General features: G+C 42.9%; 1 protein-coding gene across 3 annotated transcripts; it reads left to right on the top strand.

Annotated features, from left to right (window-relative positions):
- Positions 1-13095: 13095 nt before the first annotated feature.
- Positions 13096-70005, top strand: prox1a (prospero homeobox 1a). 3 transcript variants are annotated; one of them, XM_015946672.3, is made up of 7 exons: positions 13096-13233; positions 15874-16291; positions 16413-17006; positions 17172-18422; positions 26234-26341; positions 38926-39120; positions 69478-70005. In XM_015946672.3, exons 2-7 carry the CDS (start codon positions 15941-15943, stop codon positions 69661-69663), a joined length of 2685 nt encoding a protein of 894 aa, XP_015802158.3. In that variant the 5' UTR covers positions 13096-13233; positions 15874-15940; the 3' UTR covers positions 69664-70005. The 3 variants fall into 3 exon arrangements, with proteins under 3 accessions (XP_015802158.3, XP_070403354.1, XP_070403355.1); XM_070547253.1 differs by having other exon boundaries at positions 15841-16291; XM_070547254.1 differs by lacking the exons at positions 38926-39120; positions 69478-70005 and adding an exon at positions 31928-32199.
- Positions 70006-72089: the final 2084 nt, after the last annotated feature.

Here is a 72089-nt window from a genome sequence, read left to right as displayed (position 1 = left end):
TGAATGAGGGAAAGACAGAGCTCAATGTTTTTCACCCCAACAGCAGGGCTGTGGGTCATTATGTTGATCTCGGCCCTCTTTCTCCCTACTCAAAACCAGTTGTCACCAGTTTGGGGGTGAAAATTGATGCTGGACTTAAATTTGATGCTGACATCAACTCTGTGATCCGGTCCAGTTTCTTTCACCTGAGACGCCTTGCAAAAATCAAGACTATGCTGTTGAGAGCCCACCTGGGGAAGGTACTCCATGCTTTTGTAATTTCTAGGCTTGATTACTGCAACTTTCTAAATACAGGACTGGGTCAGTCATCACTGCGCCGCCTACAGGTTGTGCAGAACAGCGCAGCCAGGTTTCTGACTGGGACCAGGAACCGGGACCACATCAGCCCGGTTCTGGCCTCCCTGCACTGGCTTCTGGTCTGTTATCTTTCAACTCCTGATCTTTGTTTTCAGTTTCTTCCAGGGTGGTAGTGTAAAATTTTGTGTATTTTGTTTTATCTGCTTCTTCACCCAGGACAACACCTCAGAATCAGAATCAGAAACAACTTTATTGCCAGGGCCCCAGTGTCCTGAAGCATAGAAATTAGTCTCCGCAGTACAGCCTGACCACAGTTAAACACACAAAACATCTACAAAAAAACAGATACAGGCAGACCACGAGAGCAGACGTCAAGGCCTTGGGCGTCCTTGGCTGGTGGCGGGATGGCACTAAATAGATTGATTGTGTTGGTTGGTTGGTTGGTTGATTAATTGATTGATGGTTCAGTTTTGCCAATTGATTGGCTGGTCGATTGATCGAGGTGGCTGGTTGGCTGGTTTCCACACTGGCCATGGAATGCCTGGTGGTCCCACCAGTAAAGCTGGTGGAGGTTGCTGGGAGGAGATTGGACCTCTCAGCTGGAGCTTCCACCGCCGTGACCCATACAAGTGAACAAACACGAAATTAACAATTTGTTCCCATCCATAGATTCAGCCAACATATTCACCTCCTTCACAGTCTCTGAAAGTTTGTCTGTAACTCGCACGCGCGCACACACACACACACACACACACACACACACACACACACACACACACACACACACACACACACACACACACACACACACACTGCCCAGGCAGTCACCTGTGCTGAAGGTAAATGGAGTGTGAGGTTTTACTGCTGCTGTGATTACGGGGTTCGGCTCCGGAGGAAATATGTGTTTAGTTTGTTTATGTGCTATCAGACAGCAGGTGGCAGAGTCAGAACACCACCTCTAGACCTGCACCGAGGGGGTGGGGGTGGACCAAAGTGCAGCTTGGGAATGGGGGTGGGGGAGGAGTAAATATTTGTGTCTGAATATCACTCGAAGGAAAAAATATAACGGTAAGTGTTTATGTGCGAGTCCATCTGGCAACAACTAGATGGTCTGCAAAGCAGTAGATTGTGGGGTTATCCCGCTGCGAGGGAGAGAACGAGAGGGCAGCTCTGTTGCATACTGACAAAAAAGGAAAGATGAAAAAGGGATGATAAACGAGTGCAGTGTGAGGCGGCTTTGTTCTACTGAAGGCCCGATGGAGCGCTAACTTTCACTGGGAGATCACAGCTTGGCTCAACTCTTTGCCTTTCATTTGTTGCTCTTTATCTCCTCCATCTTGTACTTTACTTTGTAAATTAAACAACTATATGAAACTAGCAGGTCCACTCAAAGGCGGTCCCATTTCTCATCAGTTTTTATGTAAAAAGTGTGTGTACAGCTGACTCAGCTACCAAAAACGACACGTTTAACACCCAAACTCAAATACTCAACTATAACTCATAGAAGAGCTGGAAATTACAGAAAAGCACGACATTTTAACCTAACCACTCCTGCTTTTTTGCTATTTATTTATTACTTATAATTTTATTTTTGTTATTTGTTTTTGTTTGTTTCTGATTTTTAGGGAGCATTGGACATAGAACATAAACTTTTTATAAAATATAATACGCAAATAGAATCTCCAACACACACATCGTTCAAAAGTAAAAATTCCCATCATAAAATTTACATTTAAAGTAGTAGTTTTAGCTACAGTGGGATCACACACACACACGCACACACACACACACACACACACACACACACACACACACATACACACACTTTTCACTCCAATAGGTTCGTTTTCAAACCTTTTATTCACAGGCTGTAGTTGTCCATGCTATCTTTAGCGTCAGGATGACACAGCTCCCCTCTTCTACATCTGCCACCTGTATATGTAGAGGAGGGTGTCTGATTAGTGATGGGAACAGCCTGCTGCCACACCCATCCTCCACTCACCCACACACGTGCTCGTCCCAGCGCACCGCCACACCTTTATTTAGAAAAAGGATGTGTTTGTATCTTTGACAGTGTATGACAGACTGCCCTGTTGACTGACATCTGCAGCGGTGAGTACATCATGTTGATCTTTGTCCAATAGCAGTTTTTCAAGTCGGCTCACGATGGAGCTCTGTCTACAGGTTGTCCAGACTACGTATTCACATACAGCAGGAAAAGTAAGTATATGACACATCAGTATTTTTGTCAGTAAGAGTGTTTCTAAGGGAGAAATAACATTTCCACCACATGTCAATATAAATTCATTCATTCATTCATGCAAAGACATCTAAACGTTTAAGTCCATAAACTGGGTTACGTTCAATAAAGTGAAAAAACTCAGGGGAAAGTATTAAACACCAGAAGATTGCAAGGTGCAAATGACATAGAAAGCCAGTAGATCACACGATCTGTCAGTATTTAGAGAGAACCCGTGCCCCCTATCAGTACTAACCGATATCATTTGCTTTAGTCCTAACTGATGACCTGGGCCACCTGCAGTGATCAGGTGGTCCAGGATTCCTGTCCGAGGAGTCCAAAGAATCACCAGAAGAGTTCTCCAAGAGCCACTTGGGCAGGCTGCAGGAAGACCTTGCATCAGCAGCTAATGTTGTAACTATAAGTAAAAGCACTGAACCGCCATGGCAGGGCTGGTCAATGAACTGAAAATGTATCGGTACTAAAATGTATGACTCTAACTGATGTCAGTACACTGCCCAAGACTCCTTTGCTGAACAAAAGGCATGCTGAGGCTCTGGGACGTTTGTGAAACAGCATTTAGAGAAGTCTGTGGGTTACTGGGAGACTACAGTATGATCAGACTAAACACTATTTTTGGAGAAGAAGCAACACTGCTCACCACCCCAAGGGCGCCATACCAACAGTTAAGTATGGGGGTGGAAGCATCGTGGTACGGGGCTGCTTTTCAACGAGGGGTACTGGCAGACTTCACACTATTGAAGGCATGATGAAAGGGGAAATGTACCGAAACATTATGGATAAAAATCTGCTGCCATCTACCAGAAAGCTGAAAATGAAGATGTGGACATTTCAACAACATGATGGCAACAAAAGGCCAAAGAAATAATGAAAGAAAACCAAGTTGAATGAATGGCCCAGTCAATCACCTGACCTAAATCCCAAAGAAAGTCTATGGAGAGAACTTAAGGAAACCCAAGGAGCCTTTAAGATTTAAAGAGTGTTTGTGTGGATGATGGGCCAGATCACTTCTGAGCAATGCAGACAACTGGTCTCTCCATACAAGAGGTGTCTAGAAGCTGGAATCACCAACAAAGGCTTTTCTGTACGTATTCCCTGTTTCACTTAACTTTATTTATTACGACTCAACTTGTAAGAAAGAAAGAAAGAAAGTAAACTATCTTTTTTGTAGCGCCTCTCAAGATAAAAATCACAAGGCGCTTCACAAGAACAAAAATTTCAAAATAAAAAAATGGTTTTAAAAATTATTCAAAGATATGGTTCAAATGGAAAAACAATTGTGATTAAAAATGTAAGGAAAGGGAGAAATCAGTGGATCCCGGGGAAGGCCGAGTTTGTAGAAAGAGCAGATTAAGGACAGGGTGATGATGAAGATCACTCCTAATCCAGCTTGAACAGGTGAGTTTTCAGCTGCTTTTTAAAACGGAGGAATTATCTTGAGGTTTTCCTTTCTTTGCACATTTTAAAACGACCTAAAACAAAACAGTAAAAAACTGTTAAACTGTTATCCATGCATTAGTTAATTATATTAGGTTTATCAACAGAAAAGTGAGTTTGAAGTAAAGTAAACCAGGAAAAACCCTGAAAGGCTAAAGTATTGTTGTCCTGTTTGAGGTTTATTAAACAAAACAGCCAATAAAGTGTTTGTTTGAGCTGCTCTTCCTGTCCGAAGCTTATTCTAATGTGCCAGAGGCTATCGGTTTAATACCCCATGCAAACACGGCTACATGATTACTCTGAATGTAGTTAGATCCCCAAAGTGATGGCCACTCCCCAACGCCCGTCTGTGACATTGTGTACCAAACGACACGGGTTCGTGAGTAGATATTCACAAAAGGAGGACAATCTGCTGACGCCAAGTTTGTTTAGCTTATTTTGTTGTTGTTTGTTTTGTTTGGGGATTTTTCTATTTCAGAATCTTCACATCCCTTGCCGTGCTTTTTTTTTTTTTTTTTTTTTGACTTAGCACGAGGCATTAACGTGTTGATTTTTTGGTTTCTATGGGGATCCGGGAATACTGACAATGTCACAGAGGCTTCGGACAACAGGATGCTGGTTTTTACCACTCGTTTCTTTACAGTTTATTGTCAATTTTCCCTCCTTTATCCTCCTCTTTAAGCCTCTGTTTCTCTAACAGTTTCTCACATTCTCTTTTTCTGCTTTTTTGCCTTTTGTTGTCGTCTACGTGTGAAGAGCTGCGATAAATAAAGACAAACATGGCAGAATGTGTTTGTGTGTTCTTTTGAGAGATGGACGCCAGCTCTCTGATAGCATTGTTAGCCTCTCCACCTCTCCTCACTCCACTGCACAGGCTTTCTTCCCCCTCTCCATCCACCCAGGCTGTGAGCCAGGAAGCAGCTTCAGGGCCGGGCCAGGACAGAAGCTCCGTCGTGGGGATGTATGGGGCGTTGGTGCTGGAGGCTGAGGACCAGGGATCTGGGCCAAGCTCTAGACCCAAGACCCAGATCTGGCTCGCCTTTCTGCCCACTACAGAGCCTTCATGGCTGGGCAAAACATCAGGGCAAGAGAGGAGGAGGCTGGAGGTCTCAGAAGTGGTAGTGGCAGTGGCCAGATTAAGACCTTCTCTGAGAATCAGCACAATGGAGAAGGTCTACAGCAATGCCCCCCCCCCCCCCCCCCCCCCCCACACACACACACACACACACACACACACACAATGTCCGCCATATGACTACCACCGGGAGCTCGGGGGGTGGGGGCAGCCGGCCCCGTGTGGGGAACTGGGCAGGGCCTTGGGGATTGGGTCCTAACTTGTACTCTGCTGGGAAGAAGGCGGGAACACGCGGCAGTACCTGGCCCAGGCTTAGGAGCCTCAGGTGGACTTTGGCTCCTCTGGAATAATAACAACTCTGTCCCATCACAGGGGAGGGGGATGTTCAGGAGGGGGAGGACCCAACCTTACCTGGATGTCTCATGTCTTAAATATTCTGAAAGTTGTGCAAATGCAGGGATGGGAGTAGATATTCTGCTGGGGTGGAGCTGGGTTGGTGCCCTCGGACATCGTGGGGCTTTGTGATGCTTCTGCTTTGGGCCCTGGTGAAATGGGCTGGGGTTTCCATGCCCTGGGGGGCATTTTGGGAACGGAGGTACCTATTGGGGCCAGTGGGGGAGCTGGCTCCATGGAGGGCTTAGGCCATCCAACCATTCCTCCTCATCCCCATACACTTTTCTCCTCCTGCTCCCTCACATCATGATACAATCAATGGGCTGCATGGTGGTGCTGTGGTTAGCACTGTTGCCTCGCAGCACGAAGGTTGCAGGTTCGAAACTTGGCTCGGCTGCGGCCTTTCTGCATGGAGTTGCGTGTTCTCCCCATGCATGCGTGGGTTTCCTCCGGGTACTCCGGTTTCCCCCACAGATCACAACATGCCCTATAGGTTTGAAATTGTAAGTCGCTTTGGATAAAAGTGTCTGCTAAATACATAAACATAAACATTAACAATCATGCACATAGGACCTTGGGGGTGGACAAGTCAGGGGGTGCGGGTATGGACCCCATTTCTGCATTCCTGTGGCAACCTGCCCCTCAATTTTATTTGCACATTAAACACTTCCACCAACGACATTCCACGCAAACACCCACTTAGGGCCTTGGGAGTGGGCACACTCAACGGCATTTGGCAAGGGGATCTTTCAGCCTCATCCTGAGTGCCGGTGTCAACTTCCAGTTTTAAACTGCACTTAGACACAGAGGGCTGTGGGGGGAAGTGGGGTTGTGATGTTGCATCAGCTGGCGTAGGCCAGACAATGCCTGCACTGCCCGCTCACCCCAGCTATGGAATACACCTCATCAACACGCACCATCACTGTATTGGAGCAGGCGGAGGGAGACTAGGGTTTGTAGCACACCTCCGTTGTCGCTTGGCTTCCCGGGGCCGGAGGCTAGGAGGGGGATCTGGCTGTCTGGTTGGGGTCTGGGGTGGTGGGATGCTTTGCTCAGCGTTGAATGGGGGTAGCCTGCTCATCATCACTCCAGCAGAAAGGGGCTAATTCTGGGAACCGGTGATGGTTGTACCCCATGTGCAGCAGTACCGGGACCAGAGTGAATAGAGTGTGTATGGGGAGTGTGAGTGGGTGTCTAGCATTCATTTTGTAAGTCTTGAGTTGCATGTGTATGTGTGAGCATGAGGGAGGGAGTGTGTGACTGTGTCTGGGTATGACTGTATATGTCAGGTGGGGTCTTGGACTCCTCCCTTCTCTTAGGACTTCTTTTGATGCTATACATCTTCGCCTCCCCTCCCCCTGTCACATTTGGTGTGGAGTGTGGTGCCTTGGTCTGCCTGAGTGTTTGCGGCTCTCGGGTCAGGGGGTTTAAGATTTTTGGCATCTGTCTGATCGATCCCGGTGGCTGCCTGGTGGGATCTGAGTCCCTGGGCTCTGTTGGGTCCCCAGCGGTGCTGGTTGCCCCTGGGTCCCGGGTCGCTGGGTTCCGGGTTCTGCCGGCTAGGGGGTGGGAGGCTGTGGGCTTGCCGCTGATATCTCCCGGGACTCTGCCGGCTGCTGGTTGTGGCCCCCCAGGCCAATGCTCTGCGCCTCTTGAGAGGGGGCAGGGGCTTTTCTCGTTGCAGTCTCCCTGGGGTCACTGCGCTCTGGGGCAGCTCCTGGATCTCTGGGACTTGGAGCTCCCTCCATCTCCTACACATCTTTGGGGGCAGATATGTGACCCCTCACAGTCTCTATTGGACGCTCCTATAGAGAAACCTTACATAAACAAGCGCGTGTACACACACAGGTGCTCACATGGTGCTCTCAGAAGTATGGACTTGGGCACGTTCAACACGTCTTAAGGCTGTGGTTGGCACTTAATGCACTGTGATTTATTATTGTGTGATTGTTCAGTAAAACAATGTTGATTTTGTATTTCCTCATCAGGTTCATGCAGTGATAGCTTGCTCCTGTTGTATTGTTGTGTGTTGTTGTTCTCTTTCTGCAGGTCTAGAAGCAGACTCTTGTTCATCAATTATTTATCCCCCCGTCTCTTCCTTTCTCTTTCACCTCTGTCTCCGTGTCTGGTCGAAATTACAAAGCATTCAAGAAACAATAACAATAAAGTTTTAAATATCAGGCGTAACATTGAAAGCAGAAGTTTTGATGCTCCACATGACAGTAAATCTGTAAGGCTTGTCACCAGCATTCAGACATCAGTTCTGTTTGCTTCACAGCCAGACAGGACACTGAGAAAAACATAAGAAAAAAAAAAGAAAATTAATGTTTCATCACAGTCAAACTAGTGTAAAATGCTAGCCTGGCAAGCTATCCTATATACAGGTGCTGGCCAGTAAATTAGAATATCATCAAAAGGTTGAAAATATTTCAGTAATTCTATTCAAAACGTGAAACTTGTACATTATATTCATGCAATGCACACAGACCAATGTATTTCCAATGTTCATTACATTTAAATTTGATATTCATAAGTGACAACTAATGAAAACTCCAAATTTGGTATCTCAAAAAATTAGAATATTCTGAAAAGGCTGAATATAGAAGACACCTGCTGCCACTCTAATCAGCTGATTTACTCAAAACACCTGCAAAGGCCTTTAAAAGGTCCCTCAGTCTTGTTTTGAAGGCACCACAATCATGGGGAAGACTTCTGACTTAACAGCTGTCCAAAAGACAATCATTGACACCTTGCACAAGGAGGGCAAGACACAAAAGGTGATTGCTAAAGAAGCTGGCTGTTCGCAGAGCTCTGTGTCCAAGCACATTAACAGACAGGCGAAGGGACGGAAAAAATGTGGTAGAAAAAAGTGTACAAGCTCTAGGGATAACCGCACCCTGCAGAGAATTGTGACGACAAACCCATTCAAAAATGTGGGGGAGATCCACAAAGAGTGGACTGCAGCTGGAGTCAGCGCTTCAAGAACCACCACGAGGAGACTCATGAAAGACATGGGATTCAGGTGTCGCATTCCGTGTGTCAAGCCACTCTTGAACATGAAACAGCGCAAGAAGCGTCTCGCCTGGGCCAAGGACAAAAAGGACTGGACTGATGCTGAGTGGTCCAAAGTTATGTTTTCTGATGAAAGCAAGTTCTGCATTTCCTTTGGAAATCAAGGACCCAGAGTCTGGAGGAAGAGCGGAGAAGCACAGAATCCACGTTGCATGAGGTCCAGTGTAAAGTTTCCACCGTCAGTGATGGTGTGGGGTGCCATGTCATCTGCCGGTGTTGGCCCACTCTGTTTCCTGAGGTCCAGGGTCAATGCAGCCGTCTACCAGGAAGTTTTAGAGCACTTCATGCTTCCTGCTGCTGACCAACTTTATGGGGATGCAGACTTCACCTTTCAACAGGACTTGGCACCTGCACACAGTGCCAAAACCACCAGCACCTGGTTCAAGGACCATGGTATCCCTGTCCTTGATTGGCCAGCAAACTCGCCTGACCTTAACCCCATAGAAAATCTATGGGGTATTGTGAAGCGGAGGATGCAATACGCTAGACCCAACAATGCAGAGGAGCTGAAGACGACTATCAGAGCAACCTGGGCTCTCATAACACCTGAGCAGTGCCACAGACTGATCGAGTCCATGCCACGCTGCATTACTGCAGTTATTGAGGCAAAAGGAGCCCCGACTAAGTATTGAGTGCTATACATGCACATTCTTTTCATGTTCATTCTTTTCAGTTGGCCAACATTAGAGAAACAAACATTTTTTCATTGGCCTTTAGAATATTCTAATTTTCTGAGATACCAGATTTGATGTTTTCATTGGTTGTCACCTATAAATATCAAAATTAAACGTAATAAACATCGGAAATACATTGGTCTGTGTGCATTGCATGAATATAATGTACAAGTTTCACGTTTTGAATGGAATTACTGAAATATTTTCAACCTTTTGATGATATTCTAATTTACTGGCCAGCACCTGTATATGTGAATATATAGTCTGGCCGGGACAGGATCTACGGTTGTCTCCACATGCTACTGGACAATGAAAAACATGACATACTCACCGCTACTGATGTCAGTCAACGGCATTGAACGTATTCTAAATGATATATCAGGGCAAAACAACCAGATGTTTTAAATCAGAAAAGTCAAGTATTGTAGAAGAGTTCACGATGCGTTCCAAGACAGCATCAGTTCTTAGGGAGTGTGGCAGTTACTTCAGAAAACTTCTACGAATTCACACCAGTCATTTGCAGAATGTTTACATAATCTGGTCCATTATGGGAGTTTTAGGCAGAAAGGCAGCAAGAAAACAAAGGGTGTATCACAGTTCAGTGGCAAAAATAACCCCAGGAGGATGTTCTTAATCAAGCCGCGTTCCATGTCTCTTTGTGTCGGCTAATGCCTGTGTTTTTGGCTGCACAGGAGAGTAAAGGAGTCCATATATCTGCTAATACCTGCAGAAAGACCTGTTTTACCACCTCTTACCTCTTCACCTATACTATATGCTACTTCTGTAGTCAAAGTCTGTGTGTGTGTGTGTGTGTGTGTGTGTGTGTGTGTGTGTGTGTGTGTGTGTGTGTGTGTGTGTGTGTGTGTGTGTTCCCTTCAGAGCTCTCAGAGAGGACCCTGGGACCCTCCTCAACCGAGAGAGCTTTTAGCTCTTCCTCGCTAATGTCCTGAATAATGGCATCTTGATGGAGACGGAGAAAAAAAGAGACAGGGGAAAGAGAAAACGGGGGAGAAAAAGGGGGACAGAGGAGAAGAGAAAGACAGAGAGAAATCTGCGAGTGTGTGTCTTTACCTCCATCCCGTCATCAGCAGCAGGTCCACCATTATTCCCTCTCTCAGCCCTTCTATTTTCATTATTCTCTCTTTGTGTTTTTTGAGCAGGATGATGATCCGGGCCTTTTACTTACTTTCTCTAAACAGAGTCGTCCTTGTGTGTGTGTGTGTGTGTGTGTGTGTGTGTGTGTGTGTGTGTGTGTGTGTGTGTGTGTGTGTGTGTGTGTGTGTGTTTGTGTGTGTGTGTGTGTGTGTGTGTGTGTGTGTGTGTGAGCAGCCTTTTGCAGGTGAACTTTAGACAACAATGAAGCATTATTTGAAAGAAAATGGAATTTGGGCAGCATTAGCTGGAGCTCGTCCGGCTTTCGTCTCAGACAGAGGCGGTTTCAAGCTTGTCTTGACATTAAAAGTTCACGTTTGTGTTTTTTTTTAAACAAAAAGTAGATGTGATCCAACGAGAACATGTCCTCTTGAGTTTGGGGTTGAAACAGAAAAGTGGAACTGTCTTGTAAGAATCCTGTTTCCTGTTTTGTGCATGGTTTTCTCCACCGGTGGAAGCCGTTGGCAAACGTCCTTCCTATAAAACGTGATTTCAGGCCTTTTCATGGCAAACTGCTCCACGGCGCTCTGATAACAGGCCTCATCGGCTCTCATTTGTCTCAAGCGGGGAGAAGGCTGCGTTTTGGTTTTGCTGTAACACTCCGAGACATTTGCATCACCTCATTAAATACTGACACAGATTTCTGTGGAAGAATTCACAATTTAAAGGTTTCGCTCCACTTCAAAGCTTTCCCACCTGCTCCTCTCCCTTTTTGGAACTTGTGGAGAATGGTGTGGTTAGAAATTAAGCTGGACTGGACGACTGGGTAACGCTTTACAATAAAAGTCCATTTATTTACGTTTGCTTAATGTGTTATTAAGCATTAATAAACAAAGGACCTCTTTTTTAACATAACTGGAACTGTTACCTATCAAGTGTCCTTAAGGTTAGGCCAAAGGGTGTGTGGGGTGGGGGTGGGGTGGGCTTAGTTATGTATTGCTTAATATGGTTAAGCAATTGTCAATACTTTATTTAATAGTTTATTAGTGCTTAATAATGCATTAAGTCATGTTAATGAAGGAACCCTTATTGTAAAGTGTTACCTTCAACTAGTTTCTGTCTGGTTTAGGTGTGTGTGTGTGTGTGTGTGTGTGTGTGTGTGTGTGTGTGTGTGTGTGTGTGTGTGTGTGTGTGTGGGTGTGTGTGTGTGTGTGTATGATGCTGAAGGGGTCATCGCCACACCAGACAAGCAAATACTCTGAGCTCAGAAAGTTAACCATTGAAGCTTTTATTATTTCGTTTATCTTTTTGAAACACACCAGCTGGTCACGTGTTTGAGACTTTTCTGTCCCCTTCAGATTCTCCATTTCATTCTTTTAATCTAATTTCATAATTGTACCTTATTTTGGAATAATTTTATCCACAAAATATGTGTTTCCAAATTTGGAAAAAAATAACCTTTTTTCAATTCTTTTATAGCATTTTTTTAAAGAAGCAAATGTGTGAAAATGACTAAAACTGGTTGTAAATGTAATGTGAATGAAGTCAGAATCAGTCCGGGCCTGCGTGCGTCGCTGAGTGAACATCTCCAGTCTTTTAAAACTGCACCACACGACTCTGCTGCGGCTTTAATTATTCATTAACTTCGTGTAAAATGTCAATCTGGCGCAGTTAGAGACGCAAAACTGCAACAGGTTTGTTTAGAGGCTCAAATTTATTGTTAGGAATTAATCTTTATATTTATTGAATTCGGAAATAACTTTTAGGGGGAAATGTGCGCATTTTAAAATGAGTATTCCTTTTTTTCTTCCTTACAATAAACCTTAATGAGCTGCATTCCTCCACACAGAAAACTCAACCCGCTTCCAGTTGGACATCAGGATATTTACAGCTTCAGGAAAATGGTTTAAAAAGATTTGTATGCTTTGGTTTCAGTTCAGATTTTAACGACGCAGATTTAGCACTTGGCGCGTGCCGGAGAGTTGGTAAACAATCAGGAGCGAAATTACTCCTCCGTCTCTTAGAATTAGCGTCTCCTTTTGTTATAATGAAGAATCGTTGTGTTTTATTTAAGCTTTTCCCGAAACAAACCAGTTTTTGCGCACATTTAAAGTCGCTTTAGAACAACGATTAGTTTCACATTCGTGGTTTCTCTCTCATTTGATGCTGGTGGTTCTTCAGCTTCCAAAATAAAAATAAAAATGCATTTCAGATCTGGCGTCTTTAGGAAACGGTGGTGCCGATCCATTTTACGCAGTTTATTTTCCTTTTACGCGCGAACAATGAGATAAAATTAACGATTAAAGTGTTTTTTAACAGTTTAAACTTTATCTTCTAAACGCATTTGCTAACTTTTGGATATTTTAAGGTCAGATGGAGTAGATTGGTTCTACACAAACTCCCCCTGCCTAAGTCGGACCCCGGTTAACCTCCTCCTCCTCTCTCCTGCCTCTCCTCCTACGCTCTGCCGGCTCTCCTCGTCCACTCTCCTCTTTATAAAGAAAATCCAGCGGGTCCGGCTCCTCTTCCTTATTGGTCAGGTGGAGCCGTTACCTCACTCCGGGACCCGTGACGCAGCGTCTTGGCGCATCCTTCATGTGCGCCTCTTCTTGTTTCTTACACTGAGAGTCTTCCAGTCCGCTCAGAGGGATGAAGACGGACCCGCGGCGAACCGGGAGCGCTCGGTGCTGAAACACTTCCCATCCCGGGAGGAGCGCGGCGCACACGAGCAGCGGCTCTCTCCGTCTCCGCTTCTCTTCTACGCACACTTTCTCTGCGAGCTCCCCCCGCCCATACTCACACACACACCAGTCACTCACGCGCCCACGCACGCCCTCCGTAGTAAATCACGGCGCTGATCTCAAAGGCGAGTGTGGATCTGTCTCTTTCTCGCTCTTTCTTCGACGGGACGACTCGGGAAGCGCACCAGAGAAGTAAGTAACGCGCGCTCCTAACTCCGGTTTGTTTCCAGCTCCACTTCCAGACCTTCCAGGTCCAGTTTAGGGGGTCAAACTGAGACCAGTTTCTGTCCAAACTTTCAGATCAGCGCGTGTTTTCATCCATCAAATTTCAAGAGTAGAAAACCAAAAAAAAAGTTGAGTTTTAGCTGAAATTTGTCCCGGATTTTAAACACCTGCGCAGCTTTGGGTCTTGTTTTCCCCAGTTTCTAATCAGCTACGGACTAAATCTACTCCAGTTTTGCTGCGTAAACCAAACAAAGCTTCTGTGATTTCTCTCTTTCTCACTAATCAAACAAAACCAGGACAGTGTCCAGCCTTGGACAGTGGACCCTTCCTGTAGCTGCTGTCCTTATCGTGGATTCATTGTTGTTATATCAGCCGTGAGCAAGGCAGTGCGTAAAAGTACGCGTCTAGCTCTAATAAGGGTTGTTTTCTAACCAAAATCATCCCCAAAACGGTCAAAACTCTACAATTATCTTACTTTTGTCACTTTTTAAATAACATTTCTCAAAACTGAAGATGCAAACGTTTGGTTTTGGGTTCCCTTTCGGTTTTTTATAGTTACATTTGTTTTGAAAGTCATGAAATAAATTTAGTATTTAGAGTTATTAAAGCAGGACTTCCCTGTTCAGTTCTCAGCAGCTGAGAAACGTTTTCCTGTCCTTCAAATTCAGATTCAAACCAAAAGTTTCAGTTTTGACACAAACCCCATCACAGGAGGGTGTTTCACATCTCCTTTCAGAGCTCAGAAGCTCTGATCTTTTACCTGAAAATTATTTAAACTGTTTTTTATTACGTGAGTAAAGAACAGAGGATTTGGCTTCTTATCATTTGCATGATCCTTCATTTATTTATTTATTTATTTATTAAGTAAAAACCAAGTTTGAATAAAACCATAGTTGAAACATGCAGAGGTGTGAGAGGATCTGGGTCACTGCAACGCTTCACTCGGGGATTTCAGTGAAACTTGGCGTCATATTCAAAGTAACCTTTGTGGAAATGTTTCAGTCACTTTCTGCTTTGTTTGCTGCTCCATATCTGGGGTTTTGTGTCTTTTCTGACCGGTTTACTTGTAAAAAAAAAAGCTCTAGATTTTTCAGAAATGATTCATATCAGTTGAATTTGTGCAACATTTTTAAATTTGGACTCTTAAACCTTCTGTAAACCGTGATGCATGTGTGTGAGGGGATGCTTTTTACACATTTTTAAAATCACACATGAAATGATTCACATGATTTTATTAACAGCAGGACAACCCTGGGAGCTAAATGTTAACTTGGCAACTTTAACTTTGTTTTCTGACACATTATTTAACTTTTCATTGGTTTTAAGTTTTGCTGCAGGTGTGTTTTCTTCAGAAACACAAAAACAGTTTCTGAAAGCATCGATAAATGAGAACGGACAAAAGAACGCAAAAGACCATTAAAAAACGTCTGCAGCTGACGCGTCTTTAATTCTAAATGTGCAAAACTTTACAGGTTCAGTCGTATTTTTATCTCCCAGGTTTATGAAGCAAGTCTAAAAAGTCTTACATAAACCGTATTGTGTGTATTTGTAACTAAAACAACTGCTAAAGGAAAAAAAACGTAGAATAAACGTCACGGAGATTATTCATGCAGAAAAATCTGTATGAAATAAATAAACCTGAAGGTCAGACTTTTAATGCAGCTTTTTATTTCTGTTAACTGAGAAATCCTAGAAAGAAAATAAACTGTGTAAATTCACATAATTAATAAATTAATTAAAATGTATTAAAACAAGACTCATTGATTGATTTTCAATAATCAACTTCCTTTGTTTTAATAAAAAAAGTGACTTAAAAATAATCTACTGTGAATATTTCATCTAAACACTAAAATAAATCACCTCGGTGTTTGTTTCATCTAAAACAAACTATTTGTTTAATAAAATCCTTCAGAATGAAATAATATTTCCCTTTAATAATAAACAATCCACGATATCAGCTTTTATCTGTGGTTCAGTGATGAACTTAAACAACACTATGGATGTTTGGACTCGTTTTCATTTACATTAATGATTAAAAACCATTTATTCCAAACTTCCAGTTTACTTAACCGGGAAAGCGCCAATCAGCTCTGGGACTCGTGACCCAGTTTCCAGCGGACAAAACCTTTTAGAAAATATCCAATCAAGTATCGTCTAAATGCGCTGATTTCTAAAGAGGTAAAAGCAGGATTTAACTCTCGGAGGGAATAAAGGAACTTTGTGTTTGGTGTTCAGAGCAGAGTGAAATCCCTCTGACGGTAGAAGAAGCTGTCGATTCTTCTCAGCTGCTGACAAGACGTAAAAATCAAGGTTAGCCCTCAGGGGAGGCGGAGGAAATGGGAAATGATTTTGGTTATTACAGCCAGGTGTTACTTCTCTGTGGGAATATCTCCTTGAACTATTTTAAAGACGGCGCCGTTTCCCTTGGTGAAGAAATGAGTTCTTCCTCTTTTTTGTGCGTGCGATCGATAAAAGCTGCTTTCCAGACGCTCACAGGTGCTGATTTTTACATTTCAGGTTGTCTGCTGCTTGTTAGTTTTAGGACCTCTAATCCAGCTATAATTATGGAAATAGTTTGTGTGTTTTCTTTTCTTTTTTATTAATTAGGTCGCTCCTCTCCGTGTGTGTGTGTGTGTGAGGCCCCCTGGTCATGCCTTTTTAGCTGCCCTGCGTGATGCCTGATCATGACAGCACCACCCTCCTAACCAGACAGACCAAGCGCAGACGTGTCGACATCGGGGTGAAAAGAACTGTGGGCAGCGCGATTTTTGCCCGTGCCAGAGACACCCTTTTGGACACCATGAACCAATCGCACGGCCCTGACCAGGACGGAGACTGCTCATTGGTCGGTCACGGCCACGGGGGGTCTGGCAGCGATGGGGAGAAGTCAAACGTCCTGAGGAAGCTGCTGAAGAGGGCCAACTCGTATGAAGACGCCATGATGCCTTTTCCTGGGGCCACAATCATCTCACAGTTATTAAAGAACAACATGGGGAAGAACGGAGGGAGTGATTCAGGCTTCCAGGTACATACCCGCAGGAAAAAGTAGATTTTAGTTTTGATTTTTGTTCAACCGACATTCAAAAGGTGTTTCAGTCACTCGTTAGGAAACCCGTATAGTTGAGTTTTTCTGATCTTTGTCTCAGGGAAGCGGAGCTCTGTCCAGCGGAGGCTCAGAGATCCAAGCCGAGGACGCCTGCAGCAACTCCTCCCGTGACAGTCCATCTGACTGCCTTTCTCCTGGGCCCCCTCTTCCTCCTCAGTCCTCCTCCTCATCCTTTGGTCGACCGCCACCGCCCTCCAACCACATCTCTCATGCTCCAACTCAGCCCCTCTCCCTGTCCTCCTTTGACTTGGACCGCCTGTCGGACGAGCACCTCAGAGCCAAGCGAGCTCGTGTGGAGAACATCATCCGTGGCATGAGTCACTCCCCGTTGGTGCGGCCCAACGGCACCGACCCCAACCAGGACAGCAGCCGAGAAAACGACAACGGAAGCTGCGACCTCAGAGGAGATGATGGCAGTCACACCACCAGCAGGCGCATCAACTGCCCTTCGTCCCTCCTGAGCTCTCCGGGCTCACGGGGCGGTGTGGTCAGCGTTGGCGAGGTTTACAGAGAAAACAAGAGGAAGCAGCGTCTGCCTCAGCAGCAGCACAGCTTCACCCAGCTGGTTTGTTCCAGGCAGGAGCAACGGCAGGAGGAGAGAAGGCAGCTCAAACTGCAACTAGAAGACATGCAGGTACCATTGCTGGGGTTGGGGTTAACCCTAACTCAGATTTAAGCTAGGATTAGGGTTAGGGTTAACCCTAATCCTAGCTTAAATCAAAGGTCATTTAAGACCTCAGTTGAGCTCTGAAGTAAGTTTACTTGGGTCTTTTGAGACTTTTCTCCTTCCTTTGTTCAGAAACAGCTGCGTCAGCTTCAGGAGAAGTTTTACCAGATCTACGACTCTGAGACCGAGGAGGAGGAGGAAAACGGTGTGACAGGAGAGGCCGACCGAAGTGGAGACAGAGAAGAAGATGGAAACTTGTCCGAGGACAGCATTCGGTCTGACGGTTTGGAGGAGAGGCACAGGGACAGAGGGCGGCACAACCACGATGACCTGTCCGAACTAGACCCAGGGCTGTTCCTGGACCGAGCCAGGGCACTCCTCCGTGAGCAGGTCTTGATAGACGGAGACATGGAGGAGGACGTGGACAGTAGAGAAGAGGAGGAGAGAAGAGGAGAAAGAGTGATGAAGAGGAGAAAGGGAGCATCAGTGGCGGAGGGAGGAGGAGGAAGTGGAGGAAGGCAGTTGGCTGAGACTCTGAAGCAGGAGCTGAACTGTGCCGTGTCTCAGGTTGTTGACACTGTCGTTAAGGGCTTCTCCACGCCACCCAAGCAGACCTCCGGTCACCATCATGGCTGCCATAGCAGCACACCTGCCGCACCTTCCTCCTCCTCCAACTCATCGTCCTCCTGCCCTCCACCATTCGGCCCCCTGCCCCCCCTCACCCCGGACTCGCGTTTCAGCGGTGGGAACCTGGCTCTTGGTCTGAACGGCGACGGCAGTCCCACCCCAAACTACCACACCTCCAACCAGAGGCTGCACTGCTTTGGCGACATGATCGTCCCCAGTCCACTGGACTCATTTGGCGGTCTGGGTGGAAGACTGAGCGGCGTGCCAACACCAAACGATCAAACAGAGGCATTGCCGCTGGTGGTGCGCAAGAGTGGGGGGAGTGGAGGAGAGAACCCTGCTCCTTCTCTCCCTCCACCTCCCCCTCCTCATCATCCCTCTCTCCACCCGTCTCCCCTCACAGCGTCCCTGGGGTTTAGCCCTCCGTCGTTCCGCCACCCGTTCCCTCTTCCTCTTATGGGTTACCCCTTTCAGAGCCCCCTGGCGTCCCACGGGGGTGGCGCTGGCTACCCTCCAGGGCTGAAGGACCACAGTCGGTCCTCTCCCGATTCAATGGACATAACCCGGGAAGCGGTCAGCCTCAGGACCAAAATGGCATCCCTCGGAGGAGGTCACATGGGTCACCACCACCACCACCACCACAGGCAGAGCTCTCCAAGCCAACACGGGCCAGAGGGTCTGTCGCTGTCCCTCATCAAATCCGAGTGCGGGGATCTCCAGGACATGTCCGACATCTCGCCCTTTTCAGGCAGCACTGTATCCTTACCCACGCTTGTAAACAACTGAGTGGTGTCTCTGTGTTTAAAAACCCACCAAAACAACTAATTCGGGGTAACAAATCAACCTTTTTTTACAGTGAATGTGCTGGAGTGGAACCTTCTTGGTGCCCAAGAGTCACATTTTTAATGCAGTCAAACGCAGAGCTGTCGTGGAGGCAGCAGCAGCAGGAGCAAAGTGACACAAAGTCTTTAATATCAATTAATCTGCATTAATTGGTTCCTGCTCTGAGCCTCTTGTTTCCTCGGTGAGTGGGGAAGATGAAAAGGGCGCGCCGGGTCTTGCAAGAGGGGGAAGATTAAACAGGTTGCACGCTGCTCTCTCAAGCTCTTTTAAGTCTGTGCAGCAGGTTGTGTTGTTTAAAGGTGCGGAGAGAGACCAGCGAGCTCCCTCTTCAACACACACACACACACACACACACACACACACACACACACACACACACACACACACACACACACACACACACACACACACACACACACACACACACACACACACACACACACACACCCCGTCTGAGACACTCATGCGGCGTTAACGTTCTCTTTCATCGCAAAGACTTTGTACATAAACGCTCAAAGCAAATCATATTTCATTTTGTCTGCGTGTGCGTGAGGTAAGACCTTGTTCACATGAGCTCAAAGCTAATCATATTTCAAAGAGCGTGGCAGAGGAGCAGGCAAATGGTTGGCTTTCTAAGTGTGTGTGTGTGTGTGTGGGGGGGGGGGGGGCAAACACGAAGAAGAGGATAATATCAGAAATGTCTTTATAATATTTAGCCTGTTGTCTCCCCCTCCTCCCCGATGCCATTTTGGAACAACTCCTACTCACTTTCATTTGCTGGCCTCCGTCCCCAGTTGCTTGGCAGCTGCTGTGCCGCACACACACTCGGCATTCCCGGCTCGTGCGTGTGGACAGGTGTTTGCAGGTAGCTGTTTATCTTTTCGTCCCTAACCTTTCATATGGAGAGGGCTTCTCCCAGCGTGTACACGCTGACTCACACAGGCACACAAACACACACGTTTGAACAACAAAGAAAAGAAAAATAAGACTTTGAACCTGACAGGGACTCCTTGCAGCTGCGATACGAGGATTTGATCACAGTGGCGTCTTCAAAGCTAATTTAGATGTCGCTTTAATTAAAAGCAAGAAGTATTTGACACGGCTCTTGATCCTGGTGAGCCGTTTCAAATCAAAATGTTCTCCTATTCATTTGTTACGGGGGTAAAGTAATCTTTGAAACTGGACATTAGTATTTCAAAGACAGGGACAAACCTCTAAAGCCATGAATGAAACAAACAATCACTCATTTTTTTCTGGAGGGAATTTGATGGTGTCTGAGGGGAAACATGACGAGGAAGCTCTTAATATTCCCAAGTTTGAAACGAAAGCCAGAGTGTCATCAATCAATGAAAATGTTGGAAACAATAGTTTAAATAATACAATACAGTCAAAATGTCCATATAAGAAGATATTTCCAAAATAACATTTGTCCAACATTTTGTTTCCAGAGTTAAGGTGAAATATCCAAATTAAAGACATTTTTAAAAGAAAGTCTAAATAATGACCGCTGCAATAAGTCTACAATTTGAAGGTTAAAGTCAAAATGTTTAAAACAGAAAAATCATCCAGAGTCAGCTGTTTGGGATAAAAAATAACACAGAACTCCAGAATGAGTCGCATTTTTAAGAGAAAAAAAATTCCAAGTTGAAATCCCAAAATTAGTCATCCACTTGGAAAATTTTTTCCAGACTAACCTTGAAACGTTAGTCAAAAATTTCTGCTGCCGAGAACTGAAAAGGGAAGTCCGGCTTTAATAACGTTAAACACTTTTTATCAAAATGATAAAAGTCAAAAATTTTGAGAAAGTCAAATTATTTCCAGAAAAGAATTTAAATTTTGACAATTCAACAAAAATCTGTTTCCACAAGTTAAAAAGTTAATTAAAAAGTTGTTTAAAATAATGTTAAAGGATCAAGTTTAATAATAATAATAATAATAATAATAATAATAATAATAATACATTTTATTTAAAAGCGCCTTTCAGAACACCCAAGGTCACTTGACAGAAAATACTTAGTAAAATACAATAAAGTAACAATAAAACTCAAACAAGAAAAAACAAAGAGAGAAACAGTTCAATAAAATCAGAGGTCATAGGCAGATTTAAACATGTGTGTTTTGAGTTTGGTTTTGAAAAGGGTAAAACTGTCGATGTTCCTGATGTCTGGGGGGGAGTGAGTTCCAGAGACGAGGAGCAGAGCGGCTGAAAGCTCTGCTCCCCATGGTAGCGAGACGGGCAGAAGGAACAGCAAGATGGAGGGATGAAGAAGATCTGAGTGAACGGGACGGGGTGTGAATACTTATAAGGTCTGAGATATATGGAGGAGAGAGGTTGTGGATGGCTTTGAAGGTATGGAGGAGAAGTTTGAAGATGGACCTGAATTTAACTGGGAGCCAGTGAAGCTGTTGGAGATTCGGGGCGATGTGGTGAAAGTAAGGTGTTCTGGTGATAATACGGGCTGCTGAATTCTGGACCAGTTGCAGTTTATGAAGGAGTTTGTTGGGGAGACCATAAAGAAGTGAATTGCAATAGTCGAGACGGGAGGTGACGAGGCTGTGGACGAGAATAGTGGCAGTGTGAGGGGTCAGTGAGGGGCGGAGACGGTTTTTGGAACATAGATGGAAGTATGCTGACCGAATTATGTTATTGATGTGAGCTTGAAAAGAAAGTGAGCTGTCGAGGATGACACCCAGACTCTTGACGTGAGGGGAGGGGGAGACTATGGCGCTGTCAATTGTTAAAGAAAAGCTGTCAGATTTTGGTGGATTTAGAACCAACTAGAAGAAGTTCAGTTTTATTGCCGTTGAGTTTGAGGAAATTAGAGGTGAACCATGATTTGATTTCAGAGAGGCAGAGTGTAAGGGAGGATGGTGGGAGAGTTGAGTTGGGCTTACTGGAAATGTAGAGCTGGGTGTCATCTGCAAAGCAGTGGAACTGGATATTGAATTTGCGGAAGATTTTGCCGATAGGGAGGAGATAAACTATGAAGAGGAGGGGCCCTAGGACAGAGCCCTGGGGCACACCTGACTTGACTGGGGAGGGTTCTGAGGAAAAGGATTTTAACTGGATGAACTGAGTACGGCCAGTAAGGTAAGATTGAAACCAGCAGAGGGGGGTGTGAGTGATGCCTAAGGAAGGGAGTCTATTGAGGAGGATGGGATGAGAAACGGTGTCAAAGGCCGCACTCAGATCGAGGAGAATGAGAATAGAGATTAAAGTAGATATGTTAATAAAAATTTACAGTTCCAGAATGAAGAATAAAGAAACAACTCTAAATATTATTTCTCACTACAAAGTTGAAAGGTCAACGATAAAGTAGCGCCTCAAGAATTATTATTATTATTATTATTATTATTATTATTATTATTATTATTATTATTATTATTATTATTATTATTATTATACGTTTCTAAGTATAAAGTTCTTATGTTGAGAAGAAAGTCTAATTTATTTTCCAGAATCAAGTAAAAATGATAAGAAAATAATTCTGAATAGTTACTAATACTACTGAAGTAAACTTAACTCCTGCAGCCACATCTGTCTCAGCAGCAGAGGAACTTCCTGTGGTCCTTCAAAATAAAAGTCTCAAACATAAACACACCTCTAAATACTTCAAAATCATGAGAATAGCCATCCTGCTGCTGAATTAAACCAACTCTCTGATGAGTCTACATGTTTTGTTCTTATCCAGATGAAACTTATGGTGCGTGTGTGACAAAGCATTATGGGTATTATAGGTTGTCATGTCGGTTTAGTTTATGATTTCTCTCTAACTGTCCAAAAATCTCATTACTTCTCACAATTACAACTTTTTTACTTGAAATAATGTTGAGAATTTTTCCTACCCATTTGGACTTTTTCTTTCAATTTGGCTTTGTTCTGGAAGTACTGATTCATCTTTCGTTTTAACATCTTGACTTAGTCAACAGCAGGTTTAGCTTACTTTAAAGGTGTGGAACACTCATTTAATCAACACATTTTCAGTGGGCTTTAGTAGGAATTAATGCCTTGTAAGTCGTACTCTGGGGAAACAAAGCACCGGTGCACCATTTTCAGAAAGTAGAAGTGAGCCACATCACAGCTGGGCTTCAGTGTTCAACGCTGATGTCTTATCGCCACACAATAGCACAAGCCTGGAGGAGTTTTGCTGTGTGGTGGAGTTGCTAATGCTAACAATTAGCGTCTACTAGCTGAGATGTTTTCTGCTGTTTCCTGAATGCCAAACCATTAACAGCTTTCCCATCATGAGTCTAGATGGGTGAGTCCATGAATGTTAAGTGACAGAGTGATGTAGATCTGTCAGGATTTTCTAATCCTAGAGTTTCACCGTCTTATTTTCTATCAGAAGCTAATGCAGGAAATAGGTGTAGGAGACTATTTTCATGTTCAGCCTGCATGAACTTGCCTGCATAAGCTCATGTCTCAAAGAAACGGCCAAGTTTAAGCAGTCCAAAGTTGTGTCAAACGAGCGCTGTTCCTCAGCTGAAGCTAGCTTTGTAGCTTCACCGTTGCAACATCCCTCAGCAAATATCAGAGCTGTGATTGGCCAGACTTACACTTAGCTGAGCCAATGGTAGACCTGCTGAGGCCACAGTGGAGCATGGCTGGACCGGCACGCAGAGCAAAATCAACTGCTACGGTGCGTCTAGATTTTTAGATTAAATTTTTACAACATTTGTCTCAAACTTGCCACATTTTGCAGAAACTCTCTCCATTACGAATTTGGTAGAACTTGGGTCTACTTCACCTGGGAGACTCTCCCTCTCACCAAACACACTCAGGTCTGTGGAGCTTTAATCCTTTGTATTGAGCTGAGCAGATGTCCTCCATTCATTTATGAATTTATCCCTCTAACAACCCCCATCCTTTTACTTCTCAATCCAGCCCACACACACACACACACACACACACACACACACACACACACACACACACACACACACACACACACACACACACACACACACACACACACACACACACACACACACACACACACACCTGGTAACAAGGTCAAGTTACTGCTGGTATCTTGGGCCCTACACACAACTCTCTCAGGCCAATGACAGATAGGCATTCATTTAACCAATAGGATCACCAGGAAGGAAGAGAAAGAAATAGAACATCCCCAGTCATTTTGGTTATTCACCGACTCTACCATTACACAAAAACAACACGTCATTTGTTCTTTATTCATGACATTGCCTCATACGTGTTTACTACGAGCCGTGTTTTTGTGCTTTAGTTTGTTTGTGTCCAAAATAAACCCAGCGACAGGCTGCAAAAGCCTGAACGCCGTGTATTATTTGACCCAAACACACAGGTAGTGACAGGTTGCTATGAATCTTAACAAAAGGACGGTGTTGTTGTCCAGTGACCTGATGAATCCATGGCCAAATGAAAGATGGATGAGATTCAGCTCCAGCCAATGGCACGGTTGCATCATGGTGTTAGAAGGTGTTGCACAGTCAGAGTTTGGAAACATTAAAGTGCTTGAAACTACTTTTGTTTTTGAAAATGTGAGGTTGAGGGGGAGAAAAATGGTCAAATTTGCTTTCATTTTGCAGCCATACACAGCCCCTGGGGTTTGTATTTGTGTGTGCTAGTGTGTGTATGTGTGTGTTTCACTGCGTGCTAATTGACCTTGCAGGGGGCTCCATTGATTGCCTCATCTTCTCTGATAGATTATAGGCCTTTTAATGTGGTGGGGAAATGGCGGCGTGGTGGGCCACAGCTGTTGTCACCACACACGTGCACACACACACATTCACACTGCTGGACGTGCACGCTCTTGGTGTCCCTGCATCCGAGGGCCTTCACAATTATTATTTTGGTTGTGTAGACGGTGGTGCGGTCTCTGCAGAGCCGGTGAAATGCGGGGGTGATTGTGGGATTTGATCAAAGGCCAGCAGGTGCTCGTGTTTGCTTTGGGTGTAAACTGCCATGCCCTGCACATAACCAGGTTCCTCTTAAAGGAAACGTTTTATTCAAAAAGTGTTACCTTTACACGTTTAATAGAAAAGTGTATGAATTTGCTGTGGGCTGAGAAATTCCCAAAAGTTTATTGTTCTTCCCTTCAACATTATTTGCCGCTGAGCAAGGCACTGGCATTTTGATCAAACTAGAAACTATTTTCAGGAAATTCTGATTCCCCTTCTTACTCAAGACGCCCCATCAGCTTGTATAAATCAGTTGAAGTTCCTCGAATAAAGGTCAAAACCTTGAATTTCCCTTTTAGACCCAAATCAGAGGTCGGGATTTAAAATAATTACAGCCAAAAATGTTTGTACTAACAGTAAATAAGAGTCAGGACTATAAAACGGATTGCAAAAGGAATAAATTTAAACATGATAATGAGAACACATCGGTAATTTAGTACATTTGTTGGATTTGACCAAATTGTGGCAGATGTTTTCAATTTACTTTCAAAAGACTGTCAACTTCTTCAATAATGCTTCTTTACACAGGGACGATGTTTTCTCCATCTGTTCATCCATCCATCCATCTATCCATCCATCCACCCATCCATCCATCCATCCATCCATCCATTCATCCACCCATCCATCCATCCATCCATCCACCCATCCATCCATCCATCCATCCATCCATCCATCCATCCATTCATCCATCCACCCACCCACCCATCCATCCATCCACCCACCCATCCATCCATCCATCCATCCATCCACCCATTCATCCATCCATTCATCCATCCACCCACCCACCCACCCACCCATCCATCCATCCATCCATCCATCCATCCATTCATCCATCCATCTACCCACCCACCCACCCACCCATCCATCCATCCATTCATCCATCCATTCATCCATCCACCCACCCACCCACCCATCCATCCATCCATCCATCCATCCATCCATCCATCCATCCATCCATCCACCCACCCATCCATCCATCCATCCATCCATCCATCCATCCATCCATCCATCCATCCATCCATCAAAGCCGCCCTGTCCATTAGTCGCACAATGACTTACACGGCCAATTTGTTGAATCAATTAACAGAAAGTTAAAGTGGTACAACAGCTTTGATATTATAATCAAAGGTCAATTTTACTCACATTTTTAATACGTGGTCTCTAGTAGGAATGAATGACTTGTAAGCCGTTCTCTGTGGAAACAAAGCTCTGGTGCTCCTGCTGCAGGTCATATAAGTCATCCAGAGGAGAAAGCGGAACTAGACGACAGGATTTAGAGTCTTATTTCCTGCTGTTTGGGCATTTCACCAAACCATTGGTTAACAGAAATGTGACTCTACCACTGACTCTGCAAGTTGATGTTTTATCTCCAAAAACAACACAAGCCTGGAGGTGTTCTGCTGTGTGGTGGAGTTGCTAATGCCAACAGTTAGCTTCTAATAGTTGAGACATTCTCTGCTGTGTCATGGGCGCTAAACCAACAACAGCCTTCCCCATCGCAAATCAAGATGGGTGAGTGCATTAATGTTAAATGACAATGTGACGTAGATCCATCAGGATCTTCTGAGCCGAGCATTTCACCATCTGTGTTCTATCAGAAGCTAATGCAGGAGATGTAGGAGACTATTTTCATGTTCAGCCTGCCTGTCAAACTTAGAGTAGCCGATCACTTAAAAAAATAATAAGTTCAAAATGGTTTCTCGGTAAACCTGCTCTTTAAGACATGAAATGACTCTGAGTTCTTCATGAAAGTTCTGGTAGTCCTTTAACTGACTTCACCTCAGATTCAAGAGGGCCTGTCTCCCAACCATCTGAAGAAAGCCAAGCTGATGTTCTTCTACACTCGCTACCCATCGTCCAACATGCTTAAGATGTTCTTCTCTGACGTCAAGGTGAGACAATTTTACTTTTATTCAGTTCCTCAGTCAGAAAATGTTTCTTCTGTTCTTCTCCCTTCCTATATGTCCTGATATTTCCACATTTTTTTCCTTTCTTATTATCAATTGAGAGAAATTTAGGTAACTAAACATCTCAAAGAAGATCAAATCTCAGGAGACTAAAACTAGTTGTAAACAAACTATGTAAATGTGCACTTTTAAATGTATACGATGGAAAATGTGAGTCGTAGTTTGCTCTGAGAGATCAAAGGATGCGAGACGGACCGTAGTGACTGTAGAGTCAAACATGAACGTAAATCAATCACCAGCTGATGATCAGTTCTCAGAAATCCCAACAGCGATTCATTATCTTGTAATAACAGGTAGCTGCTGCGTCTGTTGCAGGAAATCATTAGTTTTTAGATTTTATGACTGAGTGATACGGAGTGGACGTGTCTTTGTGATGAGCGCAGATGGGTGCTCCAGTCTGGCACGTTTTTTTAGAGCATAATTAGAGTTTCTGGCCTTAATCGGCCCGGGGTTGGAGTGAGGGGGAGTGGATGACGCCCACTTTCCCTCTCACACACTCCCAACACACTGTACAGTCCCATCCCCCAACACACACACACACACACACGCATGCACGCACGCACACACACACACACGACTCAAACCTTTGTGCTCCTTTCACTCCAAACGCATGCAGATTTGTTGACAGTTTTAAAAACCGAGCTTCAGCAACGAGTGGGAACTGTAGTAAAAGGTTAGCGTTAGCAGGGGAGAAAAGGATGATGTGACTGGATGTTCAGTAAAAAGTGAGGAGGGGCACACAAATGAAGGAGAGAACAACAGAACAACAGCGTTAAAACAAAAGCGCTGATTGTTTTGTGTTTACAGGCTGCTACGGGTTTTGCAAAAGGAGCATACGGCTCCTCGACAGATTCAGGACGCTGTATTCAAATGAGCAACCACACACACACACCAGCTGCCCTTTGGCTCCGGTCTTCGGTGACCACTTCCTCGTGGTAGTGCCACATCCTCATCAGTTGCTGCGGCAACCCGGGTCGCTGGGACACCAGGTTGCCAGGCAAACTCAAGGTTGCTAAGCGTGCCCAGTGCCTGAGAGGAAGAGTCCGATTTGTCATTAACCAGGAGTCCATTAGGTGATTAAAAACCTCACTGAATAATTAAAAAGCAGGAGTATTAGAAATCTACATTTTACATGTTTTGAAACAGAAACATAAGTTTTAAAATCACCCAAACTGTTTTTAAAAATCATTGCTAAATAATCAGATTTAACTATATTTTAAATTATTGATGTCAGCCTTTAGGTTTAATATGCTAAAATAATTAATTAGAACTAATAAGTTAATGAGAGCCTTAGTTAAACTTTTAGAGACATAAAAATAAACTCACCAGTCTGTGGATTTATTCTTGATATTCACCTTTTCTTTCTGATCTGAGAAAATGTCGGCAGTGGTTTAGATTCCCTCAGCAGATGGAAGGTGTTGCATGTAAAACTATAAACTGAAGCATTTAGTGGAATAAAACCAAATACATAAAGGATTTTACTGAAAAAAAAAGTTTAATAGATGAAATAATAAAAGTAATAAAATAGGCATTGAAAATGAAATAAACACATTTGGCTTTTTCCTGATTTTACAACACAGATCAATTTAATAAAGCTCTAAAGGCAAATTTGAAATGAAATTATCTTAAAAAAATATTTTTCATGCCACTTAACAATATTCTAAAATAGTACAGCTATGAATATAATGTGGAGATTATTTAAAATAAATGAAAACAATTACTGAAGTGGTTGTCTTGTATTTACCTAAAAACCTCCACCAATAACACGTTTTGAACCGAAAGCAACTACTGGACCATCCGGTTGTTGGTGTCGTCGCTGCACTTCCATGGGTCCTCCACTCATCACACACTCACGTATTTAGCACCAGAACAACACTGGTGTGAGAGGTTCTCTGCTCTACAACATCAGAGAAGGAGAAACAGCCGACTGCTACCACTAGAACTTTAGGACAAACTACTAGAGTCCAAAAAAGAAAAACACCATTTGAATTCACGGGCAATGAAAGACGTTTAGACCTAGAAAATAATGACTGGTGTTTAGCGCTATCTTGTTCTCTGTCCGTTATTACAGGTTTTTGGTTCCGGCAGAAGCGTTTCAGGGAACATACCCGAGGGGAGGGGTGAACGTTCCTTAACCATGTTTGCGTTCAACAGAGGTGTGACATTGTGGCATCATCAAGTCATCTCCAGCCCTATGTGTATATATATATATATATATATATATATATATATATATATATATATATATATATATATATATATATATATATACATATACTGTATGTGTGTGTGTGTGTGTGTGTGTGTGTGTGTGTGTGTGTGTGTGTGTGTGTGTTTATTAATACATTAATACATTTTTTTATTCTTTATTTTTATTCTTTCTCTATCCTGACCACTTTTAGAACAGGTATTTATAATTTAAAGTGCAAATGTGTATTTTCCCTGGCGATAGAGGGCAGTACCTATATCAATGCAAACAAGTAGTATTTACCAAAGGGTGGCCATTAGGGTCAAAAATCCCTTTCGTCACTGGCAGTGAGTGAAGAAGTAATTGTATAAAACAACGTTTGTGAATGGCAAAAGTTTTGTAACCATTTGTTACAAATCAGTAACTGTGTTTTGTCCTCACGGGCTCCTGTAGAAGGAAACATGGAGTCTAATATGGCGTCACCATACTTAGGCCCTGTCCACACGTAGCCGGGGATCTGCCAAAACATAGATATTTTTCTACGTTTTGGCCTGTCATCCACACGAAAACAGAGTTTTTTCACACGAAAACGGATCTTTTTAAAAACTCCGGCCAAAGTGAAGATCTGCGTTTTCTCCGTTTTGGGTGTCTGCGTGTGGACGGACAAAACCGGAGTTTTAAGGTCCGCAACGTCACTTTCCGCGACAAAAAATGCTGACATCACGTGTGCGACCTGTGTTTACACTAGCCAACAGCATGGATGCCCTCAGAGCTGCGCTCTGTCACTACCCGATCCATCAATTGTCCAAGCGCTTTTTGCTCGTTTGTTTTTGCAAGCGGAATTACTGCTCCTTGCGGAAGACCACAGACGAAGGACGAGGTTAAGAACGGGGGAAGTACTGCCGCCTACAGGTCTGGCATGTCCTTAACAACGTATTTGTCCAGGTACGTGTGGACAGAGTTTTTTTATTAAAACGCGGTGGTGTGGATGCAAGTTTTTGGAGGGGCGGACATTCGTTTTTAAAAAACCCCGGCTACGTGTGGACTAGGCCTCCATGTCATGTTTTTGTTCTGCTCAGCAACTGAACCAGGTGATTTCAATCAGCAGTGAATTAACCTCGTTCAGTTGCTGAGCAGAACAAAAACATGACATGGAGATGACTTGATGATGCCACAATGTCACACCTCTGGGTTCAAAACCTAGCTTACTGTAGATTCACTACAACGGCTTTAAACGGAGGACGAAAGAGCAGAAGACAAATCTATCTTGAATCCATAGTTCTGTGATGCGTTCCCAGGAAAAGGTGTCAACGGTTAAGACACAGCTGTCAAAATCCAGATTTTCTCTTTCCAAGTGTACCTAGAAATGTTTTGATGCTACTTTAAAAAAAACACAAAAAATGTAGATTTCTCTTTCATTAAATCAAACAATGCTAGGTGAAAACAACAGTGCCAAATGGCGGCTCTCTGGTAGATCGGGGGGGGGGGGGGGGGGGAGCCAATTGGCTGTTCTCTGGGAGTTCTAGTGCTAAACTCATACCAAAGTACAGCAAACACCCCCAAAAGCATGACAGCTTCATTAAGAACATTTCCTCCCTTTTAAAAGTAACTGTCCATGTAGATGTATGCAAATAGGTGTTTATAGTATGTTTGGGTTTTAATTGAGTCCTAATCCCATTTAATCCGGTATATTTATGAGAGAATTATACGGAATAATAAAGATGAATCGTGGGTAATCCTGTTTGTGATGAGTGAGGCTGTTCTTTTCGAGGCCGGTCTGTCTGAATGTGTGTGTCCCGGTCCATTGTCCCTCTGCATTCATTGCCCTCATCATTACCATATTTGCAAAATCCGGGTCAGTGTCTCTTTCTCTTTTTCTTTCTCACCCTTCTTACTTCTACTACCCCCACCTGCCCCTCCTTCCTGGTAAACAACATGTGTTCGGAGGATCGGGGAGATTCACTGTAAGGGAATTAGAACCCCTAATTGGACGTGAATAGACTCCGTCTATGGGAAAACTGGTTCTTAAGGACGAACCTCTTATGAACAATGGTCTCCATGCTTGCAGTGGGAAGTGGGTTGAGTGGACGACTGTTTTAGACACAAGGGGAAACCTCTTGCCTTCTGACCAGACGATCGTACGTGCTAGCACGAGACGCCGAGGTTGCTGATGTCTCGCCTTGAGGGAGTCAGTGAGAGTAATTAAGACCTCATTAAGACTGGAGGAGGATTAATTAGACGCTTGCCGGCTCAGGGAGCTCCTTCCAAGTCACAAAGACACACATATTTGTCCTGCCAGCTGAGAGTTTGAGCTCTCACTAAACGTGCACTCGGAGCACGAAGCTGTGACACATTTATCAGCGAGAGCCCTGAAGACTCTTTGACTTGAGAGGCTGAAATGACGCGGATGCTGCCGCCTCAGCAGGAATCAATTAGTGTCCGACCCACCGCAAAGCCGCCCTGTCCATTAGTCGCACAATGACTTACACGGCCAATTTGGTGGAGGGACCAGCTCAACATGCTACAGCTTGTCGATACAAACTGCGCAGTTGTTGGACAAAGTGTTGAAAAGTGTGTCTGATAAAAGTTTATGTAGAGTAAAAATTAAATCTCTCATGTTTTTAAATTTAAGCAATGTTTTGGCCTAATCAGACTGGAAAGAAATGATGGGAACATTTAATTGCAGGACGCCTCTCCCAACTCTTTTGTGTGTGTAAACTGTATTAAATACACTCACCTAAAGGATTATTAGGAACACCACATTAATAAGGTGTTTGACCCCCTTTCGCCTTCAGAACTGCCTTAATTCTACGTGGCATTGGTTCAACAAGGTGCTGAAAGCATTCTTTAGAAATGTTGGCCCATATTGATAGGATAGCATCTTACAGTTGATGGAGATGTGTGGGATGCACATCCAGGGCACGAAGCTCCCGTTCCACCATATCCCAAATATGCTCCATCGGGTTGAGGTCTGGTGACTGTGGGGACTGTTGTAGTACAGTGAACTCATTGTCTTATTCAAGAAACCAATTTGAGATGATTGGAGCTTCATGGCATGGTGCATTATTCTGCTGGAATTAGCCATCAGAGGATGGGTACATGGTGGTCATGAAGGGATGGACATGGTCAGAACCAACTCTCAGGTAGCCCGTGGCATTTAAACCATGCCCAGTTGGCACTAAGGGGCCTAGTGTGTGCCAAGAAAACATCCCCCACACCATTACACCACCAGCAGCCTGCACAGTGGTAACAAGGCATGATGGATCCATGTTCTCATTCTGTTTACGCCAAATTCTGACTCTACCATTTGAATGTCTCAACAGAAATCGAGAGTCATCACACCAGGCAACATTTTTCCAGTCTTCAACTGCCCAATGTTGGTGAGCTGGTGCAAATGGTAGCCTCTTTTCCTGTTTGTAGTGGAGACGAGTGGTACCCGGTGGGGTCTTCTGCTGCTGTAGCCCATCCGCCTCAAGGGATAGGGTGTGGCTTCACAAATGCTTTGCTGCGTTCCTCGGTTGTAACGAGTGGTTATTTCAGTCAAAGTTGCTCTTCTATCAGCTTGAATCAGTCAGCCCATTCTCCTCTGACCTCTAGCATCAACAAGGCATTTTGGCCCACAGGACTGCCGCAGACTGAATGTGTTTGCCTTTTCACACCATTCTCTGTAAACCCTAGAAATGGTTGTGGGTGAAAATCCCAGTAACTGAGCAGATTATGAAATACTCAGACCGGCCCGTCTGGCACCAACAACCATGCCACGCTCAAAATTGCTTATATGGCCTGTATTTGTATAGAGCCTTCATATGGTCCTACAACCCCCCCCCCCCCCCCCCCCCCCCCAAGGCGCTTCACAACACAATCAGTCATTCACACACACATTCACATGCTGATGGGGATGAGCTGCGATGTAGCCACAGCTGCCCTGGGGCCCACTGACAGAGGCGAGGCTGCCGAGCACAGGTGCCACCGGTCCCTCTGACCACCGCCAGCAGGCATGGTGGGTTTAGTGTCTTGCCCAAGGACACAACAGCAGAATTCTCTGGTCGGAGCCGAGATCAAACCTGCAACCTTCTGATTACTGGACAACATGCCCTACTTCCTGAGCTTTCTCTCCCATTCTGACCTTCAGTTTAGAGATCAGGAGATTGTCTTGACCAGGACCACACCCCTAAATGCATTGACGCAACTGCCATGTGATTGGTTGATTAGATAATTTCACTAAGGAGAAGTTGAACAGGTGTTCCTAATAATCCTTTAGGTGAATGTAAATGGAAGTTTGGGTGTGAACTTTCACTACTGTAAAAGGTTTTAATCCTACACAGTGGCAGCTGGTGAATGTTAGTGTTTTGATGGGGTGCATTTTTGCAGTCTTTTTTCAGACGTGCCAACCACATATCACCACTTGGGAATGCCAATTTGCCATTATCATGCGTCACACAACTTGAACCCAACAGACCCGGTACCAGGTCCACAAGCACTTCTGGCAACAAAGTGTTTCTAAAAGCATGCTTAATATTCACCAGCATGTGAAAACTGCATACGTACTTAACGGGGAGAGGCTCATCGAAGCGATAGAATCCACGTTTTCTACCTCAACAACCCCCAATGACAAAAAGCCGCTAAATGTAAAGCAAAACAAAGCTAATTTCATGCAGCGTAAATTCAGTCTTACCTCAGCTTCCGGTTCCTGGTGAAGTCTGAGGTTTCGGTCGCAACCCTCTGTGACTAAAGGTGCTCTTATTCTTTGTATTGGAGGGGTTCCAGCATGCACGCACCAGTTAGCATAGGTCTATGGAAAAGATTGCTGCGACCGAAAGGAACAGGAAATACGTCACAAAATGATTTGGTTGTGGTAAAAGTGTGAGAACTGTTTTAAACTACACTTAAATGCAGGTTATTAACAGTGCTTAGTCTGTATGATGTATAGTTGGTTGCAGATGGTTTAGGTGAATTTTCATGCGTTCCTGTGAGACTGGTGGGGCGGTGCCCTAGCGCCCCCTATAGACGAGCCACCACATGTCTACGGCAGTGACAGATACAGAAGGTTGAAGGAGAGAAAAATATCTACATTTGGATTTGTACTGAAAAGGCTGTGGGAGAAAGAGTGTTAAAAATAAATGTACATCAACCATTTTGTTTAAAATTAAACGATTATTGTGTAAACACCACTCCAGCCACACTTCCTGAAGTTTGAAGGATGTTTTTACTGCAAAGTCCACCTGAGCTAAGGAGCTCCACAGGAGGCGAAGCTTTCATACCTGATAAAACAGCGTTGTTGTCTCTGGTAGAAATAGCTACCAGTTTTACAGTTTTTGCAGACTCGTTACGACACAACGCTATTAAAACCACATGAATCCTCGTTGAATAATGCAGCTTTCTCCTGTCTTTTGTTTTAATTTTATTTTTTTAAACAAACACTTGCCCTGGATACCCGTGTAAAAGTCACAACTACAGCAGTTCCTTAGTGTCCTGCAGAAACTTCTGATATTTCAAGTCTGAGATTTATGTTGACTGAGCACATTCACGCTGTCCGCTCCACAGACGTGTGTTGACCCATTGACTGCTGAGTTCTAGTTGAAGTGGGCATATTCTTAAAGGACGTAAGTGTTCGCCGTTGCGTTTGGGCCCGGGGGCACTGAAAACCCCCAGCATCAGGAGAAGGAGAGGCGCGGTCAGGCCTCCCTGACACTTTCTCTACCCCCCTCGTTTCATTGTAAACAGAAAATGCCATTCCTCAAACTCAGCTATTTGCCTGCTAACCACTGCTTTTATCGTTCTGTCTTTTGTCTCTCTTTTTCTGTGTTGCGCTGATTGTGATGAGCCCCATACGCGTTTGTGTGTCCATCCTGAAATGGAAATGAACTATTTGCTACTACTGAATGATAACTGAGGATTTCAGAACAACGTTACTCTCAGCAACACAAGTTATTAAGCAGTGTTTGAAATTTTCAAACTTTATTTTGTTCAAGAACATAATGTCAGGAGTAGAAAGAAAAAGTCTGGTGTGGTTAAATGCACACTCAACAACATCTGAGTCGATCCAGGTCGATCTTATTGTAATAAGCTTCTTTATCCTAGTTTACATGTGCTTTAGAAAACCAGCCTCTCACATTGAGTTTATTCCACTCCAGTACAGTAGGTGGCGACATCCAGTTAGCTTATAGCAACACAAGCAGTAAACAGAGGCTGGCGGGAGTGAAGCTGATGGGATTGAAACAGGATCTGCACAATAGCTGAAGGAATGTACAACAACAATGTGCAAATGTGCAGCACAGCTTATTTCGTATGTACTGTCCTGTTTTATGATGTTACGCGTGTCGCTTTGTGACGATGGTCTTGTCTGAAGACCGCTTCTGCAGTCTCGTCACTTCTGTCACGTCCTACCAGTTTAGATTGGCTTACCTGTTTACATGCAGAATATAATCGGATTGCCACTGCACTATCTAAGCGCTTCAGCTCGATTAGAACCAGTTCGCCATCAGCCAGGCTAACGCGTTCACATGCGATTAAAAAATAACTTTGTGAGTCTTTTTAGGGCAATGCTTGAGTTTTCTGATGCGGATGTAAACGCACTGATGGGAGGAACGCTAAACAGTGATCAGACTTTCTATGAAGGGAGCCATTCATTAGTCGCTCGTTTACTCTGAAGAGTCGGTGCATGGTGAGGATGGAGAAACATGTTCCTCCGATGTCCCTGACAGTGCTCGGAAGGGGGGGGGGGGGGGGGGGGCAAGCTCGTGTGTGTGTGTGGGGGGGGGGGGGGGTACTGGAAGCCAAGATGAACAGTTCTGTACAAGGGACTCAAAAATTTGTTCACGAACGTCAGATCACTATCGCTAAGTTCTGACGGATAACAAAATTTCACATTGTGTAGAAATGGTTTTCAGTCCAACACCAAATAGCACTACAGGTCAACAATTAAACAGAAACGTGTTAAGTACCAATCTTTTAACTGGTGAGATCTCTTTTAATGTAAGCTAGCCCATCAATCACTCCCCCGATCCTTGGTCTCTGAGCTACACCTCCCTCCCAAAGCAAACCATCCAGCTTTGCTAAAGGTTTTTATTGTATAAGTTCTAGACTTAAACTCTCTTAAGACTACAACGCAGATCCCAAGACAGTTGTAAAGTAACCCACTCCAAACACCTTAACAAACCGCAGCAGGGAGAACCATAACGTTCTACTTTCTTTTAGCCCCACATATTTCCTTTGTTTTCCTACTTTTTTAATGAAATTCCAACAAAAACCAAGCAGAACTCTAATTGATAAACTATTTTTTCCTTTAATATTTTTCACGTCTTCTCATCAAAAATCCTGAATAAAGCAACATTTGGAACCATAACGACCAAAATATGCCTTTTTAATTTTTATGACTAAGTAATTTAGTGGCATAAGTATTTTTTTCATGAAGGTGTTGTTCGCTGGTGCTCGGTACTCTCTAGTGAAGGTTGGTTCACAGCCTGGGAAAAATGTAGGACTTCAATACGGTTTTTGGGATTTGGAATTTAAAAAATAAATTGCGTCAAGAAGCTTAAACAGTCAGTTGCTGTATAATATGTGTGTATGTGTCACACACACACACACACACACACACACACACACACACACACACTCACACACACACACACACACACACACACACACACACACACACACACACACACACACACACATACTTTTCTGGCCTGTCACTTGTCTTTTTAAAACCAGCGCCAGCAGAGCCCCCACACCTCCCAGTTATGCTCCATTCTGCCCCCCTCCCCTATCGTTGTCCTCCACTCATCTAACGCTGCATGCATTCCTTTTTCCTCGCCACATCACCCCCCTCTCTGCTGCCCCATCTGTACCCCCCCGTCCCTAACCCTCATTCCTGTGAGACAATGTCTTGTAACAATACAAAGCTTAATCTCCGTGTCAAAGCAGTTTTTCCCCTTCGATGGACACATTTACACACAAACACACACTTTCACTCGAGTGTCAGCGTGTTTTTTTTCCTCTGAGGGGAAACGGGAAAAAAAACAAAGGCTGCATGAATGTCAGAGTTCTTGTCCTTTAATGCCAAATAGATATTACTTGATTCACTATATTTCTTACTCTAAGTAAACAGATGTGAGGAATTATCTTTCTGAAAAAGTATTTTTTAAAATTGTTAATTACTGTCTTTGGTGGAGTGTGCTTAATGCTTAAGTTATGTTTTTGTACCTAATGTCAGTCTGAGTTATTCCATTTTCAATCTTATAATGGCGTAACGGTTAAGGTTATTCAGATCCATGCATGAGTTTCTGTAGAGGATCACAGTGTAGGGAGACAGTCCATATACACAGATCACAGGGGTTGTCTCAAACAGGTGTAGTAACATCACCATTTTATAAACCCTGTTTTGAACAACAAGGTTCTGTATTTATCTCCAGTCATATGTACTAACCCCCTTTATAAAGCATCTTTACATTATTTAGTCTGTATTTGCAAAATAGAAAGAAAAAGTTTAAAAATTGAGTAAAAATGTTTTATCCACAAACACAAAGCAAATAAATAAATAAATAAATTGGGTCTAAAATACATGGGAGTGGGCCTTGTCCACTCGCAGCCGGGTTTTTTTTTTTTAAACGAATATCCACCCCTCCAAAAACTTGCATCCACACCACCTCGTTTAAAAACAAACTCTGTCCACACGTACCCGGATAAATACGTTGTTAAGGACATGCCAGACCTGTAGGTGGCAGTACTTCCCCCGTTCTTAACCTAGTCCTTCGTCTGTGGTCTTCAGCAAGGAGCAGTAATTCCGCTTGCAAAAACAAACAAGCAAAAAGCGCTTGGACAATTGATAAAGCGAGCACAGCTCTGAGGGCATCCATGATGCCGGCTAGTGTAAACACAGGTCACACACGGGATGTCAGCATTTTTTCCTCGCGGAAAGTGACGTTGCGGACCTTAAAACTCTGGTTTTGTCTGTCCACACGCAGACACCCAAAACGGAGAAAACGCAGATCTTCACTTTGTCCGGAGTTTTTAAAAAGATCCGTTTTCGTGTGAAAAAACTCTGTTTTCGTGTGGATGACAGGCCAAAACGTAGAAAAATATCTACGTTTTGGCAGATCCCTGGCTACGTGTGGACAGGGCCTAAGTATGGTGACGCCATATTAGACTCCATGTTTCCTTCTACAGGAGCCCGTGAGGACAAAACACAGTTACTGATTTGTAACGAATGGTTACAAAACTTTTGCCATTCACAAACGTTGTTTTATACAATTACTTCTTCACTCACTGCCTGTGACGAAAGGGATTTTTGACCCTAATGGCCACCCTTTGGTAAATACTACTTGTTTGCATTGATATAGGTACTGCCCTCTATCGCCAGGGAAAATACACATTTGCACTTTAAATTATAAATACCTGTTCTAAAAGTGGTCAGGATAGAGAAAGAATAAAAATAAAGAATAAAAAAATGTATTAATAAACACACACACACACACACACATATACAGTATATGTATATATATATATATATATATATATATATATATATATATATACATATATGAAGAGAGAGAGAGAGAGAGAGAGAGAGAGAGAGAGAGAGAGAGAGAGAGAGAGAGAGAGAGAGAGAATTTGGGATCTCAGAAGTAAATCTATTAATTGAGAGATGAAGGAACATTTTATTGTATTTTTGTTTAATTTATTTTACTTTGTTTAGTGCAATCACTCAGAGTACAGGGATTTTTAAAAAGCAGATGAAGCATGTGTGCGTTTTGTGTAACGTATGCCTTCTGGGTTGATCGTATTAAAATGTTTTTACCAGTTTGTATATAAAACAAGACAATTTTAGACAGAAAGTTTCAATAAAGATAACACATCTTTACTGACGAGGTTAATTTTTTTTGGTATTCACAAATCAAAAACACACTTTGTCTTATTTCATTGCAACTTTGAGTGTTTTTTTCCTTACAAAGAGAGAAGAAAATGATTTGCATACAAAATATCCTCTGCAAAACAAAAAGCAAATTTCTGTATAGATGCCACTCCATAATCAATGTAAGCAGTCACTCAGCGGCCCAGTTCGAGGCAAATCTGATGATATGTCATCATGCAAATCAGCAGCAAAACAAACATCAGTTTGTGACACGATATATGATACAGCAGAAAGCGCTGAGCAGTTTTACTCAAATATTAAAATTTGTTCTACAGAGAAACTATCTGGTAACCCAGACTCATCAGTCACAAGCTTTAGATTGTGTTTCATTTCTCAGTATACATTAAAAATGACAATCAAGGGGTCAAACTGTGTGCAAATAAAATCATCTTTGCTGTTTTCCAACAGTTTAACAGGTGCATCACCTCCCAGTTGATCAAATGGTTCAGCAACTTCAGGGAGTTCTACTACATCCAGATGGAGAAGTTTGCACGGCAGGCCATCAACGAGGGCGTGACTGCAGCCGAGGAGCTGACGGTGAGCCGGGAAGCAGAACTCTTCAGGGCTCTCAACATGCACTACAACAAGGCCAACGACTTTGAGGTAAGCCTGACCACATCTTGGTCTTTTACTGTTTTCTGCCTGTTAAATTATCTTGCTGTCGTGAATGTCTGATCACATATCCAGTTGCTTTGTATGAATTTGGACAAAAACACATGAAAACGTGTGGAGTGATCTGGAATGGCGTACCAAGACCTGTGGTAGCTGCGGGTTGTACGGAACACACAGAATCTATGAAAAACTGCAAAAAAAATGCCTGTACTGGTATCAATAGGTTAGGGTTTGGAGCTCTATAGCTCAGGCAGACTTCACATTTGAAACATCATTTAAAGTTGAAACGGTTCACAGAAAGTTGGGCTTTACAAGACTGAACTGGTGTTTCCGTATATTTGATCATTCTTGTACTTTTACAGCTTAGGTTTCATGAAATCAAGCCTGAAGATGTCACAGGCTCTCATTTTAGAAAAACTTTCATAAAATTTTGCTAATAAACTCTTCTTTCTCCCACAACATTTTTACTACACACACATACATCAAAACTTAGGTATTTTTGTCTTCTTCAACCTATGGTTTCTTAGTGTGGCAAGCCATCCTATATATGTGAATATGTAGTCTGGCCACAGTCCATTGACAGCTCTAAGTCCTGGGATAGGACCTACGGTGGTCTTTCAAACTGTCTCCACATGCTATTGGACAACAAACAACTCAATGCTACGGATATCAGTCAAGGAGGCGGTCCACCAAACACTGTCAACAAATACCCGTTTTTTAAATAAAGGACTTAAGTACCTCTATCTGCTCTTGACTTAAAGAGCAAGTCACCCCCTACCAGATTCTAACTCCAATCCCACTTCATGTTTGAAAAATGCAACAAATGCTGATGCCTGGCAGACCGAGAGGGCGGAGCCGCTAACAAATACACACACACAGGCTCACGACAGCATTGTGACATCATAATGTACCAGTTTACATCATAGCATACCTCTTAGCCAATAGCGATGGCAGATTTAAATTAGAATACAGTGCAGAGTTTTTACCTGACAACGGCACAACACTGCCAGTTTTAGGCTGAATATTTAAATTTTAACTAAGATGCACTGAAGTGCCAAATTATTGACGACACGTGTCTGCAGCACGATTAGACACTCGTTTATTTAGTTTATCAGCAAAAAAACTTTATTTGGGGGTGACTTGCTCTTTAAAGAAAAGCCCAAGTCTAAGCATGTATATATATATATGTATATATATATATATATATATATATATATATATATATATATATATATATATATATATATATATATATATATATATATATATATATATATATATATATACATACATACATACATACATACATATATATATACATATATACATACATACATATATATATATATATATATATATATATATATATATACGTTTTAGCAGCACATTGATTGTGAAAGACAACTGAAATAAATAAATTAATTAAACAAGTCAAGAAATCTCTTAATATTTATTGAACTTCAAATATTAAACAAATTCAAAACAAAAAATTGTGTGTTGGGGTCCTTCAGCCTAGTAGTGGTGGCAGTTGTCCACACAGGTGCCTGATTTAGTTATTTATTTTTAACAGCTTTTAAAAATAATTTGGCCGATGGCCACTATATAAAATTAGGTATATCCAATCCAATCCAGTTTATTTATAAAGCACTTTACAAGACCCAGCACAGGAACAAAGTGCTGTACAGAAAGTACATTAAAACAATTGACTAGAAAGAAAACAGCAAAGATAAATAAAACACATGATACATAAAATTAAACTAGCCCTATATTAAAAATAAAAACTTGATAAAACTTGATAAAACCGCATTTGAATCACCTAAAACAGCTAAAATAAAATAAAAAATAGAAACCAACATCTCACAAGGTATTAAAAGCCAGGGTAAAGAGGTGTGTTTTCAGGAGTGCCTTAAAAGCAGATAAGGAACTGGCCTGTCTTATCTCTAAAGGAAGTTCGTTCCACAGTTTTGGGGCTGCAACAGCAAAAGCACGATCTCCTCTAAATTTACGCTCAGTCCTGGGTACAATCAGGAGCAGCTGATCAGCAGACCTGAGAGAGCGGGAGGGAGTGTAAGGCTGTATCAGATCAGAGAGATAAGAGGGGGCAAGGCCATGAAGACCTTTAAAAGCAAATAAAAGAATTTTAAAATGAATCCTAAAAGAAATGGGCAGCCAGTGAAGTGAAGCTAAAACAGGGGAAATGTGCTCAAACTTTCGAGTGCCAGTTAAAAGACGAGCTGCGGCATTTTGCACTCTCTGTAGCTGACTAATACATGATGCACTGACCCCAATGTAGAGTGCGTTACAGTAATCCAGCCGAGTGGTTACAAAGGCGTGGATCACTGTCTCAAAGTGCTGCCGTGAAAGAATTGGCTTTATTTTTGCCAGCTGCCTGAGGTGAAAGAAGCCAGATTTTACCACCGCCTTAATCTGATGTTCAAACTTCAGATCACAGTCCACTTTGACCCCCAAGTTGGTGACAGTTGGTTTAACAAACTGGGCCAAGGAATCTACAAACACATTGGGTGTCTCAGTAGGACTACCAAAAATCATCACCTCAGTCTTTTTATCATTGAATTTTAAAAAATTCACAGACATCCAAGCCTTTATGTCGTCAAGACACTGTAGTAATGGCTGTATGAGGTTTCTGCCTTTTTTCTTTAGAGGGACATAGATCTGACAGTCGTCAGCATACAAGTGGAAGGCAATGCCATGCTTTCTCAATATAGAACCGAGAGGAAGAAGATACAAAGAGAAGAGGAGGGGGCCTAGAACTGAGCCCTGCGGGACACCACACAAGAGCGGAGCGGAGGACGACACATAGTCACCGAGACTGACACAAAAAGTTCGCCCCGCCAAATAGGACCTGAACCACTCCAGAGCTGTGCCGCTAATGCCCACCCAGTGCTCTAAACGAGAGAATAAAACAGCATGATCCACAGTATCAAAAGCAGCTGTCAAATCTAAAAGCACAAGAACAACACAGTCCCCAGCATCAGTAGCTAAGTATATGTCATTAAAAACTTTTAAAAGGGCTGATTCAGTGCTGTGAAAGGGTTTAAAACCAGATTGGAAAACCTCTAATACATTTTGCTTTTCCAGGAAGGCCAATATTTGGCTATGAACTACCTTTTCAAGAATTTTAGAAAGAAACGGTAGTTTGGAGATAGGCCTGTGATTCGCAAGATCCTGCGGATCAAGAGCAGGTTTTTTAATCAGGGGTTTGACTACTGCATGTTTAAAATCTTTAGGGACAACGCCTGACCTCAGACTATGGTTTACCAGCTCAAGAACCAGAGGACCAACTGTAGGTATATCCGCCGGCTCGTTAGTTCTTTATAAAATTTGTAGAAACACAAAAAATCTGAATGTGTGAACACAAAACCTTTTTCCTACCCGTGGTTTAGGAAATTTATTGTCAGGATTTTATTTTATTGCATAAAAATTTTTGCTTCAGGTTCATTTTCTATTGGTTTTATTGTGTCTTTTCTCTCGAGTCTCTGTCTCGAAGGTGTGTGGCTGTTACCAAGGTGACTTTGACCACTGGTTTAATCATGGTGATGGCGGTAACTTTAGCCTTTTTATAAAGTCTTGGATTTCTTTTCACTTCTCTCATTTGGTGTATACATCAAAATGTAGGCATAGTGTCTTATAAAAGTAAGCCAACATCGAAAGGAAACTAAAAATCAGCATTCAAACGCCCTCTAAGTCAGCTGTTTGGAGCGCAACAGTCATCTCACGATTCTGCTGAGGTGTGGATGTTTCAGTGTGTGTATGAGTGCGTGTTCGATGAGGCGAAAGAGGACGCCGCTCAAGGCGCGGGTGTCCTTGTCAAAGCGATTTGCAGAACCTACATCCCCCCCTTCCACCCAACCACTCTTTTTCCCACCCAATATTGGACTAAGGGGACCTGAGGGCCCTGAAACTACGCAACGTAACATCAGCAGCATTTAGACGTCTATTAGGGCACACCTTCTCGCTGACACATACACTTGTCCTTTTTGCTCAGTGAGATGAATACAGAAGCTTCAGTGTGTTCGAAGCAAGATTTGCACACAGCACACAGACACACACACGCTCGTTGCAAGGATTATGGGAGAAAAATAAATAGCAGATGTTTTGCATAGCAAAAGCCAGGTAGCTTTTCACAGGTGTGTATGTAAACGCATGAACAGGAAACAGATATACCCATGCAAATGGTGTTTCTGTTTATTTTGGCTGGTCATCATGAGGGATTTTTCACGGAAGGAAGGTTCAGTCAAAGGTGAGGAATAAAGTTTAAATAGAAACCGTGCAGTGACAACCCATGCTTGGTGTCATAGGTGGTAAATGATTTCGATTTGAGACTGTGGAGAAAATGAGCAAATTTGAATTCCTTATTCCGGATTATTTGGGTGTAGAAAAGAATCTGACATTTAGACCTGATTTTCTAGAAGTTGAGGACAAACGGGAGCTGAAATCTAACTTGAGACGACTTCTAATGAATGCAAACTAATGGTTGACTGAAAGGTGGGAAATCAATACAAATAGTGGAAGCTAAAGGGCTAATTTGCAGCCCTCCAACATGTAATTGTAATCAGTAGACGCCGATAAGGACACCAGGACAAGGTTGTGTGTGTTCAGTAAGCTGAAGGTGTTTTTGCAAAGGTACATATACCTTTTCTTCCCTGACTTTGTCCCCTTTCCCTCCCTCCCTCCTTTTCTCCCATCACCTCCCTTCTTCCTTTCATCGGTTCGCCCTGAGGAAACATTACTGGCTAGGGACAGTCTTCCTTTCTCCTTCCCTTCCGTCAAACTCAGAGGCGTGAAACTGGAACCGCGGCCGATTCAGCAAGTCTCCTGACGTACACACACATAAGTCTTCTCCTTTTGCCAAATTTAGCATCATCTAACTTCCACCTTGGTTTGTCCCCAGTCGTAGGTCTCCTCCCCTCCTCTCCTTCCACTTTTAGTTCCTTTCGTGCTCCCTATGCTTCCTTCTGATATTCCTGCTGAATGTGTCCTCTAACTAGATGTGCAAGCACCTTTTTCGGGTTTTCCTGCAGTCTGTTCTTTGATAGACAAACCGTGGCCCACATTAAAACCTTTATGGAATGTGCTAGATTTTGTAGATATCCTCATTTTTTTCATGTTGAAACAAGCCCAAATCATGATACCTCCACCCTTATGCTCAACATCTGAATGTTTGTTCTGCCTTCACATAATTTAAACCATAATACCAGGTTTTGTGATATTGAGTTTGTGGTTTTGGAAGCCTTGATGCATTTGTTTGATGGTGCTCCCATGATAATTAGAGAAGGCTCAATTCACCCATTCATTTTGAGTACTCTTACCGCCATATTGATGTTCTGACAACCATTTCCAAAGGTCCTACATGTACATGTGTGGCATAAAGGTTTTAGATTTAACCAAGTTTTTGCTTCCTGTCATGTTTTTATGGTCACTGAATTATAAATAAAACCATTTCATAAGTTTCAAAGGTTTTATTGGTAATCATGTTAATTTAACAGATTTCACCCTGACATTCTGTAAATCAACCTCCGGATTAAATCCTGACTGGCTGTAGCTTGTTCCTCACCATCGATGCTCAGAGTAGGTAGATTGTTGTTTGTCCACCTGCCTCTTGAAGATTGACCACAAGTTCTCAGTGAGATTAAGGCCTGGGAAGTTTTCTGGTCCCAAATGGAGATGCTTCGTTTCCTGAACCCCTTATTTCTGATTTTAGCCGAATAGCTCTGTGCTCCATTATTGTTCAATCAAATTACTGTTGGATGATTGGGGGAGTTCCTCTGGGAGGAAATTTAGGTACCATTCTGTATTTGTGTCTGTGATCTGAGGCCAAACTGTGAGTGAGTCCACTCCCGTAGTCTCAGGATACTTTACTGCTGGCAGGACACGACTGATGGGAGACGATTCCTTTTTTTTTCTCAAGACCATAATTTTTCAAAGTATGCCAGACAATCACAGTAGACGACTTTCCTTCAGACCTCAACAATCCATTTCCCTTTTGCACAACATCAGCCTGTCTATGATTCCTCAACACTGAGCCAGCACGAAGGAGCCTTAGGTCATTTATAAGTGGTCAGACCGTGGGGGTAATGTGGCGCTGTCATGGCCTTTTTGCAACAGATTAAGTGATGGCAAGGTGTCTGTCCAAGGGTGGACTTGGACCAAAATTCAGTAATGGCATTTTTACGAACCGTTGACCCTCAGAGTGGGGCTGGGGTACGTTGAACATGAGAGCGGGTGACGGAAGGAGTTGTGTCGGCCCACTTGGCTAAGCGGGCCACCGGGGCAGTGCCAAAATGCCAGATAGGCCAGTCTACCCCTGTGTCGGTCCTCCAAAGTCCTCGTGAACAGTCAGGTGATTTGATCTCCAGATCTATCAGCGGGAAGCTCCTGGAGCTCTGTATTGCTCCAGTTTATCATCTCAGCTGAATTTGTTCATTAAGCAAAACTTATTGCTGTGTTTCAGTTCATTTTCATTATACATAGTTCCCAGCCAGCTTGGCCTGGCATTGCGGCAATAATACCACCGAGTGGGGCAGCACGAATGCACAAAGTTCCCTCATCGCCATTCTCCCACTGATGTGCCGACAAGTTGTGTTACAGAAAATGACTTTTTTTGCTGCTCTTGACACCAGGCCGTCCTCCAAAGGCAAACCCAGCACTGGTGGTTCTATGGTCCTGCAGATGGATTCACTTTAGGGGAAGGTCCTGCTGCTGGACTTTCTTGGACACCCGGAGGCATTCCTTACAAAAGTAACTTAAATGGAGTTTTGAAAGCGTTATAACAAATCTGCAAACAAGCTAGGTTTCGAATGAAACACGATCACAGAACACTCACTCCTCACCTCAGGTATCTTCCCTGAGATGCCTCTGCTGGAACCTCAGACCCAAAATCAGAGGATACTGCCGAGCGCTAAACAAAAGTCGTCATTTTCTAGGTCCAGACGTCTTACGTTGTCCGTGGCTTCAAATGGTGTTTTTTTCTTTTTGGGACTCTGGAGTTCGTCCTTAAGTTGAAGTGGTAGCAGCCGGCTATTTCTCCTCCTCTGATATTGAGCGAAGAACCTCTCACTTCAGCGTTGTTCTATTGCTAAATACGCAAGTGCGTAAAGAGTGGAGGACCCAAGAAAGTGCGGCAGTTTGGTGAGATCGACAACCCGATGGTCCAATAGTTGTTATTGGTGGAGGCTTTTAGACAAACGTGGAAGAACCACTTTATTATCATAAACAGCTATTTTTACACAAAATTGTTAAAAGGCATGAAAAATGCTTTAGGCTAATTTGTTTTCCAATTTTTCCATTGTAGCTTTAAGGTGTAAGTTTATTTTCATGACTAAGACGGAGTTTACATTTACTCTGAACGCTTTTCAGAACAATGTAGAGTTTAGGCAAACTGCTGTCATAAACAAAAAGTAATATTGGTAACAACCTTTAGCCATGTGTGTGCAAAAAGGGAGATAAAGTGTGTTCAGTGTGCTTTAAAAACAATCTAGATCTTTAGGATTTCAAAGGAAAAACGCTGTTCTACATTTCAGGACATTGTGGTCTTTGACATGTTTCCAGTTCAGTCAGGCTGGATTCTTAGTTTATAAAAAAGCATTCTGAGAAAGAAAAAGTTGTGTCATTAGTAAACACTCTTGGCTAGCGTTTTAAACAATTATGGAAGGGTGAGCGTAATTTAGTGGGAGTCAGTTGTGTGTGTGTGTGTGTGTGTGTGTGTGTGCGTGCGTGCGTGCGTGCGTGCGTGCGTGTGTGCGTGCGCGTGCGTGCGTGTGTGTGTGTGTGTGTGTGTGTTGTTCTCCAAACGTTGGCATAAACAGGCCCCAGTAATTATAGTAGCTCCATTAATTATTGCCTCTCCAGCCACATTCTTTCAACTCTTCTCTTTCTTGTTTACCTCTGTCTTTCCATCTCTCCTTCCTTACAGTCTCCTCATCTCTGAAAGTACGTTGTGCTAATTGCCGCTCTGCCCACTAACTAATGAGGAGGAAGGAGGCTGGAGAAAGAGAAAGAGAAAGGAAACAGGGAATAGTCATCTTCAAAAAACAAAACAAAAAAAAAACAAAGAGAGAAAACACAAAGAGATGGAGAGACGTTTTCTTTGCCAGGACAAGTGAGGGAAAAGTGTCAGCCTCTCGCTTCTGCCAAGAGGTAGAGAAAGGTTTATGTTTCATAGCGAGAACAGATTGACGAGTTGTTGGTTAAGTCTGCCAGCAGCTTTGGAGAACCTGTCTCTTAAAATAAATGCTCATTCTGTCAGACGAACACGAGATATAATAATGGAGGATTTGTTGTGTTGTTTTCACGAGGGACATTTTCACTTCTAGAGGATGTTCTCATCTTTCCAGTTCAAGGATCCTCACTGGCTCTGTCAGCAGCGAATGACGGCACAGCTGTGCCTCACACACTACCCCCCAACACACACACACTTTTTGTGCTCGTCTGAAAGTACAGAGATCCCCCCTCACCCCTGAAGGGTAGGCGTGGCTGCAACCAAAATCTGCCCTTTGACTTTGAGTCTAAAACACACACACACACACAGTTACGCAGGCGTGCACGTACACACACACTTACCTGGAGGCCACAGAGTGGTCACACACTCACATTTCAGAGCTATCTGGTTTCATAAGCTGTGCACTTTGTGAAAGGCTAAACTTCTCATGTCTTTCTCCACCGTTTTAGATTCTTTGTCATCCTTATTCATCTATTCACTCGTCTTTTCCGCTTCCTCTTTATGCACCAAAAAAGGGGGCTAAACTCGACTCCCAGGACTCAAGTCAAAATGTGGGATTTCTTTCTTTTCAGAAGAAAAAAATGTTTTGAGTTGTCTAATTTTTACGTAGAAAGTCCTTCTATCCCAAATGAATATCAAAGATTGGGCTGTTTTGTTCAGCTCCCTTTACGTTTGTTATCTTTTCATCCTCTGCCTTTGTTGTACTCACCTTCTCTGGTCATAACCTACCCAGAAGGTGCACACACACACATACACACACACACACACACACACACACACATGCACGCGCACGCACTTGGAGTAATGGATCGGCCCTTTGAAAGGAGGTGAACTTCAAAGACTCTCCTCCATTGTTTTCCTCCATCTTTGATTCCCTCCCTTCGGAAACATCAGTTTGGACAATTAAATTACTCTTTAACTTCCTGATTCTTTAAAATTTCTCTTTCTTTCTTTAGCTGTAACTTCTGGGTGTGCATGCTAGTGAAATGCTGTAGTCTGAAGCATCTATAGCTGAGGCCAGATTGCCCGACATGGCTGCGTTGATGCAACAGCAGCAGCGTTTTCTTCTTATGACGTGAGCATTTAGGCAGCACATCAAATCCCTCATGAACGTTAAATTCACTTGTTTTAATAAGTTGACCCTCATGCTCTGTGGCAACATCTCTTGATGTCCCCCCATACAGTTTGATAACCATTTCTCAATGCTCCTGAAAAAGTCTCATTTTATGCATGGGCTTCTACAGCAGCTCTTCGCTACCTTTTTAGCAGTGGCATCTGTCCAGATTTACTTCCTGTCTGATCAAGTGGAAAAAGAATAAAATCTTTCTGAATGTGTTATGTCATTTCTGCATATTCCAAATACCTTTTTCCAACCATCCGTCGTGGAGGATGGAAGGCAGCAGCCTAGGTAGAGGAGCCCATACTTCCCACTCTCCAGCCACTTTGGCCATCTCCTCCAGGGGATTCCCAAGGTGTTTTCTGGCCAGCCGAGAAACATAGTACCTCCAGTGTATTCTGGGTCTCCCTTTGGGTCATCTGTGTGTTGGACGTGCCTGGAAAACCTCACTGAGTAGGCGTCCAGGAGGCATCTTAATCAGATGCCTGAGCCCCCTCAACTGGCTCCTCTTGATGTGGAGGAGCAGCGGATACTCCAAGCCCCTCCCCGATGACCGAGCTTCTTACCCTATCTCTATAGCCCAGACCACACTGTGTGTTTTTCAGCTGTCGCACAGGTCTACTCTTGTACAGAAAGGTGGCACATTGTACGGTGCTAGATTTCATTGAGCCAGACTGCAGGAAGTCTCGCTCTAGCAGGGCACGTTATGTCATGAGCATACGTCTTCAAAAGCCAACAGCTAACCAAAATAAATACGCTGAAAAGAGAACAAAGCGCTGCCGACTTCTTTTATTAGTGTCCGAGCCCAAACTCCAAAAAGGAGTTGACTGCATGTTCTTGCATGTAGCTTCTACTGTTACCAATGCTACTCATCTTGAACTCTCGTCACTTTTTGTTAGTGTCAATTCCAAGGTGTGTTTTCGTTTTCAAGCAGACTATTGGAGGCAGACTTTGATCGTGAGGGTGCTCAGTAAGCTGTCGCAGAGCCGGTCGCATCGGACGGCCACAGACTTGCAGATCACCCTGACGTTCTCAGTTTTTTTGTCACGATTCTGTTCATGAGAAGAGATTTGTCATGAGCGACCAAAAAAACGCACAGTATGTTCAGGGCTTAAAGGAAGGCCCAGCCACCCTGTAGAGAAAACTCATTTCGGCCGCTTCTCTGCAATCTCATTCTTTCAGTCTCTACCCGTAGCTCGTGACCACGGGTGAGGGTCGGAACACAGATCGACCGGTAAGTCGAGATCTTTGCCTTCCGTCTCAGCTCTCTCTTCAACACGACAGCCTGGTACAGCCTTATTATTCTTTGTTTTTCTACACTGTTTGTATGTTTTATTTTGTTTTGATCCATGTGAAGCACTTTGTGATTCTATGTCAGTGACAAGTGCGATATAAATGAAATTTACTTACTTACCCTAAATAAGCTCAAAGTTAAATATTTTTTTAGTTTAAATTTACTTTAGTGTGATAAAAGCTGTTTTAGTCTTACAACTAAAACATTCTTCCTCATGTAAACTGGTGCCTGATGAGTCCTTAAAACGTGAACTCTGCACGTTGTGTCCAAACCTGATGAGTTAAACTTTTTAATTATTATGACTTTTCTCCATAATCCAGCAACTAAATTATTGATAAAATCCACATTTAACTGATTTCTTATTAGCCCTATGTGTTTATGATCTGGTTTGAAACTGGAATTTTATGTTGTTGTTTATTTTTGCAACAACAGCCTTTTAGCTAATTCTAGTGCAGTAATGTTATTGCTGTTTACTGTCAAATGGGTTAACTTTTATTTATTATTCAGAAGCAAATGACAAATGTTTAATGGGAAAAACGTAATAACAAATTAAAGTTTCACTTTTTTTCTTTTTGGATGAAATAAAGACATTAAGGAAGTTTTTTTTTCTTTTTCTTCCAGGTGAAGACATTTCACTATAAAATTCTAATTTAAGGAGATGCTGTCAAAAACCACAGATTTGTTTTTTGCTAGCTCTGACTTCAAACTTTCAAATAGTCTCTCTGTTCTACTAGTTGTTATACATGTTTCAGTCATCCTACATTAATAAAGATTTATAACAAATAATTCTTAAAGTAACACTGAGCAGTTTCCTGCTCCTCTGCCCTACTGGTTGAAAATGAAATTACAACTGATAACCTGCTGTAGCTAGCACCAACAACCAGCTAACACCAACATGAGCCAACTGATACTAAAATAAACCACAAAGTAAAAAGGTACACACATTATTACCAACAAGTCCAGTAGCAACAAAACCAGACCACCATCATTCTGTGATGTTGTAGCCTCTTTTAGCTAGCTCTAACCAGTGTAGGCCACGCCAGTTCAAGCTGGTTTTAGCTCTTTGCTTCACCTCAAAAGACACTACTCTCTTACTTTTACTTCCTTGATGTCAACAGAAAAAGCAAACTTCTTCTTTTTCATCTTCTTGTGCTTTTTATTGAAGATTGGTGAACTGAAAATGCTAGCCACTAGCATTGCAGATAGCAGCCGTAAAGCAGGTAAAGAGTGCCCCCTAGGACACCTACCCACTCCACAAAACTAACAAGTGCGGTGCAAGTATGAAACCGGTCAAGTTTCTAACTCAGCAATCACTGAGATCAATGATTGAGTTCTAGCTTAAAGCTAAAATTATTTAGTGTTACATTAAGGACCAGAAAGATATGCAAAACGTCTTTTTGCCCTTATCAGTATATGTTTTGCAGATGCATTCCAAATATTTTCCTAACCTTTGACTAAATCCCTTTTTAAAGATGAAGTTAACAACTCAGAAGTGAACATCCTCCCTAGGATCGAGTCTGTCGTTTCTTTGGAGTGTTCTGTCTCAGTTTCTCATTGACACAGAGCAGCGTGCTGCAGACAAAAGCACCTGCCAGTTTCTGTCACTATAATTATAGCTTTCTGCTCGCTGTGTGTGTGTGTGTGTGTGTGTGTGTGTGTGTGTGTGTGTGTGTGTGTGTGTGTGTGTGTGTGTGTGTGTGTGTGTGTGTGTGTGTGTGTGTGTGTGTGTGTGTGTGTTCCAGCTGAGAAGACGAAGGCATCATCTTTGTCACTGAGCCTGATGGAGTCACGGGGTGGCCGGCGAATGAATGTGTGTGTTCTGGCTGTAAGTGAGAGTGTGTGTCGTGCATACAGCTGTCTCCTTAGCGTTAACAATAGGCCTGGTGACAAAGACGTGGCCTTCAGCCTCCATCATGTGATCCCTGCTTCGGTCAGATGACCCGAACTATTGTCCCCTTTGGGGGACACACATAAGGAAGCAAAGAGCGCACACGCACATCCAAGGAAATACGGCACGTGTACGAGCGTGGACGCACACAAACACACACAGACGTAATCTCAGGACGCTGACCCTTCCTCTGGGTCACATGAAGTCTGTACAAAGAAACTTGATTGTCACTGTCCTGCTGACAGTGACATCAGTGGATGATTGAAATGAAGCAGCTGAGAAAGGAAACATATTGCAGATGTCCTGCAGGAACCTCTTAGCTCACTCCTACTTTTTAGATGGACAGTGAAACAAGCACGACAAGCATCCATCTACCTCCAACAGCTGATGATTCGTGCTGCCAAAGCCTCCCGTCAAGAGGGAGGGAAGTCGTTCCAGAGCTTTAGTTCCTGCTCCATTTTGGTATGGCTGTTATCTGACTGCTGCAAATCTGGGTGACTATGTCAAATACCGACCTACCAGAAGATTATCCATCTATTTTCCACTGCTTAACCAAGGTCGGGTTGCAGTGATCCAGAAGGGAGTCCCAGACTGTTTAGAGACTCCAACTTTTTCAGAAACATTCTATCTTGTTCTCTGGTTCTGGATCTCCTTATTGTAGGACACACCCAGAGAAATCACCAAAAGAGGTATTAATCAGATGTCTGAACCACCTCAGCTGACTCCTTTCATTGAGGAGGAGAAGCAGCAGTTTTACGCTGACCTTCAACCAGATGATGGAGCTCCCCACCTCATCTCTAAGGCTGAGCCCGGCCACTCTTTTTAGTCTCAAGACTCTCAAAACTGCAGCCAAAGGCCAAAATCATTGTTTCAGCTCTCCATCTCTTTACCATCTTCCATGTTTCCATGGTCAAGATCCAAAAAAATAAATAAAACACTGAGGAGGAAGAAGAAGACCAGGCAGACAGAGGTGAATCCCAGCTGACTGCAGGGAAAGTTTAACCCTCTGGAGGCAGGCGTTGCAGATTTGCAACGTTAAAACCTACCTACCTGGTTACTCCACACACGTATTTCATGAGCATTTTTTAACTCAGAAGTACCCCTGAAGGACTTAGTTGTTCGTCCTTTTATCAAAACTTATTTTGAGCCTGAGAGGGTTCAATATTCAAAAATTATATTGAAACAAATTTCACAAAGAAGTTTCCAAAATGTCTCAAAACATTCTCAAAGGTTATTTCTTTTCATCGAGGGAGTCCCAGGGCCACCATTGCTAGAATAATGAACATTTAAGTTGCTGACAGAATTTAGTCTCTAAATCGTCGTAACATAAGTCTTTTACACTTATTTCAGTTTCAGTCCGAATGTCCAAGAAACCTATTTGGAAGGAGTTTGTGACCAAATTATCAATAAAATCCAAATTCTAAATAATTGAGATATAATTGATTAAAACGATGGATGTAATCAGTGCTGGAAGAAGTCCTTGATGTTTATAACATTTGTTTGTAACATCTGCAGTGGTCTCTTGTATAAATAAATGCCCTGTGAGTCGATATCTGTGGAAAAAAAGCTGTGGTGCTCCTGTTTCAGAAACTAGAAGTGAGCCAGAGGAGTGGGGAGCAGACGACACCGGGATTTGGACTCTTATTTCCTTATATTTGGACATCTCTTCTCTGATTGGCTAACAGCAATGCAACTCTACCACTGACTCTGTTTGCTTTGCAAAGTTATCTGCACAAATAACAGAAGCCTTGAGGAGTTCATCTGTGTAGCAAAGTTGCTAATGCTAACGGTTAGCTTCTACTAGCTGAGACGTTCTCTGCTGTTCCCTGGATGCTAAACCATCTATTTTTTTTCTATCAGAAGCAGGTGTAGGAGACTATTTCATGTTCAGCCTGCATGAAAAGTGCAGAGAGACTGATTATAATCAGAAATATTAAAGAGCAAGTTACCCCCTACAATAAACTTACTTCACTCCCACTTCATGTTTGAAAAATGCAACAAATGCTGTTGCTTGGCAGACCGAGAAGGCGGAGCTGCTAACAAATACACACACACACAGGCTCACAATGGCATTATGACATCATAATATACCAGATGACATCATAGCATACCTCTTAGTCAATAGCGGTGGCAGATTTAAATTCAAATACAGTGCAGAATTTTTCCCTGACGACGGCGCAACACTGACAGTTTTAGGCAGAATATTTGAATTTTAACCAAGATGCACTGAACTGCCAAATTATTGACTACACGTGTCTGTAGCATGATTAGTCACTCCTTTATATAGTTTATCAGCAAAAAAAAAATGTGATTTGGGGGTGACTTGCTCTTTAAGTAACAAATGGTTTCTCAATATCCTTGGTCTTTAAAGAGTAACTAAACCCCAAAATAACATTTTTTTTGCTTATAAACTGTATAATTGCATGTTAACAAATGCAATCTTTCTGTTTCTGTGCATTTTTGACATGTTTGTGTAAACTTGATTAAATCTAGAATCTAGGTCTAAGAACGTCTTAGTGCTGCCCCCTGTGGCAGAACAGCAGCTACTGCATTTTAAACTTGTGACTGACTGGGGCTGGTACAATTTCATGTCATCGGTACAGTCTCCTCCCACTCCCCCTCACCCTCCCTCCCAGGATGGAAATTCCCCACACTTAGCCATGCCACTCCGTTCCTCCTGGCAACGCCCACTTTCATAGCATTTTTCAAATCTTGACTAGGAGTGAAGTTATATTTTCTGAAGGTGTGCAGTCCCTCTTTAAGTAGAAAGTACAGATAAAGGGGCAAATTGCAAATTACAGTGCGATAACACTTTACAATAAGTGTCCCTTTATTAATGTTATGTAATGCTTTATTAAGCATTATTAAACTATTAAATAAAGTATAACAACTGCTTAATAATAATATTACGTGATACATTACTAAGCAGACCCCCGACACCCCCTGGGCATTTGTCCTAACCTTAAGGACACTATAGTACTAGATTTATAGTATAATAGTTCATTTTCAGGAATGCTAAAAGGATTCCTTTGTTTATTAATGCTTAATAATGCACTAAGTAACATTAATAAAGGGACCCTTATTGTAAAGTGTTATCTAAAGTGCGATCGCTTTGGGAACTGCAGTCTGGTGCAAAGACGAGGGAGTGCTGCCAGTCTCTGTCAGACTGGGGTGAGGTGGGTTTCAGAACAAATGCAAATTAAATCACTTTTACTTTAGAAACTTTTATGAATGTGTAGTTGACTAATTGTTATTAAACGCAGTGGAGTGAAAGAAAAAAAAAGTACCACTCAAGAAAACATGTTAAGTAATGTACTGATACAGAAAAATTGTACTTCCGTACAGTATCAATCACTGGATGTAATTAAGACATCCATCCATCCATTTTCTTTACCCGCCTGACCACACAGGGTTGCAGAGGGCTGGTCTCCAGCAGGCTCCGGGCGAACAGGCGGGGTACGCCCTGGACAGATTGCCATTGCATCGCAAGGCAACGCAGAGACACACAGGACAAACAACGAAACACACACACTCATATCTAATGATAATTTAGACAGACCAATCAACCTGACAGCCATGTTTTTGGACTGTGGGAAGAAGCCGGACTACCCGGAGAGAACCCACACGTGCACAGGGAGAACATGCAAATGAGGATGTAACAGCAGCTTTGGTCAGATCTTGAATATCTTGTGGAGGATTTGTAGCCACTAAAACATCCATACCAATTATTCACGTACAATTTCAAAGAAATACATGATAAACTTTTAATTTCGTATCCAAATCATCCACAAAGCTGTACTTTTCTCCTTTTGTGCGACCAAAACCACGTCTGATATCAGCAAGAGTGAGGGAGTGATGGGGAGGAAAAGGAAACAGATGCAGATGTTGTTTTGGTATGCAGCCACACACACACACACACACACACACACACACACACACACACACACACACACACACACACACACACACACACACACACACACACAGCCATCCTCTGAAGGTGCAGCAAGAAAGAGTTCCAGTATTGTCTCCTTGATGCAGCGCTACTCCACCGACCAACAGAGGGGCCGCTCTCAAGGCCACAGAGCCAAAGATTTATAGAAAAAAAAAACCTTCAGTGTTTTCAGACTATACTAAAAAGAGCAGCAACGTCTTGAAAAGATTTCTTTAACCGTACAAGCAAGGTGAAGCACATGATCATTAAAGTATTAACGTTTCCATTTGAATACTGTGAGGTTCAGACAAGCAGAAAAATTCCTTAACCGTTTTCTTTTGAGCCAGGGAAAGGGTCGGGAGGAAAAAGGAATATAAAGAGAAGAGGACACATCTAAAGGGGAAAAGCATCCGAACGACTTTTTCAGGATGGAAATCAGAGAAAATGTTAACAGGACGTCCCTGAAATGCCTCAGCGGTTATTAAGCAAACCAAAAAAGATGTGCAAGGGAGAAGCCCCACAGAGACCTTCACCGTGTTTTACCTGAGGTAAACAAGGTGATGCCTTATTTATCCGTCTGTTTAACGTTTCTTGTGTTTGTGACTCAGTAAGAGCGTAGCCTACATGTGAGGTGCTCTCCTTTAGTTCAGCCCTGGCCTTTTGTGCTCCTGACCTGCTTTGTTAGGAACCTAAAATAGTGAAGAGGAGACCACTGTTGCTAGGTGTTGTTTAAATACTATTTACTATGATTTTTGTATTTTAATTAATTAAAAACTAGGGCCGAATAGGGGAGAGGTTGCCTTCTGATCAGAAGGTGAGAAGATTGACCCCCAGGCCTCACAGGCCACATGCTGAAGAACCCTATAGGGTAAGATACCCTAAAGTTGCCATCTGGGCCCAAAACAAATTTAAGCCCCTTGCTCCCTTTGAATAGGTAAGGATGGGTGAAATGTATAGAGACATTTCCCCAAGGTGATCAATAAAAGTAAAATAGGGGCGACAGTGGCAGGGGAGCTAAGTGCCCGCCCCATTTCCTGAGGGTTGCAGGTTCAGGCCCCATTTGTTCTTGGGCAAGATACTTAACTGGTGGTATAAAAGCCTTTTCAGGTACCCACTGAGTACCTGTACTGAGGTATGTACTTTGAAAGATTTGGTGGGACTTGTGATTAACTCATGCTGGTAACTCAGTGGGAAATGACATCAGCAGATGTCGTCAAACAACCTGCATTTGTAAAACTGGAAGAGATGCTGGTGAAACAAAATTAATGAAAAATGAATTAGGCAGCAATGACGCCAAGAACATAAGGAAAAAAAATCTGTTTGATCATAAAATTCAAATGAAAATGTTGTGTGTTGTTCTAGTAGTTCAGATTTCCTACTGCATGAGTTCAGTTGTATTCATTCGCGCCCTTAAGTATTCATGTTCTGAGTTTATTGAAAAACTTTTTCTGTAATAGTTTCTTTACTTTTGTGATCAAAAACACTGAATCTCAATTGTGAGGCTGCTCTGTAAATACTTTTCAAATAAACAATGCATAAAGCAACTTATGATCAGTCCGTATCAATTTCCGATTCAAATTAATGTACTGAGGTAAGCCCACCCCACTGCCTGTCTGGCCACGCCCATTTCCGGTTTAGGCACCGCCCACTCTGAGCACAGATACAGATTATTTAGATGGTTGAACACAGACAGATAGCGGTGCACTCACTCATCGCTAGTTAAATTAATGATATTATTGCATAAAATAAAATAAACATTTAAATTAAAACATAAACTTCCAACAGGTAGGCTAGAAAAGTCAATAGTAATTCCACATGACCTGTTTTCAATCATTTTCGATAGGCTGTACAAAAAACAAGCACCCACCTAATATGGCGGCGACGGTGTTACGTTCTCCAGCACACAACGGGCTATCTACTTGTTCATGTCTATGGCCCTAGGACTCTAGAAGGTGCTATATAAGTGCAGGAGGTTTAACAGCTGTTTCTCTGAACATAGGCTTTTCAGGGAGTTGTCACTTTTTCACAAAAACCCCAAAATAGTTGATGAATCAATTTAATGCGGATGATTCTTTTTGATGACAGCTCCAGTAAGTCTTGATCTTAGGTTAGGGTCGTGGCAGGAAGACAAAAGGAAAACAATGAAAGAAAAGCCTCCCAGCAGGCTTCTTTGTTGGACAGCAGTTTACAGATTTACAGGCTTGTGTGTGTGTGTGTGTGTATGTGTGTGTGTGTGTGTGAGTGAGCGAGACAGAGAGATGATGATGAGGTAATTGGGCCTCTCCTCATCCAATATTTACCCACCAAACCAGAGCAATCATGTGAATTATGTTTACTGGAAACAAAGTGTCTCTCTTCCTCTTTAACTTACTTTTTCTTTCCCACTTTCTATCCCCCGTTCCTCCCTCTTACTATTGCTCTCCTGGCAACTAGATGCCATATCAAGATGCTAGCCAGTTAATCTCCCTCTAACACACACACACACACACACACACACACGCACACACACACACACACACACGGAAAACAGGCCCATCTGTATTGATGATGGTCTAATTTAGACCTCTTTATTGGACTGATTTACGATGGTTGGACAAATCTGGACATCTGGATGTAAGTGTGTGTCTGTGTGGCACACACCATCCTCTCTGCTTTATTTCATACTTTCAGCTTGTGTTTCTGTACCTCTATGCAAGTCAGCAATGTCCTCTTTGTAGCCTTGCTTCAGCACTTTGAGCTGCCGGCTGCAGCGCCGTCCCCCTGAAACGTTTACAACAACACACCAATCAGCCGCAGCACTAAACCAAAATTAAAAAAAAATAAATCCTGAATTTCAGGTCAGACGTTTAAAACAAAGAGCTGAACGTGAAATGAAGGCAAGCCGTTTGTCCTGTTTTAGGACTCGGACAACTAAAGGATGAGGGCGTGTACACCAGGAGAGGGGGAGGTTGTCTCAAAGGCACCTTCAAGATCAAGCTCAGGTTTCAACTTTTATTTGTTCCTGTGAACAGTTTCACAGCAACCATTAAACAGCATCTTGACTTTGAGGCTTTTACAGTGTTCTGCAGCCTTTTTAAGATCACAGGAATTATTTCCAAGCACCTCTTGAAGTCTAATAATTAAAATCAATTCAGGTTTTTGGTTTATATTGTAGAGCAGAGTTCTGTGCATCACCACTGAGGCACTTTTACACTATTAGTGAAAACGTAGATAGCAAAATACAGATTATACATCAGCTTAATGATCATTTTTCAGTTAGTTTTTTATAAACGTGAATGAAATTAGCACAATTCATGGCAGCTGATTTTTTAGCGCTCTGGTCGAAAACCTCCATGTGTAAAATTGAGCTTCAGCACCGTTTGTTGTTGTTAAGGTCTGTAGACAACTCTTTCTTGTCAGGATCATCTCCAACTAGTGGACCATAATTTCCTGATTCTTTTAAGACCAGTAACACATAATGACCATTATTCACTAGTTTGGTTTTAATTTAGTTTATTAAAAAATAGTGTAGAAAATGGTACGAACGAGACAAAGTGACCCCCTGAAGCCACCCCGCATGGTTATCAGTCCAAAGGGCCCCGAAACGTCTCATACATTAGGTTTTATCCTTAGCTCGGCACCACCCACTTGTTGACGCGGTTCATTTCTATTGGATGAGTACAAGGAAATGTGTAAGGATGTAGCTGTATGACACGTCTTACACTAGATGGAAATGGATCATTTGGGTGTTGCAGCTAATCTGAAGTGAACGAACAAACAATGCCGTCCTCATTAAAGTGGACACTGCTCCACCAGGTCTGAGAATACACAAGTTAACCAATACGGTAAATAGTCTTTTTGCAGATAACTGATATTTTTATACACAAGTCTAATTTTGTCTGTCTGTTTTTTAACTGTTAGTCAAAAACATAACATGACAAGCTCCCATAGTGGCTATTCCCATTTCAAATTATAAGTCCCGCCTCTTTTTATGTAAACACAAGGACAATCTCTGTTTATGCATCTCGTACATGTCTATGGTTTTCTAATTGTGCAGAGGGGAAAATCAGGTGTCTATTTAAATAACATATTTTCCCCGATTTTAGGAAACTTCAGCTTCAAAGAAGAATTGTAAAAATAAAAGCTTCATGATCTGACAAAACCCAATTTATAACATTTTACTACAGTCAGTGTGAATATAAAAGGAAGCTAAATAAAATCACAAAGTGAACTGGTAATGTCTCCTTTGAAGCTTGGAGGTGGCACTGTGGTGATATGGAAGATTTAAAACTCTTGCAGTTGTCCTCTAGAGCCCTTTTCACACTAGTATCGGCTCTGTGTGGTCTGGATAGCATAAGCCTCTTTCATAAGACACACCATGCCGGCAAATCAGCGTAATATTACCGCCATGGTATGTCTATAAACGCGCCATGCTGGCATGGCGTTGCGCGAATATTGTGGCATTCGTTCCGCCTCGCTTGGCAGTAATATTGCGGTAATGGTCTGTCGTATGCAACCGGACTGTTTTTCAGGCCTCTTCCTGAGGTGGTCTGCTTCAGGCTAACCAGGGCCAGTGTTGCCAGATCCAAAATCCCACAATATCGTACAGAGAGGCCTAAATGATCGTTTTTCAGTACAAATTATCGTACATTATAAATTTGATAATAACGTTCTATAAACGACTTCTCATCCCAATATAATATAACAAAGAAGGTGTTTTATATTGCCCTGTTTAATTAAACATCTTTAAAACCAGTAATATAATGCCTATAAACGTGCAGAGTGTGTTGGCACCACTCCGACATCCACGCATTGACACAATATGCACATTTGCGCAGTCCTATTTATGTCATTTCTACATAGGTTAAACGCACGCAACAAAACATCACAGCAGTGGAAACACTGACCCAATAAATGACAAAGAAGCCTACTCACCTAGTTGCTGATCTGGATCTCCTCATCTGATTCACTGTCTGTCGCAGCAGAATGCCTTTCACCTGTGTTACTAGATGCAATGTGAAATTATCGTACATTTGAGGATTTTTGGAACTATTGATCGTACATCGTACAGAGCCCAAAATTATGGTACAAATACGATAATTATCGTACATCTGGCAACACTGACCAGGGCCAACACACCCATTACTGATTGATAAGCCTGTTCAAATATACACCTTCCATTAGGGAAAGCCTACGATTGGTGGGTAGAATCGGCCTATCTGGGCTTACGGCATTATCATGCTGATTACCTAGGAGCTGAGAGCTTCTCTGACTGCATTCCTTGCATTCCTGAGCAAGGATGTGTGGAATCAACCGGGCCAAGCTGGGGCTGACTGGGGCTATCCGGGCTGTGTGGAGCTGATGCTAGTGTGAAAGGGGCAAATACAGTTCATGAGGATATCAATGTGAAGACTTTATAATATAAAGAATGATATTAAAATGTTTTGATTGAAACACCTAAACTTCATCTGAAAATGGTAAATAAAATGTGTTAACTTTAGTTTTAAAGTTTTGTGGACACCCAAACTAGACATTCCACAGTTAGCAAGCATAGGAAGTCATCCTATACAGTCTGGCCACAACCCATTGAAACAACTCAGTCATGAGGCAGAATCTAGGGTTGTCTTTCAAACTGTCTCTTCACACAGTTGGACAGTGCAAAAATCAATCATAGCAACAAAGTGCCAAATCCCTTGCCGCAGAAATCAATGAGCAGGGAAGTCATTGTTTACGAATAAAGAAAAAGAAGCAAATACACCCTTTTTGATAAATAAAAGACTTAAGTACCTCTATCTGTGCATATCTTAAAGAAACCCCCAAGTCTAAAGAGTCCAAAGTTGATGCCAAATACATTTCAAATGAGCGTTTTTCCTAAGCCAACGCCATTTTTGTAGTTTTTTCTCCATCGTAGTTTCAAATTCAAATTCAAAGATACTTTATTAATCCCAGATCGAGGGCAATTAGAGTTTCAGTACACACAATTCAGAGATCAGACATACATGGGCAAGACACATGACAATAATTGGTGACTGTGGTCATTCGCAACCCTGAGTCGCGTTACCTTAATAGAGATCAGAGGGTTACATGAAGATTGGTTCAGGTGGAGGGAAAAAAAGGCACTTCAGAGCTACCCCCCACCAGGAGGGCAGCTTTGCTCTGCAAAAAAAAAAAAAAAAAAACAAACACCTCAGACAGATATGCAACAGACTTCAGACATCACACAACATAAGTGTCCACTAGGTGGGGTGGTAGGGTTTGGGACTATCCACACTTCGGTTCCTGCAGCCACTACAAGCAGCGCATGTCACCTCTGTCTGAACAGTGGGAGGAGCATTAAGGGTTGGATGGTTGCAGTGAACCTGGAACGATTCAGCGGCCTTCCAGCAGTCCCGCCCAGGCTGGGATAGGAGACATGTTTGAGTTGCCATAGCGACGGCACACTCCACATATGTTCTGAGGGAGGAGTTTTCGTTGGAGCCTTGCAGGCTCAAGAGGGTCAGATTCTGATTAGAAATTGTTTTGGGGCCAGACAGAGATAATTTCCTCTCTGTCTTAAAGTTCCTTGGTCCTCAACCTCTCAAAATCCCAATAATGGACATTAATCTATCCCAATCTGTGCTTAGCCCCCAAACAACAGGGGATGGGGGGGTGGGGGTGGGGGTTGATCTTTACTCTAGGCAAAAACTTGCAAGAAGTGATGAATAAACAGTAGTGTGAGACGATCTGTATGGTACACAGAAATATGACTCGGCACAAACGATGATGATACTGAACATTCGGTTGTCTGGCTTTTTGTCAGTCTTTGAACCAGGAAATGGCTGGGGGCCGCAAGGCAGCAGCCAGCAGCCAGAAAGCTCTGGGGCATTGACACCGCCCCCTAGCCAGTCAGCGGCCAAAAGTTTTGATCCTCGCCCGGGTCAGAGCACTTGGAACGACAAAAAAGCAGAGACTAAAAAGAGGAAAAATAGGGAGAAGATACGAACCGTGCCGTTGGAAAAGGTGACCAGACCAAACTGCACCCTTCCGAGTCCCACCGAGTAGTGCTGTAGAAAAAGGCCTAATAGAGTGCTGTGATTGGCAAGACACAAGACTGCTCAGGCCAGTGGTAGATCTGCTGAGGCTACAATAGAACGTAGCTCAAATGTCGGTTGGTCGGGCTGTCGACTGACGGTCTGTTTAGATTTCTGGGCTAACCTTTAGCTGGAATTAGCACGAATAATAAATGATAAATGACCCGCACTTGTATAGGGCCTCTCAGAGTAAGGAATCCAAAGAGCTTTACACTACAGTGCATCATTCATACATTCACATACACATTCACACACTGATGGTGATGAGCTACGATGTAGCCACAGCTGCCCTGGGGGGCACTGTCAGAGGCGAGGCTGCCGAGCACAGGCGCCAGTGGTCCGTCTGACCACCACCAGCAGGCAAGGTGGGTTAAGTGTCTTGCCCAAGGACACAACAGCAGAATTCTCTGTCCGGAGCCGGGATCGAACCTGCAACCTTCCGATTACTGGACAACCCACTCAACCTCTTGAGCTACTGCTGCCCATAATTATGAAATTGCTGCCCATATGTGAACTACAGATTTGAACCACTGTTTACATCTTACTGCCAAACAGACAGAGTAGCACTAAAAATGTAAACAACCATTAGTGATCCATGCTGAACCAGTTGTTTTTAATCACTCAAACTGCCTGTTTTTCAAGGTCCTGTAGGGTTAGATCCTGCAACGATGCACCAAATGAACCAAAGGAAAGGGATTTGCTCCTCATCTAAGGCTTCTCAACTCAAACAGAAAAAATGTAGAGTGCCAAGCTGCAAAAATTTAGAGAGAGAGATCTTCATTAATGCAAGCTAGTTTGCATATCAATTACCTGATCCTACCTACTGAGTCATTGGCATCTCTGTTGTCATGGTCAACAAGCAACATGCTTTGATTGTAATCTTTAGGGTGTGGATTGTTATGGGATCAGATTTAGAGAAAGGAGGTAGATTTTGGAGACCTCTCCTTCTGTTCTTCTCTTGAGTATCTGGTTTTGTGGTGAAAATGGTAGCACTGTTGCCTTGTAGAAATCAGGTTGTAGGTTCAAAACCCAGCTGCAGGTAGGTGCTGGCAGTCATTGCCTTAATGCCACTCTCTCTGTCCTCCAGGTAATTTTTTAACAGGAAATCTGGTTGAAAAAAGTCTCCACCCATGGTGCTACGCCCACATTAAGCATGTTTTTGAAACAGCTTTCTTGCTTGTAGTCCGTTGTGTAGTGACCCCGCCCACCGTGGAACAGGCAGCGGGCGAGGTGCATTGTGGGTAACTGGTTTTCAGTCGTTTTGTTCCATTTGCATGTGTTTTCGGGTGTTTTATTGAACATGACAGCCGTTAATGTGTTAATATAAAAAAATTGGCTGTTAATCGTATGCAGCTTCTCGCAGTTGGGCATGCAAATCTCTCAGCAGGCATGTTCTTATCAGCACATCTGTTAAAATGCGCCTTGCCTTAAAAAACATTCTCCAGACGCCACTTGTAAACGTGTCAGTCCGGCTGAAGTTGAACTGGTTCTAGTCGTGCTGAATCCATTCATCCATTATTGTCCGGTTATTCAGGGTCAGGTCGCAGGGGCATCAGCCTAAGCAGAGAGGCCCAGACTTCCCTCTCCCCGGCCACTTGAGCCAGCTCGTCCAGGGAAATCCCAAGGTGTTCCCTGGCCAGCTGAGAGACATAGTCCCTCCAGCGTGGGTCTTCGAGCACTGGTAGGAACCAGACGTCCTCTGCATGGAAACGGCTCAGTTCAGCTGGTACACTCACCTTCTGGAAGTGACGAGACTGTGGAAGCAGTCTTCATTGCCACAAAGTAACACGTGTAACACCATCAAACAGTATTTAGCAATCAATCTGTGCTGTAGTGTTGTCCATTCCTTTTACCATTGTGCATATCCTGTTTTACTTCACTCCCGCCAGCCTTTGTTTACTATTTGTGTTGCTAGGGAGCCGAAGACACTTCCGCATCACGGGTCCCCGGAAGAACGAAAAAATGAGTGCAAGTCAACGGGGCTAATCCGCTTTGCCTTACGCCCTGGATCACATTTATGTTGTACAGCAATTTAAATGAAAAGTAATGATGGGTGTTTCGACCACGCCAGTCACGTACTTTGAGATTCATCAGCTTGTAAAAGTTAGTAATTAGCATGACTACAAACAATAAATCAGCACGTCGCATATGTGACTTCACCACATAAGCTCAACCTCCCTAGCGTAGCTGCTACTTACCACATGACCAAATTTATGGTGGTTCTTTCCTCCTGTGGGAAGTTTGCTGAACTTACAGCCCTTTTTCCTCAGTTTTCTCCGTGTCTGGTTCAATGACGTCACTTTCGTGTAGCACATTTGTAGTCCTGGACTTATTTTCACACAAAACCTAAAATATCGTTCCCCTTGTTCAAAAATAAGCGTGTACTTGGTGTCAAAATGTGTCTTTAAAATTCACGGACATCATATGTGAAATCCATGGCATAAAACAAGCGGAATTAGAAAACAGCGTTTTCAGCCCCATTGACTTGCATTCATTTTTTTCTTTCTTCCGGGGACCCGTGATGCAGACCTGACTTAGGCTCCCTACAAGCTAACCAGAAGAATGCTGACATGAAAGGGTTCATGTCGCCACCTATTGTACCAGAGTGGAACACACTTAATTTGCAAGTTTGGTTTTCTGCCATGCATGTAAACTAGGATGAAGACTTACAGTTTCTTGCAGTATAGTGACCTAGATCAACTTAGATGCACATGCAAACTGAGTGCTTCGTTCCTCTTATCTATTCTCCTGAACCTGATAGGAACACCTGGACAAACAAGACCTTCACCAGCTCACTAACTATCAGAACAACACAGATATTTTCGACATATTATCATTTAAAATCTATCTTTTCCTTCAGTGGTCAAAAAACATGGCTGGTGGTCTTAACCACTTTTGCATGTCAGTTATGTGTATGAGTTGAACCGCAGAGACTTAGTAAGATGAAAGTCACTAAACTTGTTGAAAAAAAGCCCAGATGGGTGTCTAGCCTCCAATTTAAACTTGCAGACATCACCTGAATAACTTTTGTTCTCTGTCTGCGAGGGCTAGCATGTGTGTTTGTGTACAGCGAGACAATGACAGAGAGCCTCATTGAAATAACAGTGGTCTCAGGGGGCTGGCTAAAAAGAGAGGAAGGGTAGGTTAGGGTAGAGCGAGTATACGAGAGTCCGGGGAATCATTGAAGCCGTGTGTGTGCGTGCGCATGGAGCGATTCATCCGTTCTGGTGGCGGCTAACCTTGGCACGTCCTGCCACGCGTGACGGGGGTTACACCCAGCCGTCCTCTACACATGCGTGAGATTGTTGGGGTGTATAGGTGGATGTGCAGACAAGAAGAGTCAGCAGCGTGTGTTTGCGTGTGTGTGTGTGTGTGTGTGTGTGTGTGTGTGTGTGTGTGTGTGTGTGTGTGTGTGTGTGTGTGTGTTTGTATCTGCATACAAGGGGGAAAAGTAGAAGATTAAAAGAGACACGAAGGAGAGAAAGGGAGAGAAATCAGTCAGGTTGTTTGGTGTCTTTGGATGATCTTGCCCCCAGGAGGAAGGACAAAAAATAAAGGAATGAATTATGTGTTTATATGGTGTGTGTGTGTGTGTGTGTGTGTGTGTGTGTGTGTGTGTGTGTGTGTGTGTGTCATTGTTCTGCAGCATGAAAACGCAAAAAGCCATCTGATGGATGCAATTTCATGTCTGCATCTCCTAAAGATGATCATCTGGTTTAAACTTGAAGCTCAGAGTCGGACAGATTAGATGTTCACCTGCCTTCGTTGGATTTTTACAGCTTTTTTTAAAACGTTAAAGTTCAGGGGAAGAAAGAAGTAAATGCTACTTGGGGACAAAAACTGTACTTGAAGTTGTTGGATGTGTGCAAAAGGAAGTTTGACACAACCTGAGGCTTCCAAGAAAAGGGAAGCAGAATTAAGAGGCGTTCAGAGGAAGAAGTCAGTTACAGGAATACAAACACCTAATCCTCCACTAGTTTCTGAAAGGCAAACATGAAATAATTGATTTTTAAAAACTTGTGCATTTAAGATGACCTTTTGTTCCACATTATGTCTTCCACAAGAGTTGTTGGGTGAAAACAGATGGCAGAACTGCTTTTTGGACGTTTAAACATGCATGAAAAGTAGGGATGCACGATATATCTGCATCAATATCGGTATCGCCAATGTAAGTCATGTTATAACATAACAGTATTAGACCAATAAGTGAAACTGGGCTGATATTAACAACCGATATTTTTTCCATCTTGTTCTGTTTCAGAAGATCAAGTTTCTCAATTTTCTTTTTACAAGACAAACGTTTTGTGGGTTTTAAAAATGTTTATCTCATACCTGCTAACAGTTTCGACTGAAGGCTTCAGTCTTCCTCAGAGCGACTTTTCACCGTTGTGTTGTTTATCAGCTGGTCAGGGGGCGTTGTTGAACCACGCCCCCTGACCAGCCGAACCCCCTCTCGCCGGTTCCGGAGAATGGAGTCCCAGGTGTGTGATAGGGTGTACACTCCCTCATCCCGTTGATGGTATTGCTGCCTCGCCTCCAGATCTCGATGGACTCAAATCATGCGACAAAACATACATAGGGGAAACAGGAAGGGCCTACAGCACACGGAAGAAAGAATATCTAACAGAGTGTGAGAAGGAAACAAGGGGATGTTTCACCAGAACACGAAAGAACACAGCTGAACAGGAGACCGAGAAATCAGCCATAACAGATCACTGCAGGAGCACGAACCACATCATGGACTGGGACAATGGAAGAATCATCGCATCCGAAAACAACGGCTTCAAATGATGAATTAGGGAGTCCATCGAGATCTGGAGGCGAGGCAGCAACACCATCAACCCTATCACACACCTGGGACTCCATTCTCCAGAACCGGCGAGAGGGAGTTCGGCTGGTCTGGGGGCGTGGTTCAACAACGCCCCCAGACCAGCTGATAAATGACACAACGGCAAAAAGTCGCTCTGAGGAAGACTGAAGCCTTCAGTCGAAACTGTCAGCAGGTATGAGATAAACATCTTTAAAACCCGCAAAACGTTTGTCTTATAAACTAAACACGGTCTCTGCACGAATATCCAATTGTCTCTCTGACATATCAAAATGGATGAAATCCCACCATCTCCAACTCAACCTCTCTAAAACTGAACTACTTGTCATCCCAGCAAAACCATCCATTCAGCACAATATCTCAATCCAGAATGACTTCCTATCTCTGGCTCCTTCAAAGACAGTTCGAAATCTGGGTGTTGTGATTGATGAACACCTGACCTTTAAAGATCATTTTACCTCTGTTGCTCATTCATGCCGCTTTGCGCTGTATAAAATACGAAAGATCAGACCATACCTAACACAACATGCCACCCAGCTCCTGGATCAATATACTGTCATCTCCCGCCTCCATTACTGCAATGCCCTTCTAACTGGTCTTCCAGCCTGTACTGTGAGACCTCTTCAAATGGTCCAGAACACAGCGGTGCGTCTGGTCTTCAATCAGCCAAAAAGAGCACACGTCACCCCTCTGTTCATTGAGCTCCACTGGCTACCGCTAGCAGCATGCATCAAATTCAAATTGCTAACACTAGCATACAAAGTCTGAGACGGTACGGCTCCCATCTACCTGAATCCTCTTGCAAAGGCTTACGTCTCGGCCCGGCCGCTCCAGTCATCACAGGATCGTCGGCTAGCGGTGCCTACACCACGCTCAGGACAATCCAGGCTCTTCTCATGCATCGTTCCACAAATGAGGAATGACCTACCAAGTACTACCAGAACAGGGGCTTCCTTTTCAATTTTCAAGAAACTCCTGAAGACCCTGCTCTTCAGAGAGCATCTTCTAAACTAGCACCCTCCCTGCACCCGTCCCCCCTCTCTACTGTCCACTCCTTGTTCCCTCCTCTCCATGATTGATGTCAAGTTGTTGTTATTGTTATTGTTGTTGTTAGCCTCAAGGGCAATATGCCGATTATCACTTGTAAGTCGCTTTGGACAAAAGTGTCTGCTAAATACATAAACATAAACATAAACATAAACATAAAAAGAAAATTGAGTGATTTGATTTATAAGGAAGACAAAATGAACTTTTTTAATCTGTTTCAGAAGATGATGGGGTGATGATGTGTAAATGTGTAGTCATGTGATAGTGATGGTAATCATCTCAGAAGCATGAACATGTGTTGTGTGAGTTTATTATATATGAGTAGAATAATAAAAAAATAAATTATATACATATATACAAAGTGTGTCGACAAATATTGTTTATCTGCCATAGCAGCTATATTATTATTGGATATCGGTATTGGCTCAAAGTTCCATATTGGTGCGTCCTAAATGAAACGTTAAAATGCATAAAAGCTGAAGAAAAGCAAAAATGGGACATGTCACCAATACACCGTTGACCCTTTACATGTGGTATTTTCAAACTAAAACCAAATCTGCGCTTTTTCCGATCTTGTTTTCTTCTTTAATTTCTTTGAAAAGTGAGCTTCTTGTTAAAACCATTTAGGATGAGGTCACTGCAAAAAATAAAATGTAAGATTCTTGAAATACCAAGAAATGAAAGTAGCTGTTTCCACTGTACAAATGTCACTTCAGGCTCCAACATCTGGCAGCGGTTAGATGATTGCCCAGAATTTTCTGTTATCGCCTCTTTCAAGTGTTTCTCTGAAACAGAAGCAACACACTTCTGTTTTTTCAGCCTATTTATAATCAGGAGTGAATATTCTAACAGAGTAGAGCAGAAGAAACAAAAGAGGAAACCTGAGAAGTTTCTATTCTAATAATCATGTCGATCATATCACTTCTCCTGTTTTCACCTTTGTCTCTTTCAGGTTCCTGATCGGTTTCTGGAGGTGGCCCAGGTGACCCTACGAGAGTTCTTCAATGCCATCGTGGCGGGTAAAGACGCAGATCCTTCGTGGAAGAAGGCCATCTACAAGGTGATTTGTAAGCTGGACAGTGAAGTTCCCGAGGTCTTTAAATCCCCCAACTGCCTCCAAGAACTCCTCCATGACTGACTAGGACAGACGAGGACAGAAGGCAAGAGGAACAAACCTCCAAGAACAGTCAGAAGATTCCTCCAAAGGTGTTAGGTGGACAGCTCTTGTAATTAAGTGTGTGCAGGAGGTTGGAGGCATCTTGAAAGGCCAACGCTGTCCTCAAGAAGACTGTGTGAAGATGCACGACTTAGCTGATTTTATTGAGACTTTTAGGAATTAAATGGAGAAGGATGAAAGAAAAATTCTCCTCAGTTTCCTCCTCCGCCTTGTTCAGACTTTCTAAGGGATGACGTTTGATGAGCCTTTTGCCTTTTGAAATAAGGAGCGAACGAAAAATAAAGATAATATATTAAAAAAATCTTTTTATTGTGGATGTTTTTAAGTTACTTGGACAATTTTCAAATCAAAAACAAAAAATAAGTGATGTTCTGTATTTTTCATCCTTTGTACGATCTCACATCCTGTCTTCTATGACACCCCCCCCCCCCCACATACACACACACACACACACACACACACACACAGATTTACCTGGACCTGCACAGATGGGCAGCTTTTCTCCTCTTTTTTAAATCACCTTCCTCTTGAGTGTTTGTGTTGTAGCTCTGCAGGCTGCCCCTCCACAGCACACGTCTCGTTTTCAGTCTGATACATATTCTTATTTAACATAAATCACAAAACTCTGTCTGCTACTTTCAGATTTTATATTTGAAATCCCAGACGTGCTTCACAAATATTAATTTCAAAACCAATTAAGACTCACTCGGCTAATAAATGGCTGGACGTGTTCAGTCATCTGCTTGTATGTTTATTTTTAAACCTTCCCTACAGCTGGACGTTTCCACCACTAGAACCATTGACTGACTGGTCGTTGATCCAGCAACCAGCTGTGTTAGTTGAAGGCGGTTTGGTAAATGTCAGTTTTAGTGGCCTGAAAACAAGGATTCAGTTTGAGTTTGGGTTTAAAACACCCAGCAAGAACCCTGGCTCTATCCCACCAACCCTTTAGTTCCATCAACCCTAAATTAGGTCAATTGGGTCATTTGGCAAATAAAAGTCGATAAATTGACAATCTGATCAATTGACTTAGCACTTAAACATCATAAGAGCTTGTTTAAACTTTTTTTATGGATTCAAAGTTACAATTTTGGAAATAAAGATCTTTTCTTCCAAATGTACACAGAAATCCAGATTTTTACTGTAACTTCTATTAAAACCTACATAATTCTAATATTTCACCATGATGATCCAATAGCATGTACCCACGTGTGCAAAAGAACTATTTTCTGCCTCTAATTAACCTTGTTTGGGTGTTTGGTTCAGTTTATAAACGGAAATCCTCTGGTTTGTAATTATTTCTTTCCCAACACAGTTCTCTTACAATCGGCAGATGTTCATGCCCATGTTTTCATTTTGCACCAATATATGTGGTTCAATTAGGAAGAGTGTGCTATGACTTTTGGTAGTAGTATGATTTTGTGTGCATAAAGAAGAATTGGTAAAAATGTCCTCAAGGATAACATTAATATTTTGGTGGACCAGACGAGAAAGCCCCGCCCCCTTTTGTAGCTCTATAGGTCAGGTAGACCTCACAGCAGGAACATCATTCAGAGTTTAGACAGGTTACAGGACGTTGGGCTGTAGGTGACTGAACTTTTGTTTTAAAGTCTCATTAGTCGTCACCCACCAGTTACACATCTGACCCATCCCCTGGGGGAGCGGTGAGCTGCAGACACACGACCACATTCGGGAAATATTTGGTGGTTTAACCCCCCAATCTAACCCCCTAATGCTGAGTGTAATTCGAGCATTGGGTCTCATTTTTAAGAGTCTTTGATATGACCTAACTGTGAGTTTAAACCCGGAATCTCCCAGTCTCAGGGCAGACACCCATCCCGCCAGGCCACTGAGCTGGTTGATATCTTTGATAGTTTTTACACAGTCAGTTGAAGGTTGATTTAGACTTGGGGTTTTTCTGCAGAATTATTTGACAAACTTTTTACTCGGCCAACTTTTTCATTGTTTTTAAGAATTATGCACAAGAACGTACCCGCTCTTCTTTCCTTTCACCTGCTGCTGTAGGACTAGCAGCTCTTTAACAAACCATCTCACAAACATTGCAGACACAGAAATCTCCATTGTTTAAGTCTTTGATACAGTGTTAGCACTGAAACTGAGTTTTGCATTCTTTGGACAGTACATTTGCTTTTATCTGTGTTTGTGCGTTTGAGCAATCAAAGATTGTGCAAATCGCAGTACTGAACGTCATTGTTTACATAGGATGAAATATGATGTCATAGCACTTGAATGGTCTCTAGCGAGGCTTCCCACTGGGCATCAGGTCCAGTAACACTCTTCTAAATTAAAAGTTTGCACCAATGTTAGACAATGCAAGAAGAAACCATGACTGATGTAGCAGTGTCCTTTGGTTTTGGGTTTGTCGT

Source organism: Nothobranchius furzeri, chromosome 2 (genome assembly GCF_043380555.1).
Source record: "Nothobranchius furzeri strain GRZ-AD chromosome 2, NfurGRZ-RIMD1, whole genome shotgun sequence".
In the NCBI taxonomy this organism is placed as follows: Eukaryota; Metazoa; Chordata; class Actinopteri; order Cyprinodontiformes; family Nothobranchiidae; genus Nothobranchius; species Nothobranchius furzeri.
Note: the sequence above shows the minus strand (reverse complement) of the source record. Positions and strands in the feature narration are given on the sequence as shown.

What these genes read in the sequence shown, in the direction of transcription:
- prox1a (XM_015946672.3), top strand. Translation starts at nt 15,941, where the DNA reads ATGCCTGATCATGACAGCACCACCCTCCTAACCAGACAGACCAAGCGC. An exon ending in GGAGTGATTCAGGCTTCCAG is followed by an intron (nt 16,292 to 16,412) that starts GTACATACCCGC and finishes TCTTTGTCTCAG; the next exon opens with GGAAGCGGAGCTCTGTCCAG. An exon ending in TGCAACTAGAAGACATGCAG is followed by an intron (nt 17,007 to 17,171) that starts GTACCATTGCTG and finishes TCCTTTGTTCAG; the next exon opens with AAACAGCTGCGTCAGCTTCA.